The sequence below is a fragment of the Beta vulgaris genome, chromosome 1, assembly GCF_026745355.1.
Source record: "Beta vulgaris subsp. vulgaris cultivar EL10 chromosome 1, EL10.2, whole genome shotgun sequence".
NCBI classification, from domain to species: domain Eukaryota; kingdom Viridiplantae; phylum Streptophyta; class Magnoliopsida; order Caryophyllales; family Amaranthaceae; genus Beta; species Beta vulgaris.
Genome location: NC_079202.1, coordinates 5135055 through 5207143, shown reverse-complemented (window position 1 = coordinate 5207143; position 72089 = coordinate 5135055). Strand labels below are relative to the sequence as shown.

The 72089-nt window shown below is 35.5% G+C and overlaps 2 protein-coding genes across 10 annotated transcripts; one reads left to right on the top strand and one right to left on the bottom strand.

Moving 5' to 3' along the window:
* The first annotated feature begins 14703 nt into the window (after nt 1-14703).
* LOC104905771 (BRASSINOSTEROID INSENSITIVE 1-associated receptor kinase 1) lies at nt 14704-23734 on the top strand. Of its 2 annotated transcripts, XM_010694402.4 has the most exons (12): nt 14705-15016; nt 15523-15755; nt 16983-17115; nt 17203-17274; nt 19277-19420; nt 20606-20677; nt 20800-20871; nt 20965-21044; nt 21611-21742; nt 21830-22171; nt 22425-22819; nt 23071-23734. In XM_010694402.4, exons 2-12 carry the CDS (start codon nt 15668-15670, stop codon nt 23383-23385), a joined length of 1845 nt encoding a protein of 614 aa, XP_010692704.1. In that variant the 5' UTR covers nt 14705-15016; nt 15523-15667; the 3' UTR covers nt 23386-23734. The 2 variants fall into 2 exon arrangements, with proteins under 2 accessions (XP_048503177.1, XP_010692704.1); XM_048647220.2 differs by lacking the exon at nt 20606-20677 and having other exon boundaries at nt 14704-15016.
* Nucleotides 23735-43583: 19849 nt separating this feature from the next.
* LOC104905772 (telomerase reverse transcriptase) lies at nt 43584-64062 on the bottom strand. Of its 8 annotated transcripts, none has more exons than XM_010694403.4 (13): nt 63813-64062; nt 62481-62827; nt 60786-60863; nt 56875-56940; nt 56623-56785; nt 54790-55253; nt 54056-54179; nt 53519-53660; nt 51234-51375; nt 46422-47675; nt 45363-45913; nt 44859-45131; nt 43584-44060 (listed from the first exon to the last, which is right to left on the bottom strand). In XM_010694403.4, the coding sequence occupies exons 2-13, from the start codon at nt 62778-62780 to the stop codon at nt 43790-43792; spliced, it is 3828 nt and encodes a 1275-aa protein (XP_010692705.1). In that variant the 5' UTR covers nt 62781-62827; nt 63813-64062; the 3' UTR covers nt 43584-43789. The 8 variants fall into 8 exon arrangements, with proteins under 8 accessions (XP_010692705.1, XP_048503185.1, XP_048503187.1 ...); XM_048647228.1 differs by having other exon boundaries at nt 63921-64056; XM_048647230.2 differs by lacking the exon at nt 56875-56940.
* Between the last annotated feature and the right edge of the window lie 8027 nt (nt 64063-72089).

Here is a 72089-nt window from a genome sequence, read left to right as displayed (position 1 = left end):
CTCCTACTACTTAAATAACTACTAAATTTCTTTCCTCCAAAGGAATAAACTAGAACAATTTTCACCCTTAATGAATCTAAAATACTCAACTAGTCTTACTTTGAATCATAGTTCTTAACACTTATAAATCAACAAAATAAACATATTGATGCTTTACACAATGTATATAAATCACTTTGCATGAATTTGATCACATGCATACATGTCATATAAGACATTAAATAACCAAGTTCATCTCATAGAAAATATACATGCTAAAAAAAACATGACATAAGAGATAGTAATCTCACAACTTGCAAGTAGCTTTTCTTAATAACATGTCATGAAAGACAGAATAATAACTCAATTCTTATAATAAACAATGTAAACTCTTTCTTTTGCTTATGAAAAATACGAAGATTTTTCATATTATCTTGACAATAAGTCAAACTTCCTTAGAATATATTCAAAATAATCATATTACAAATAGAACAATGAGCACTAAACAATTCTTAAAAAAAAAATCAATACTTCATAAAAAATTGAAGCTTTATAATTCAAATAAATATATATAGATTTATAAGATAAATACGGATTGCATGTTGAAATAATAGTCAAAATAAAAATAACATTTGAACTATAATTTCAAATGAATCGAAAAATATTTGAAATTCATATATATAAAAAAATTGTTTGATATTCTTGAAAAATACATATATATGTATATGACTAAAAGAGTTGTATTTATTTGAGTACTAGGCTTAGTGTATGAATAATTAGTCGAGATGTTCCCAGGAAAGAGAGGTGCGGCACAAACGGCCAACTTAAGTACCAAGTCTTTCCTTAGCCAGAACTTTCCTCAGAAAAATAAATCCACATACCTATTCCGTTCTTCAAAATATAAATCAGAAAATATTTATACTTGAAAATATAACTATTTGCTTAAAAAAGAAAGAAGTATTTTTTTTTCACATAATATAAAATGTCAAAAAAAATTGCAAATAGAATGCGAAACTCTAGCTTATATGCCCTTCCTAGATCTACCCATACTCTCATTGACTGTTATTATTATTTTCAAAAAGAACCTGGAAAACTGATACCACTTTGTAACACCCCCAAATTTCTCACTTTTGGAAAACATATTTAATACAAAACTCCTTGAGAAACTTGGAGTATTACTGCCACGTGATAACGTTAAAGGCTTTAATACTAACTACTAACTGAACTTTAAACTAATGCGCGGAAATAACTGAACTAACTTCTCTTTATAAATATAAACTTTATTGTACAATTATATAACAATGGAAATGAAGAAATAAAATAACAACCCTTGACTAATTATGATTCCTCACTAGCTCCCCCATATGAAGTATGCATCAATCAACCTGTAAATCTGCTCACCAAAAGGGTCATCACAGGGACAATGCCATAAAACAAAACAAAACAAAACAAAAGCGTGTCAGTAAAAATACTGAGTACATGTATATGCGGAAATTTAAATACTTTACTAAACATTCAAAATACTCATATAAACCTTCCTTGGATACTTGAATAACTTGTATAAACTCTTGATACTTGTATAATATAAGTATATAACTTAATAAAAATCCTTTTTCCTTGCCTAGGTACCTTGCCTAAAGTGTGCACACCCCCAAGTTTAGTATTCCTTACTGAGTCTATTACGAGGGGAACTACCTTGTCCACATGACTTATACAAAAAGTACATGGGTAAATAATATAATAGCTACCGTTCTTGCTAATAAATAACAAGCCGTGGCCTCTTTATAAATTGTGATCATAAAAGATCATATACTAATAAAAATCCTTCTGAAATAATCCTCCTTTAAAAAGAATAATAATTCTTATAAACTTAGCCATATAAAGGCATAAATAAAATAACTTGTTCAAGGGTTAACCTTAAAAATAATAATAGTTCAAAAACACTCCTTTTAAATATATAAACATGAATCTAAAGATCAAACTCCTTCTAAAATATTTGAATATAAATTCAAAGATCAAACTTTATAAGTATATTAAACGAAAGACATAATTCAAAGTTCATAAATAAAATTTATAAACATACAAACATGTTCATATAAACAAATGCAGTTCATAATAAAACTATAAAAACATGTATTTGAATCCAAAATATTTTCCTAAAAACATGATACTATACTTGCAAAACAATTATTAAAGATCTACAAATACACGCACCTTGAATAATAATAACTACTAGGAGAAGAAAAGAGAAGGTAGGCTAAGAGGGAGAGAGAGTTTAAACTTGAGAAAAGAGATTTATTTCTCAAATTTGGTGTGAAAAATATGATGGGTGGAGACCCCTATTTATACTAGTTGGAAATAGGATAAGAATAGGAATAGGAACTAAAAGATAGATTTTAAGAAAAGATAATTAACTTTAGCTAGGATACATTATCTTTTATGATAATATAGTTGAATAGAGAATATTCCATAAGATAAATAGTCTAGATCTTAATTAACAAAAGATAAAAAGAAACAAAGTTACAAATCTTGAAACAAATTAAACTCACTGGCGTGAGTTCTTCACGTAAAGATTTTTTTTTTTCTTTTTTTTCTTCTTCTAAAATCTTTCTCCTTTTTTTTTAAATCTTTTCTTTTCTAAACCTTTTTAGATTTTCTTAAAATATTTGTAATTTTATTTTGAACCAACTACATGTAAAACTTAGGAAAGTTAGGTCCAAATTCATTTTGGCTAAATTTATTTTAAATACCCAAAACCTTTCTTATAAAAGCCTTTCTAATAAATAATAATCCTTTTTAGTAAATAAAACCTTTTTCAAAAACTAAAACTTTTATAAAAATATAAATAATAACTTACTAAAATATTACAGTCACCACCCTCTAAAATAGGCTCATTAAAAAAGTGGTCTGTAACTAAGAGTTTCTTCTCCACTAAAACATTCATCCTATCCATATATTTCTCATTCTCATCATTCCTTTCGAAATCGAGAGTCATATAATCACCATTCTCCACTGACATGACATTCTCAACACAATCATAATCATCATCGAAAAACATATTTTGGTCTCGTATTTGTTGAATGCATGGTAATTGATTAACCCTCAACTGTTATTGGTCGCATAATTGCTTAAGTCTAGCACTGAATTCTTTGTTAAACTCATTCAATTGTTTCACTAAATCAAGAAGATCTGTAATACACTGTGATGATTGTTGTTGAGTATAGTTATGCAAGTCCAATTGGGGAGGTGAGTTCCAATTATGCACATAAGACTCATAATGAGCATATGGTAATCCATTGTAATCTAAGTTAGGATTCGAATAATATTGATTATCATAAGATGCATAAAAATTAGAATTCGAATAATCAAAAGATGCATCATAACCAGGCCCTTGACCATCCCAACAATTATAACCATATTGTCCCTAGCAATCAAAGTAAAATTTGCTCCATAATGATGATTCCACTCCATTATAACACAGTTAGAGGAAATTTAAACAAAAAAAGGAAAAATATATAAAATTCTAGGGAACGCATGTTCCTTCGAACGGGGATTAGTATAGACAAGGAATAATCTAGACTCTAAGACAGTTAAAAATTAAACAAAATTGTTTCCCCGACAACCGCGTCAAACTCTGACAAGCTAAAGTCGTATCACCTAATCAAAAGTAATCCTAAAATCCTCTAACAAATAGTAGTCAGGAAAATAGGATCGAATCAACAGGGAAAACAATGTTCTTTTCCTAATTATCGATCAAATCTAGATTATAGGGAACGAGTGTTTGTTTGTAATTATACTAAACTAGACAATAATTATATCAAGAATATCAATACTAAAAAGTCTAGGGCGTAGGTTCACTAATGAACAATATTCCAGGATGGAACATAACAATCAATAATTAATAACGCAGTCAAACATGTTGATTTGCTCTCTCGAGTCGTGATTAACCATAGAATGATATTAATAGGCTCTCGCAGTTTATTAATACCAACTCTACCTATTGAAACTAACCTTAATATTAAGTTTATACCTCTCGACGCATAACCTAATATTAATAACCAAGGATTGAATAAGAATCAAATCTGGCCAAATCAGATTGAATAGAGATAATACATTCAAAATACTTTATAAACATCCTTTCATAAATGTTAATGGATCCCCTTAACCCTAGAAATAAACTACTCGATCATAATTGGGGAAAATATACTCATGATGAAATAAGTAAACATGGTGATTAATAATGAAGGATTGAATAACAATAACAAGAGAAGAGAATAAATACCCATTGTAAAATTAATCTTGCAAAATCAAAGCTTCTATTAAGAAATCAATGTAACATGGGAAAACGTAATACTAGGGTTCTTGAGTAATTAAAAATATGCTTAGAAAACTAAAGATTGTAATTATAATGAGAAAACATCCCTATCCAACCCTAAAAGTATAAGTATTTATATTAAAACCAAAATCGGTACTATAAGCGCTTCAAAAGCCTTAAAAACAGCCTCACTCGACCAACCCGGTCGGTTGTCTGGTCATAAACCATAGAATATGAAATAGCGCCCCGCCCGGTCGGGCCTGCAACAACTTTTTTTTCTTCTTCCATATCTTCTTCAAACGATAAAATTTGGCTGTGTCAGCCTGCACAAAATTTATAACTTTAAAACACCATAACTTCTTCTTTATTAATAGGAATTAGAAAAGTGACCACTCGTTGGAAAGCTGTTGAAATTTAGAATCTAACACAATTGAAATCACTGCATTTGGATGTGTAGAGCTTGAGATATAATCAAAAGAGTGGACTGGAGTCATTTTTCTACTTCTTTCACTATACACTTTGCTTCAAAACTCTTCCAACTCAATGCTCGTACTCTCAAAAGTACATCATCTCTTGTAGTGATATAAATGAGTAGGAAATACACTAAAACATGCTAACTCTTACAATAATTAACCTGAAAATACAAACACACTACGAGGAGCACATTACTAGTAAAAATGGCTCCGAAGAGTGCAATTAAGAATAATCAATGATGGATAGGGGTAAAATCTCTATATAAAATAGATATATCAATGAGATCAGCATGGTGGCCTGCATAATCATTCTAGTAGTGGTGGCCAGCAGCGAGTGTTGAGGGGAAAGAAATAATCGCAATGAGATAGAAGGAGGAAAAAAATTGGGAGAGAGTTGTTGTGAAATGGGAAATTGGGTGCCCTAGGTTCTAATTTAGGGTTGTATTAACCGCTACATGAAGTAGCATTCTTTAATGAACCGCTACTACTAGTATTGGTTTGCCTTCGTTAAATGGGGCTCGGTGCATGAGGCGGGTTTGGGTTGCTTCATAAACCCTAATTTGGGTAATGATTATATTCATTTAACCGCTGCTCCAACTAGCAATCTCCTTTTCTTATGACCGCTATTTGATATAGCGGCTCATTTCCTTTAACTGCTATGTGGTGTGGTGGTTTTGTTTAAGAACAATAAAAAACGAAATTTCTGGTGTACTTTCCTACGTGGACGGTACGTAGGGAATTAATTTGAATTTTGGCGCATGAAGAGAATCAAGATTTCCTTTAACATTAGGAAAAAATTCCAATTGTACATCTTAAATTATGATTATTATAGAAGCAACATCAATAAATCATCACGTCTCTATTGTTTCACAACTGGTTTGTCTTAGCCAAGATTAATGATGTAATCTTCATGTCTTTCTAGGACCACTTCTCAATTACAATTGGAAAATCAAATCAAATGCTATATTTAGCATATGTAATGTAACTTAAATACTTTAAACTCACATTTTGGCATATCATCAAATATATAAAAAATACATCCAAAAGTACTTGAATTTAAAAGGGAAAAGTCTCTCTCTAGTTCTCTTCTAGGATTAGAGGGCGAGTCTTGGTTTTCCAGTCTTGCTAATCCCCCTTGGGATCTGGATCAACCATTATGGTTGATCATCTGATTGAGCGCGTTTCAAACATGAAAATAACGGCGGGGGAAGAGGCGGTTGTGGAATTGGGAGAAATTCAAGAAACCGTGATAGATATGATGATTTCCTTAGCGTTGGTAGGGAGAGTTGTCACTGTGAGGCCCGTATAATTTTGAGGCTTTAAAGAATACTTTGAATCAAATATGAACAATTTCTAAAGTTGATTTAGAATGAACTATTCGTTATTCACTTTGCCACATCGAAGGATAAATCCAAGGTCATGGCTAGTAGACCTTGGACGTTTGACAATAATTCAGTTCTGTTGGAGGAAATCGATGGCAGCATCCAGCCATCGATCACCCTAAATCGTTGTCCTTTTTGGTTACGTTAGTACAATTTCCCGATGAGTAGCCGATCTGAAAGTTTTATAAAGGTGATTGGGGGCTGTATCGGGGAGGTTCTTGAAGTGGAGTCAGATGGGATTGATTGGGATAAATCCGCTAGGATGAAGTTTATGCTCGATGTTTCAAACCCGCTTCGTCGAATACAGAAGATTAAGACAAAGGGTGGGGACGTCATGATGATCGAACTCAAGTATGAATGGTTGCCTACTTTTTGCTACGAGTGCGGCGTGATAGGCCATATTGAACGAGACTGTCCCCTAAAGTCGGAAAAGGGGAATGAACTTGAAAAGCAATGAGGTTCGTGGTTACGTGCTTCGTTGCGTCGTGGTCGGTTGAAGATGATTAAGGAGACGAAGGATTTCTTTAAGTGTTCTAAGAAACTGAGTTTCGACACTTCATTGGCAAGGGAGGGTGTTCATATCAAATGCAATGGGGGTCATTCGATTTCTTTGGAAAGAGATGGTCCTCGTACAATGGAGGTGGAGCCTAAGGGTGCGAGTTATGTTGATGTAAGTGTCAGACCTATTAACCAGGTTATACAACATGCTCTCCCTTCTGCTCTTATTGTGAAACCTACTGTTAATTATCCTATTGATTGTCATACTAGTCAGGTTGGTGTTAGTGAGTTAAATAAGCTGCATGAGGAGTATGAGGAGGTAGGCTTGGTTAGTGTTGTTGCGTTGGGTCAGGCTACGGTTGATGGACCTGAAGTGTGTAAGGTGGGGGGAGTTTTTTAATCGAAAAACAATAAGGATGAGGAGGGTGGGGGTTTGTAACAATAACATTGATTCGGAGATGATGGATAGTGGGGACTAATGGAGGTAGGAAGTGGTGCAAATTGGCGCGAGAAAAATCTACGAACTCGGGCCAGGTTTTTAATGTTGGTGAACAAGGAAAAATTGGTAAGATGGAGAGGGATAATATTGATGGCAGTGGGATTTGTGACCAAAAAAATAAAAACGTGAGCTTGGTATTTCTTTTGTTGGATGGCGAATGGCGGAGGCTGACGAGGTTCAGCCTCGCCAAGCTCAATGAATATTTTGAGCCTAAACTGCAGGGGGTTGAGGCATCCTTCTGCAGTTCGTAATCTTCGGAACTTGATCCGAAGAGAAGCCTCGACTTTGGTGTTTTTATCAGAAATGAAGTTGATTAGTAGTGAGTTCCACAAGATTCGTGCTAGATTGAGAGATTTTCATGGTCTTGCAGTTGAATCTATGGGTCGGTCTGATGGTCTCGCGTTGTTGTGGCGTAACGAGTTAGATTGGTTCTAAGCTCGATGTCTGTTCATCATATTGATGTGGTTGTGCATGGAGGTGTAGGAGAGGAAGAGTGGAGATGCATTGGGTTCTATGAGTGGCCGGAGGTTCACAATAGACACTAGTAGAAAAAGGACGATTTGCGTCCTCCCAAGTGCGTCACACTACAACAAAAACGACGCAAAAACATAATTTGCGTCGCATGGAAGCCAGAGTGCGACACAAAACAACTGCTCGCAAGCACCAGATACGAGCCATACGCGTCGGATCCAGATGAAGTCTGATGCATATCGCTCATGTGCGTCGGACCCTGAGGCCCATCGTTGATAACTATCTGCATCGCACGTCGTTAAGATGCGTTGCATATTATTGATTTGCGTCGGATCTCAAGCCCATGCGACGCACATCAGTTGAGCCGTCCTTATTTCTGAGCCCTAACAAATATCCATCTTACCTTCTCCCTCTTAACCTAAAACTCCAACTCCTTATCTCCCTCTAACCTAAAATTCCTCTCTGAACGCCGCTTCTTCCTCCCCCCCCCCCCTCTCTCCTTCACTCGTCGAATTCACCAATCTGTTCGTTCCATCTTTCTCTTTGCGAGTGAATCTCACTCCTCAATTTCACTCTTTCAGAAAAACCGTACCCTTACTTTTTTAGGAAAAGAACCCTAAAAAAGGAAGGATTTGGTGATTTGGAGATCTGACGAAAAAAGCGTGGTGAAGCAATATCAATAGGCATTGTAGAGCCGCAAAATTATGAAAAGGAGATTGAAGATTTGAAGGAATAAGCGAGATAAAGGTTTTAGATATGTTTATTTTCAATTTCTTCTTGTTTTTGTTGATTTTTCTTAATTTTTTTGAGTTGACTTCTGATTTTTTTTTTTCTCACTTTTGAATTTTCGCTTATTTTTGTTTACCTAATTAAAAATTCTGAGTTATGAATGTTTAATATTGAATGTTCAGTTTTTTTGTTTTCATTTTTTAGATCTGATTTCTTTTTATTTAATTTTTTTCATTTTCAGATCTGGGATTCATTCTCTCTCCCTCCCTCCCTCTTTCTTCATCTTCCTCTTAGATCAAAGGCGAAGGGAGACTAACTAACAGTTGAACCAAATGAGTCGCAATCTCACTCTCGCCGGTGTAACTGAACCAAAGTTGATGATGACGGTCAAGATTTTCTCACTTAGTTCTTACCCAGATTGTATTGTTCTTTAGATTTTAAGGGTTTTTTTTGTATTAGGATTCTTTTGTGCTTCGATTCATTTCAATTACTAAATTTGTTGATTGTCGATCTGAATGCAATGGGTTTAAACTCTATAATAATAAAGTTCATTACTTCCTATAATAATTTGTTGATTCTTTTGTACTTCCTATTATTGATCTGAATGCAATGCTAATGGACAAATGAAAACATCATTTCTCTGAATTCACAACAGCGAAAGAAAAGCTCTTTTCTATCCACGCTAGAATTTGCGTCGCACATAGACCAGGGTGCGACGCAAATCATGCATCTGCATCGCACACTGTGCTATGTGCAACGCAAATTGCCCTTGAAGCTTTGAGGGGCTGGGGAGAGAATTTGCGTCGCACCGTATACAACGTGCGATGCAAATATCAAACAAATCTGCGTCGTTTTCGCATACGACGCAGATCAACTAGAGGTCATTTGCGTCAAGACATGTGCCATCGAACCCAAGTCTAACGCAAATAGGGGTCCCAGGTCCGGCGCAAATCGACATTTTTCGTGGTGTTTGCTTGAGTCTCTTGCTGCTATTTCTTCTGTGTCGTGGCTTTACATCGATGATTATAATGAGATTCTATTTCTCATGTGAAGAATGGAGGTAATGATAGAGCTGAGTGGCAAATGACGAATTTCAAACAAGTGGTTGACTTGTGTGGTTTTCAGGATTTACCTTTCACAGGGTACGAGTTTACGTATGATAATGGTCGTGACTCTTTTGAAAATATTTAATGCAGGCTTGATAGGACCCTGGTTACTACTTCTTGGTTGTCTATATTTCCGGATGCTCATCTTTGGAATCTTGATCGGGAATGGTCGGATCATGCCCCTCTTAAGCTTACTTTTTGGAGGAACAATGATTCATGTGCATTAGGGAAGAAGCCTTTTAGATTTGAGCAGATGTGGTAGTCTGAGGAGGTTATTGAGGGTGCCTGGGCGTATGGTGCGAACCTAGAGACTAAGATGGAGGTGTGTGTGACGAGCCTTAAGAAGGGGAGTGCAGATTAGTTCGACCCCATTTTTCGAGAATTAAGGAAAAACGCAAACAATTGAAGAAGTTCAATGGAGGAAATCTCACGGGGGCTCAACTAGAGATAAGAAGAGTGCTGCCTAGAGAGATTGATGAGTTGGTGAAGCATGAAGAGGTTTATTGGAAGCAGAGGTCTCGGGCTTTATGGCTTGCGAAGGGGGATCGTAATAGTAAGTTTTTCCATCGATGAGCTTCGACTCATAAGTAGAAAAATTCTATTCGATCTTTGCATGATGATTCAGGGATGGAGCACTCGGGGGATGAGGAGGTTGGGAAGCTAGTGGTGCATTATTTCCGAAATATGTTCAAGTCATCAGATCCCACCCTTATTGATGAAGCTCTCGAACATATTCAGTCTTGTGTTTCTGCAGATATGAACGATGTCTTACGAGCTGAATATAGAGAAGAAGAAGTTCGTATTGCTCTTAGTCAGATGCACCCGATTAAAGCCCTAGGTCCAAATGGGATGTGTCTTATGTTTTTCCAAACATATTGGCATATTGTTGGCAGGTCAGTGTCTGGTACTATAATTGATATTTTGCGGGGAGCCCAGATCGCAAGTAAGTTGAACAAAATTTTATTGCTCTCATCCCTAAAAAAGAGTAAGGCAAATCATATGTCAAACTTTCGTCCTATATCCTTTGTAATGTTATTTATAAGCTGGTCTCTAAAGTGCTTGCTAATAGACTCAAAATTGTTGTTGTTAATCAGAGTGCTCTTACTCTAGGGCGTCTGATTATAGACAACATTTTGGTTGCGTTTGAGTTATCATTATATGAAAAATTTGCAGAATGTCGAAGGTAATATGGCTTTGAAGTTAGATACGTCGAAGACGTATGACAAAATTGAATGGGATTTTTTGGAGGCGTGCTAAGGAAGTTTAGTTTTGATGTGGGATGGTGTAATAGTGTAATGAATTACATTCGTTCTATATCATTTGCGGTACTTGTAAATGGACGCCCATCTGGAGAGTTCTCTCCCAATCGAGGGATCAGACAAGGAGATCCACTATCCCCGTATTTGTTCATATTGTGTGATGAAATTTTTTCTCATTTGCTTTGAAGAGCGGAAGAAAATAATTCTCTGAAAGGTATCAAGGTGGCCCCCGCCGCTCCTGTCAATCACTTACTTTTTTGCGGATGACTGTTTGATTTTTTCAAGAGCTACTTTAAATGATGATGAGGCTATTCAAAATGCATTGAGAGTTTATGAATTGTCTTCGGATAGCAGGTAAACTTTGAGAAAACCACTCTCTCGTTCAATAAGGGAGTTCGGGATGTGAGAAGGGGGAAATTGTGCAGAAACTGGGTGTTAAGATGGTTGATGTTTATGATGGGTACCTTGGGTTGCCTACTACGGTGGGGTGGTCCAAAAAGGTTATTACAAAATGTGTGAAAGAAAAGTTGTGGAAGAACCTTCAAGGATGGAAGGGGATGATTCTATTTAAAGCTGGCAGGGAGGTTATGATAAAGGTTGTTGCTCAACCTCTTCCTACCTACGCAATGAGTGTGTTCAAGTTTCCATCTTCTTTTTGTGATGAAATTCAATCCTTGATAGCTCAATTCTGGTAGAGGCAAAAAAATGGCGAAATAAAGATTCACTAGCTCGCGTGCAAAAAGTTATATAAACCGAAGGGGGAGGGAGGCCTGTGTTTTCGAGATATGAAGTTGTTTAACTAGGCTATGCTAGGTAAACAAGTTTGGCGTCTTATGATCCATTCGAGGAGTTTATTGGAGCAGATTCTCAAAGCAAAATATTATCCGAGCGTCGATTACATGAGTGCAGATTTGGGCTCAAATCCCAATTACCCTTGGAGAGGTATATGGGAGGCTAGGTGGGTGTTAAGGATAGGAATGAGATGGCGTGTTGGGGATGGAGAGAGGATTCAAATGTGGGATGACGAATGGATTTCGGGCACTCATACTCGGAGGTTGTTATCCTAGCGACAAAATGCGAACCCAGAGACGATGGTTGTAGACTTAATTAACCCAATTAGTAAGTGTTGGAATAGGAAACTTGTGTCTCAACTCCTACTACATTTTGAAGTGGGGAGAGTGGTTAGTATACTTCCACAAGTTGCACAAGCGCATTCCTAGTGCTCGACCTTCATGTGGGGTGTGTGGTTTTGACGTTGAGTCGAGTTTGCACGCTATTCGTGATTGCAGGTTTGGTTGTGAGGTGTGAAGCCTAAGTAGACATGATGTTTGATGGTCTGAAGGGGGAGAAGCCATTGGGAATCGGTGGGCTAGATGCTTCGAAAATATGGAGGATGAGGAGGAGTTGGGTGAATTCTTGGCCACTGCTTGGGTTATTTGGGGGGCTCGTTGTAGGTTGCTAATGGAGAATTAAGATTGGGTGCCTGGGAAAACACTTGCCTACGCCCTCAAAATAAGCAAGGAGGCTTGGGATGTGCCACGAACTGTTGTGCGTGGTGGAGGTGAGGCTGCAACTCACCTAGTCGTGTGGGTTAGGCCGAGTTTGGACGCGGTGAAGATGAACGTCGATGCCGGAAAGGTGGGGGAGTTAGATAGTGGATTGGGTTTGGTGTGTAGGGATGCGAACAGTGACATTCTTGCCATAGGTGCTTTCCAGTTTAAAGTGGTGTGGGACACCAAGATTGCTAAAGCTAAAGCCATTTATCATGGCTTGAAGGTGGTAAAGGATTTGGAGTTCGCCAATATGGTAGTTGAAAGTGATAGCCTAGTTTTTATTCAAGCTCTTAGAAATAAGGCTATGTTCAGTTCACCTTATTTTTGCTTATTTCAGATCTAATCAGATCAGATCAGAAAAAATAAGTTCAGATTATCAGATCAGATCTTGCTTATTTTTAAAAATCATTATAGTATTAAATATCTTTCATTACATATTAGTAAAAATTATAATAATTGAATATTAATAAAGTACTCATTGAGACGAATCAAACAAGATCTCACATGACTATATATTTTCTTATATATTGAGAAAAATCTAAAAGATAAGATCTTGTAATCAGATCAGATCAGAAAAAATAAGTTCAGATCAGATCAGATAACTTCAGATCAGAAAATTTCAGGTGAACTAAACATAGCCTAAATCAGGGGTTCTAAAGAATTTGGTTTGATTATTGAGGATATTTTAGCTATAGGTAGTTGTTTTGTTTTTATTTGTCGGTCTTTTGTTGAAACGTTCGGAAATAATATTGCTCATATGTTAGCTTATTTCCATCATTAAGTGGGTAAGCGTCTATGGGTGAATGATATCCTGAGTGATGTTTTGGCTATTACTTTGAAAGATATAGACCCTGTTTGGCAAATAGAGTTTAGATGTTAGAGTTAAGAGTATGCTGTTAGAGTTTTAACTTTTTGTTTAGCAGATTTGATTGCTGATTTAACAACTTTTTTTTTATAAACTAGTTATTAGGCCCGGGCTATGCCCCGGGTAAGAAAATTTTTCATTTATTAATATTGTATTTTGATATGATAACACTAAATACAACCTAGTCTAGTGGTTAAAACTTTAGTACATGAACTTGAGGTCATGGGATCAAAACCTATACTATGCAATTTCTAATTTTTTTTATTGTACATGGATTACATGAACTAAAACTCCCTAGGGAGAGCGCCACGTGACACCGTTCCTCGTTCGCGCACACCTTTTAATATATTAGTATAGATAGATGTGTTTGGTAACAATTAATGATTGCTAAAAGCTTATTGCCATTTGTTTGAGTAATATGACATTTATATACATTTTAATACACTGTGGAGTAGTATTATTAGAGGCAAACAAGTCATTGAACATATTTGTACCTAATCCTCTAAAGAAAAAACTCCTATTAGGAGCTTTTTCATTCCAAAACTCTATCTAAAACTCTATTTTACCAAACACCTCTTTTAGAGTTTTTTGATTAGTCAAAACTCTCAAAGTGGTCCAAAACTCTAATTACCAAACACCCCATAATATAACCCCCTCTTATTGGGTTCCCTTCACACAAAAAAAATAAATATATATCTCTATTCTATATGGGAAGAGGGGTAGGACACCAAAATATTAGAAATCCCATTTTACCCTCTTAACATTTTTATTATAACTACTTTCTTTAATGAAAAAATAAAAAAGAAAACTACCAAATTAATTTAAAAAATAAAAAAATAAAAAATACTATAAAAGAAAACCATCAAGAATTCAAATATTCCTAATTTATTAGAAATAATTAATAATTAATTTAATTTTTTTCATCTCCTAAAAAAATAATTTGTACGTATGTTAGCACGCATCGCGTGCATATAAAAACTACTCCCTCCGTCCCATAATATAAGTCCCCTTTCCTTTTAAAGTGTCCCAAAATATAAGTCTTGTTTCTATTTTCAATCAATAATTATACCCAAAATACCCTTATGAAAATAATTTAACTTCCAAAAAGTCCTCATAATTTCAGCTTCCAATGCACCATTATTAATGATAAAATAGAATCTCAAAACCCATTAAACTCCTCTACACATCAAACTATGCAACATTAATGTTAAGTTTTTAATTTTTGTTAAAAAGAAAAAAAACAATGTAGGTGTTTCCCAATAAAAATGAATCTTTTTATTTAAATAAAACAAGATTCTAGTTTCCCTTAATTTCCGTGTAAAAACAGAATCAGGACTTATATTATGGGACGGAGGGAGTAGTATAAAAAAAAACAACCCATACAAACAATAGTTAAAAACTCAAAAAAGACCGTTTACAATACAAGCTACCAAAATGACTAAAATACCCTTAGAAACTTCAAAACAACACCAACCCTTTTTACCACTCCCCCAACTAAAACCAAGTCAAAGGCTAAAATAGAGATTTCAACCCTACACAAGCACAACAGTTAAAAAGAAAGCCGCCTAGTGGGGAGAAAAAAAAAACAGAAAAAGAAAAAGAAGAAGAAGCAGTGGAAGTAGGAGTACGCTGACCAGCCAGAAATCGCTGACTAGTCTTTCTCTCTCCTCTTTCTTCGCCATTTTCAGGCAAACTTCCTTCTCGTTGCTGCTGCTGCCTCCCCTCTCTCTCTCTCTCTATTTTGTCTCTCCTCCCTACAAATCCTTCTTCAACTTTCAACTTCACTTTCTCTCTCCTCCGTTTTTTCTCACTGCAATTTCTCCGATCTTTTTCTGCTACTCGTTTTTCACCGCCGCCGGAGTAGGATTCCGGCGTAATAATTCTCTCGTAAGTCGTCGATTTTAGTTTTTTGGGTTTTTTTTTTAATTTTCTCGTTATAATCTCAATTTTTCTAAAAAAATTTTTTTAGGTGTTTTTGTTTATTTTTTTTGGAGTGATTTTTGGTGATTATTTTCTTATCATTGATTATTATTGCATTAAATTCAATTCAATTAGATAAGAAATTGATAATTATTGCAGCATTTCCAGCTCTATTAGAAGCGGAGAACGAATGAGAGTTGACTGACTACATTTTAATTGACTTATTGATTTCTCTTCAAATTTAGGTGGTTTTCGTTTATTTCTGGAGTGATTTTTTCGTTGCTTATTATTGATGATTATTGCATTAAATTCAATTCAATTCAATTCAATTAGATAAAGAATCAGAAATTATTGCATTTAGTTTTGCAGCATTTTAAGCTTTTTTAGAAGAAGAGATGGAGTGAGAGTTGACTGACTGACTATCTAAGCTTTGATTGACTTGTTGATTTCGCTTTAATTTTGTTGTTTGGCAGCTTTTATTTGGTGATTGGAAGTGAATTGAAGACGTAAGAGGGTTAAACGACGAGGTTTTTGGTGGATGAAATTAGTTGGGCTATGTGTAGAGTACATGTTAAGTATTTTGTAGCTGTTTGCTCCATTGAGAAGATCCAGAGCTAAATGGAACAAGGGGTATGCACTGTTTGGGTTCCTCTGTGTTTGATTTTGCTGTTTAGTTACTTTCGCTACGCCTCTGCGAATGCTGAAGGTCAGTCCCTTATCCAAATTTGTCTGACTTGGTTTATTTGTCATTCATATATATTATGTTTGTTGAATTAAGTTACTTTGCTCATGTAATGATTCAATACCTTACTAGCGTAACTATTCAGAATTAAAATTAATGTTTGTCCCTCGAATGTGGATGGTAATTCCCTCTCTTTACACATTCAATACCTTATCACACTTACCACCACCTCCATTTACTTTTGTTTTCTTTATTATATCTTTCTATTAACCCCCTGCATTATTCCACAGTCCAAGCATGCCCTTGGAGTGATGATTTAAAAGTTTTGAGAATGAAGAGAATTTGAAATGCTTCTCTAGCAATTTTTTATGAACCTTGCCGGATCAAAATGGAGAATTGGAAGCTGTTTATTCCTGTTAATGTAGGGTTTGATTAGGTACATTGGTAAAATGAGAATGATGCCATTGGAACATAGGATAGCATTAGAAGTTGGACACTTGAGGTATTCGTGTAATCATGTCCCTTAAACATGCACCTACTATTTTAGAAAAATACTAGCTCTATATGCATGAATAGCAAATTCTTAGGCTGGATGTTTGACGAATGAAGTTGGAGTTAGAGAGTGTGTGGTTGGAAGGAAAATGATTTATTGGTATGTATATGGTGTTAATATATTTCCCAATGATAGAAAAAATGTTCTTTTTTGAAGGAAAGAACTTCATTTTCCTTCCCAACTCATCTTCCTTCCTCTTTCTTGTTCTCTATCCCCAACTAACTATCCTCTCCCCTTTTCATTTCTTACATTTCTCTCAAAATTTTCTTGTGAGTAATTAATCAAAGCTTTAGTAAATTCTATGGAAAATGTTTTTCGTCTAATAAAAAAAAGTTGTAGTGCATTCCAATTCTTTAATTTGCTGAACAAATCCGCTACCAACTATGGTATGTTGAAGTTGCGTTCTTTATGTTTCCTTTTTCCTAACACGCTAGTACCTTACTTTTTCTTTTTCAAGCCCCGAGTTTTGTTTAATTTGCTGTCATCCAAATTTTGGAGCATGCGTGATCTTACAATGCTATTAGTTTGGCAGATGATGAATAATGCAAGCTCCAGAGCTGCTTTAATAGTGTTTAACTTTTAAGAAACTAAGTTCTGCTTGCGACAATTACTTCTATCTTTCCATAGAAGCTGTTGGCGGAGATCCTAAATTGCTTAATGTCTTATCCCCTGACAATTGCCTTGTGCATGTAAAACAGGCGATGCTTTAAATGCACTCAAGACCAGCTTGGCTGATCCTAATGGTGTACTGCAAAGTTGGGATCCTACCCTTGTAAATCCCTGCACATGGTTTCATGTTACCTGCAACAGTGAGAACAGCGTTACCAGAGTGTGAGCTGCTAAATTCTGATCGAATTTAACTTGTAGATTTTTCTAAAACACTTAATGATCATCAGCTTGTTGAATGTCTTTGGTCAGTGATCTTGGAAACGCTAATTTAACTGGTGAACTTGTTACACAACTTGGTCAGCTTCCAAATCTTCAGTACTTGTAAGTATTAAAATAAATAATTCTTTCTTTTTTTCTCCGTTATTCTTGCTGTTGCTCTCCTGCTTTTGAGGATTTTTACTCATTACATATATAGACTACTTCAACTCAGTGGCAACTAGCAAATGACAACTGCTCTCTGCGGAGTTGATAGTTGCTGTTGATGATTGATGCTGAGCTTTTGGCAATTTTGATTGGACGCTTTTTGGAGAATAGCCAGAAGGTGATGCTAATCAATGATACATAAGATCATTAAGGACATCTGGGAGCATTGCGTCCTTGTATGATAGCCTACTTTTGAAGAACAGTGCTCTCAGCCTGTTATCCTGTCATATTGTGTCACCTTAGTCCTGCCTAGTTTTGGGGAAGTCATTGCCTCTCTTTGCAGTTTTCGCTTTCTGATTCTAACCAGGACTAGACTCGATAGAGCTTTTAGCTCATGGGAAATTGCAGTCAAAGCCTCAAAGCCACTCCAGAGTGTGAGAATTGAGTTGACCTGTTATTAGCCTCGTGAGTCATGCTATTGTAACCAATTCAACAATATCAACACTGCAAAGAATAAGAACCCTAATGCGGCCAACGCCGAAGGCTGTGATTGCTTGATATCTGATCTTTTGTCATTTAAGACAGAAGTATCAAGTATACCAAATATAGGTTATGTAGAGATCAAGTGGTCCTCTTTTATGTCTGTTTGGGTGACGATTAATAACTTTTATTCCATGTAGATAGAAATGAAAATGGATACAGGGAAAAACCATCTTGAAACTACTAAAGTAACTAAACTAAGTATCAATGATGGAAAACTTCCCCAACAAATTGCTCGCAATCCTAATAGTTTGTAGATGCATAAAATGGCATGAGGATGTTAGAATTTGTGTGAAGCTGGTTATGCAACGATGATTGATTTTGGTTGGAAAACGTATGAGACACTTGATGGATATTGGATAGTGTACACAGTACACACAGGTCAAAATGCAAACCTAATTGCCTCATTCTAGGGAAAGACCAGATGTCATGTGGTTTTGTAGTATAGAACTGTTGAAAGTTAAATATGCATGCCAGTTTTCTTTCTAAGCACTGCTATTCTGTGAGTTAGGTTATATTGACATTTTTAGGTTCATTATTCCACTTTTGACGGTAAATGCTTTGAGTTAGGGTCACATAAGGTGTTAACATCATTTGAGCTAAACTTACTATGAATGCAAGTTTTAAGCTATGATCTTTGGTACATTTGTAGTTTGACTGATGATAGAGAGGAGAATCATTTGTACGTTATGTGGATATTCATCTTCTTGGTGTGATCATCATCAGGGATGGTTTCATAAGCCATTTTTGTAAATTTTATTATAAATATATGTAGGGTTATATACAGATATACTTTGACCAGCACAATATCATTTCTGTTATATAGTTTCTGGGCTCCATAGCCCATGAGGACTCCGTACCTGGATGTTTTATAGTATTAGACATGTGACTCACATGGGCACAAGGGAGGGAAAAATTAAAGAGCCTTACTAACAGTGTCTAAAACTTGTAGAATTAATCAGCAGATCAAACAGTCAAGTACAGATCAGAGTGTAACCCTTGTCTGTTTCCGACAGAGCTGAACTTGTTACCATGTTGCAATTTATCAGCCTTGGACTTTAGGGACTAATATTAATTGTCAACTGAGGTGTTCGCTTTTTATCTGTTGCGATGTAGCCCTAGTTCAAAGGATGTGATGCCTAAGGTGCGTCCTCCAATGGAACTGTAATGTAAATGGTTGTGCTTTATTTTTACTTTTATATTTAGATTTTTTTTAACAGGAAGGAGGTTTATGAATCTTAATTATTTCATCATTGCTACAATAGTACAATGTGTATAATGTAGTGGATTAACATGCAGAATTTATAATGTCAATATTTTCCTTGTTTTAATTGCTTAACCTTTGTTGTTCCCTTGGGTCGTGCATTATTTTTCTAATTAGGCTATGTTGACTTATAATCTCTTATGCTCTCTTTGACAGGGAGCTTTACAGCAATAACATAAGTGGTCCAGTACCATACGAACTTGGAAATTTGACAAATCTAGTGAGCTTGGATCTCTACCTAAATAATCTTTCAGGTCCCATACCTGATACATTGGGAAAGCTTCAAAGATTGCGGTTCTTGTACGAATACATCTATTCTTATTTTATTTTGGTTATCATTGCATTTTTTTATGACAAGTAACAAAAATTATGGTGGAAAGACACTAGAGGTGTTACCCATATACTCCCCCTATCCCTTAACAAACTTCCCATTTGTTTTTTGCATGACCTCCAAGACATCTCTGAATATTCTTATCTTTTACTCCCTCCGTCTTTTTTAGTTGCTACGTTTACTTTAACACACAGACCAAGGAAACATGTGGGGACCATTGAAAAAATAGAGCAATAAAGCATAAAGTAGTTGTCTTTTTGTGTGATGGAGACAAAAATAAGTTTATAAAGGTAAATAATATGTGGGTACCAAATACTAAAAGTAGAAATATTTGACAAATATAGCAACTAAAAAGAGACATGTTTAAATGGTAAAATGTAGCAATTAAAAAAAGACGGAGGCAGTATATTAATAAAAGTTATAAAAAAAATCATTTACTAAGGTTTGACTTTGACAATAGCAACCTAAGAATTTGTTAAGGAAGAAGACAATGCTAAAGAATGTCAAGGACTGAGACATTAGTGACCGTGAGCTATTATGAAGCAAGATATCTTCAAATTCAAAAATCCACTGGTTTCTTTCTTTTGGAACCTTTTTCTGCACTTCAGCAAGCAAACCTGCCTATATCCTTCTTTTCAAGCTTCAGGAACACCTTTCATAACTCTTCCTAATTAAGAGATTGAAAGGTATTCTAATCGGATTTTAAAAACCTCAAGGGCACCTTGTGCATTTTTGTAAAACTCGGGGGTACCCGGTGAATCGTCAAGTACTGCCGGGGAGCTAATACAAAGGGAACTTAAATCTTTACGTGGGAAAACTATGCCTTCAAAAATCCGCTGGTTTCTTTCTTTTGGAATCTTTTTCCGCACTTCAGCAAGCAAACGTGCCTATATCCTTCTTTTCCAAGCTTCAGGAACACCTTTCATATTTCTTCCTAAATAAGAGATTGAAAGGTATTCTAATTGGATTTTTAAAACCTCAAGGGCACCTTGTGCATTTTTGTAAAACTCGGGGGTACCCAGTGAAAAGTCCATTCTTTAATTGAAGTATGGCATCAGCCTACTCTCTAAGAAAGATTTATCTATTCCTAAATGCCATCGTGCTGTTATTTTATCCTAACTGTTTTCTATTGCATGACTTTTCTGCAAGGATAGGCGGCTGAACAACAACACCTTGTCTGGACAAATACCTAGAACATTAACTAATATTACGACATTGCAAGTCCTGTGAGTGTCTGGTTGATCTTATCATTTCATCAGCAAGATGCTCTGCTTCTCATGATCATAACCTTTTTACGCACTCATTAAGGGGTGTATAACTTTCTTTTTTCGTACAATGTGAATTACAGTGATTTATCATTCAACGATCTGTCAGGAACTGTTCCTACCAATGGATCCTTTTCAATGTTTACCCCTATAAGGTGAACTAGCTTCACCTTTCGTATATTCATGATCTCCATTAACCTGGGTGATATAAAGTTTTCAATGTTTGTTGTCATGTTCCTTTTGTTCAGTTTTAATGGAAATAAGAATTTGGTAATGCCACCAACACCTCCATCTTCTCCAGTTCCATCAGCACCTACTTCAAATTCAGGTAGTCCTTGACTTTTACTGCTACTGTAATCTTGGTCCTGCCTAAGTCACTCTCATCTCTATGTTCTATTTCTTAGAGAAAAGTAGCTATTCTTCTTATTGGAAGTTAGGTGAAGGGAATCTTTTTTACTTCTGAAGTTACACCAATATTTATTCCATTATAGTGGTTTAAGAAAAAAGAAATTTGATTTATCCACCTGAAGGTTTCTGTTTCCTCTGTCTTTTTCTTTTTCATATTTGCCTGGTGATGACTTTTTCAGAAGTTAAATTCTAGAAAATAAATAGGTGATTCCTTTGTTCTTTTGAACCTAATCAAGTGATGGATAGATGAGGTTCCACTCGTCTCACTTGGACAGTTGTAGTTCTTTATGCTGTCCTTTTTTTCTTTTTCTTTTGATTCTATTCCTTATACCGCCACTAGGAGTTAAATTGTGTTGCTTATGTTTATTACTATTTAACTGATCATCAAACACAAAATTATGTTCATTACTTTCACCGAATGAACATAAGTGCCCATGTCTTTGTGGAAGATAGAGTGGTTGATGTATCTACTGACTACCTTTTTAGGTGCTAATAGTGCCACTGGAGCCATTGCTGGAGGAGTTGCTGCTGGTGCAGCGCTACTATTTGCAGCGCCTGCAATTGCCCTTGCATGGTGGCGACGGAGGAAACCGCAGGATCATTTCTTTGATGTGCCTGGTTAGTGGAAACACAAAATATGGCTTCTATTTGACATTAAAAACGCCGCGTTATAGTAATCCTTGTTCACTATTTCCTTGAATGTAGCTGAAGAAGATCCAGAAGTTCATCTGGGACAACTGAAAAGGTTCTCCCTGCGAGAATTACAAGTTGCATCTGATAATTTTAGCCACAAAAATATCCTCGGTCGAGGTGGATTTGGAAAAGTTTACAAGGGGCGGTTGGCTGATGGTTCTCTTGTGGCAGTCAAGAGACTCAAAGAGGAGCGCACTCAAGGTGGTGAACTCCAGTTTCAAACTGAAGTTGAAATGATTAGCATGGCTGTCCATCGAAATTTGCTTCGTTTGCGTGGTTTTTGCATGACACCCACGGAAAGATTACTTGTATATCCATATATGGCTAATGGAAGTGTTGCATCCTGTTTGAGAGGTATTTCTTATCTAACTCTTGGTGGTTGTCAATTTCTTATGAGTTATATAAACTCACTTCAGTCGAATCTCTACAAAATGTGAAGGGTTTCAAAATGCAAAAATAAGTATTGATCTGCCCAGGAATAGTGCCCACTTTGTAAAGATCTATCAAAATTGACACTAGTTGTCATACATGGAACTTATGAATATTACATTTGGTGGTTGTTACTTGAATAATTAGTTTGTTCACATGTTTCTCTCCTTTGTTGTAGAACGCCCTGAAACAGACCCACCACTGAGTTGGGAGATCAGGAAGCGAATTTCCTTGGGAGCTGCTAGAGGGCTTGCTTATTTACATGATCATTGTGATCCTAAAATTATTCATCGTGATGTAAAAGCTGCTAACATACTACTGGATGAGGAGTATGAAGCAGTTGTGGGAGACTTTGGGCTGGCAAAACTTATGGACTACAAAGATACTCATGTTACTACAGCTGTACGTGGTACGATTGGACACATAGCGCCCGAGTATCTCTCAACTGGAAAGTCATCAGAGAAAACTGATGTTTTTGGCTATGGAGTTATGCTTCTAGAGCTCATCACTGGACAAAGGGCTTTTGATCTTGCCCGGTTAGCCAATGATGACGATGTTATGTTGCTAGATTGGGTACGTACAGGAATCCTGCTGGATTACAAACATATTTTTATGAGAAAGGCTGGTAGACCCCACTTCAAGTGGAATTGCAAACCTAATTCACACTCATATCTCAAAATTTAGATATCTAACAATTAAATATCTAGCCTTTCTCTGTTCCTAATCATCAGGAAATCTTATATTCCCTTTGTTGATACACTTATCTAGCTACCCCTAGGGTTTCCTATCCCTACTAATGTTTGATCGATCTTGAAAATTTTCAGGTAAAAGGGCTTCTTAAAGAGAAGAAACTGGAGACCTTAGTTGATGGTGATTTGCAGGGCAATTATGTTGATGCTGAGGTTGAGCAGCTTATTCAAGTTGCTTTGCTTTGCACACAGAGCTCTCCAACGGAACGACCTAAGATGTCGGAGGTGGTCAGAATGCTGGAAGGTGATGGCTTGACTGAGAGGTGGGAGGAATGGCAAAAGGAAGAGATGTTTCGCCAAGAAATCAATCTCTCCCACCACCCTAATACCGAATGGATCGTTGACTCTACTTCTAATCTCCGGCCAGATGAACTATCTGGTCCAAGATGATATCTTTTTATTGGTTAATATTTGAAATATATGTAATTCCAAGTTTCTTAAAAGTTGTTTATGTATTGAAAATTAATAGTCGTCTCATATGTGAATATTTTCCCTATTCTTACTCTCCCTTGTATCATCATCTCCCCCCTTTTTCCAATTTTCATTTTGTAGTGTATTCACAATGACAGATACAGATACTTTGATGTCCATATTTGGTCAAAATGATTGTGGGTTCTAGGAACTACAAGTAGCACAATATCAAGAAAGCGCCATTGTGTATTGATTTTTACATGTAGGCTGTAGCAAATTAGTGATTTTTACTGTATCAATGAAAAAGATATTGCTCCCTTTTATGCTAGTTTGTAACTTGGTCAAACTTCTATAATTATATCAGTATCATATAGTTCAAGTCCGGTTTGAAATATTTTTAAAAATAAATCGGAGTACAAACTGTAAGATTCAAGGAGTTTATGGCTTAAATTGCAAATCATAAACTATTTTAAGATGAAGAAAATATTTTTTAAATATAGTTGAATATCTATAGCTGGTTTCTTGTCATGTTACTCTAGTTTTAAGCTACTAAAGGTCTACCTATTTTAGTGATCAAGGTGGAGTTGGCAAAGGCTACACATACACCCGGTGTATGTGGCCCAAACATACACCGATGATGAAGTAGTTTTTTATTGATGTTTGAATTTGGGTCTCAAATATGTGTTTCAGAATTTTCATTTGAATTTCAAATGAAAATTGAATTTCAAATTTCAAATTTGATTTGTATTTCAAGGGATAATTAATGCTCCTAATTTTCCAACTAACTCATTCTCTCTCCTCTTATCTTTTTGGCAATATTTTTTTTGGGTTTGTCTTTGTCTCTTCTAATATTTTCATTTTCTTCATGTTCTTAAGTTCAATTATTTTTATACAAAGTATATTTTTTATAATGTTCAAAAAACGTAATTTTGTTATTATTTTTCTCCACATCGTAAATTTTCGTTTTGTATTATATGTATATCTTCTTTAAAGATATTGTTTATACATGTTTTGCTTAAAAAATTGTTTGTTTTTATGTAAATTCATGTGAATTATATAATTTTTGAGAGATAATTTTTTATGTTAAATGATTTATTCTTTGTCTTTGTTTGAAAGATTTGTTTAGTTTTCTTTGTTAAGATCTGTAATAATCCTTTGTTTAAAACTAAAAAAAAGAATTCTAATTTTTCTTCAAATTAAATTATTCTTATATTACCTTCATCTTATTCATCTTCACCATTTTCTACTATGAATACTCCGTTTTATTCATATGTTTCGACAACTTCATCTTATTCATAATGTTATTGATTAGTAACATAATATGAACACTGGATTAATCACAATGCCATGACAGTCTCAGATTGGTAAAAAATTAAGCTCCTTGTTTAGAACCAAAAATCAAGCTTTCCAATCCAAAAAGGTTTGGAGTCCATTAAAGTTTGAATTAAAACATATTATATATATATATATATATAATATATATTATATATATATATATATATATATATATATATATATATATATATATATATATAGAGAGAGAGAGAGGAAGAGAGAGAGAGAGAGGAGAGAGAGAGAGAGGAGAGAGAGACAAGATCACATGAGAATGCTCTTTACATGAGAAATGAGAATGAATCTCAACCACACGATTGGTTTAGAGTTACAACACTTATTCATTAGAATTATATCCCTCTAAACAATTTTGAATTCAAAAAAAAATTGCATTTTTTGAATTTTTTTTTTCCAATATTTTGTTTTTGGAGTTACATCACTTTTTCATTAGAGTTACATCACTTATTCATAAGACTCATACCATGTAAAATTCATTCTCATTTCTCATATAAGTATGCATTCTCATATGAACTCACTTCTATATATATATATATATATATATATATATATATATATATATATATATATATATATATATATATATATATATAACAAATTTTGAACCATAAATTTGAAACGTTTGCAAGCTTGTGATTTTTTTAGTAACACGACACATTAAAATAATAAACATAACCTGTATTATAATTTGCAAATAACGGTGGTGTTTCCTATAAGTATTTAATTTATCCACTTGTTATCACGGTTGAATATCTCGTCCACTTGGTTACAATTGCAAACCTAAAAGCGTGTTTATGGCTATGAGGTCTCGAGTTCGAATCTCATGTTTGCTATTACTGCCACATCCCCCCCCCCTTTATTTTATTTTATTTTGTAGAACTTTTAGTATTTGTATATAACAAGATTAATAATTATGGTGCCTTATAATAAACAATAAACAAAGTATTTAAACTATTAAGGGGGTGTTTGGTTCACTAGTTTTAGGTATGAGGTATAGGTTTGGAATGGACAAAACCCATACCTAGTGTTTGTTTAACTCATTTCTAAATTTTAAACCCATACCTCAAACCCATAAGGTATGGGGTTTAGAAACCATGGGGGGAGGTGGGTATGGCTCATACCTTACCTCTAGGTATCAAATAAAAGAAGATTTTTCATTCCTAAATGAAACGAAACACAAGGTATTAAGTATCAAGTTCCAAACCCATACCACCTTGATTTCATTCCTGATTCCAAACCCATACCATAATATGAACCAAACGCCCCCTAAGAGTTAATATAAAAATATTATAATACTTTTGCTTAAATTATAATTGTGGTGCCTTATAATAAACAATAAACAAAGTATTTAAACTATTAAGAGTTAATATAAAAATATTATAATACTTTTGCTTAAGTTGCATTTCTATTTGTTAATTTTGACAAAATGTTGCATTTATTAGTAATAGATTAGTAAGAATTTAAGCTTCCGATTTTGAATCTAATCGGTTTCGTTACATTAATATCCATGCAATGATATACTCTCTTCGTCCCTAGTACTCTTTTACTATACTTTACAAAACCACGATAACAATATTTAAAGGCCCATGCAATTGAATCTAAAAGTTAAGGAAGATCTAATCGTTAGGATCGGATCATAGGATTGTAAGATACATAGATCAAATAGGTGTAAACATGATAACAATATTTAAAGACTAAAGTGCTAATATAAATTTGAAAAGACTAAAGTGTTACTACAAATGTCTAAGAAAAAAATTTAATGGGGATTATAATTTGGGATGCATGGGATTCGAACTCGAGACCTAATAGCCATAAACGCGTTTTCATTGTAGTTGTAGTAACCAAGATTGCAAATATTCACCATGTCAAGAAGTGGAGACATTAAGTAATTATACTATACACCACCATTTTTTGCAAACTCTTATAGGTTTGTATTATCATTAAAATGATTATTATTACTAAAAAAAATTGCAAACTTATAATCGTTTGAAACTGTTTTGTTATTAATGTCATCGATTTTTTCTAAAAAATAATATGTTATACTTTTAATTTTTATTATCATATAATGAATTTCAAACATCTCATGGACTGAAAAGCTTATTGTTTGATTCTAAACCAGAAAAGTAAAGTGTTACTACAAATTTGTGTACAACAAGATTAATAATTGTTGTGACTTATAGTAAACCATAAACAAAGTATTTAAACTTTTAATTTTTATTAAAAAAACATTATAAAACTTTTGCTTAAATTGCGTTTGTATTTGTTAATTTTGACAAAATGTTGTATTTAACAACAAGAGATTAGTAAGAATTTAAGCTTCCGTTTTAGAACCAAACATTAAGCTTTCCAATCCAGGATATGAATGAAGTCAACACTGTTAGAATCGCGATCCATATAGTAGAATTGTACGATCCTAATATGACCAAATTATTTGAATCGCTCATAGAATCGGCCTCATATAGGATCGCTCAGGATAGGATCGAAATGGTATAAGATCAATAGGAATCATATAAAATAGTAGGATCGCTCAGGATAAAATCGAAATGGTATAAGATCAATAGAAATCATATAAAATAGTAGGATCATTTCATACGATAATATGTATTGTCTTATAATTAAACCCTTATGTTAGCTTTAACAATCTAATTTTCACTTTTAGGATTATTCTCCTCAAATTATGAATCATTCGGAACATATTTAGATTATATTTTATCAAATTTTATTTATTTTTAGGATCGTACGATTTTACGATCCGATCCTAAATGCCCTCACCGATCCTGAGTAGGATCGCGATCCTGGTAACTTTGTTTGATGTCCATTATATGATAATTAAATTTGAAAGTAAAACAGATTATATAACACAAAAAAAAATATTCAATTATATTAATAGCAAAGCAGGTTCAAACAATTTTAATTAGTAATCAAAATCTTTATTACATTTTGCAAATAATGATTGTGCATATATACTATAATTATTTAATATATTCACTTTTTAGCATGGTAAATATCCCGCCCACTTGGTTACAATAGCAGTAATGAAAGTACTTTTCTGGCTAATAGGTCTCGAGTTCGAATCTCATGTTTGTCATTATTGCCACATTTCTTCCCTCGTTAATTTTTTTTTTAATTTGTATCGTGAAGAAATATAAAATTTGTTAATGCAATGGAAACATTTGAATCCATTATATGATAATTAAAATTGAAAGTAAAACATATTATATAAATAAAAATATTCAATTATATTAATAACAAAGCAAGTTCATACGATTTTAAATTTGTAATTTTCTAGTAACAACATAAATTTAATTTGTAATCAAAATCTATATTACAGTTTGCAGGTTGGTGGAAGTAATATGCATTAATAACAAAATACTTTCAAACAATTTTAAGTTTGTAATTTTTTTAGTAACAACATACATTTACCTAGTAATCAAAACCTATATTACAGTTTGCATGTTGGTGGGAGTAATATGCATTAAATGCAGGTTGGTGGGAGTAATATGCATTAAGTGCATGTTGGGCGCCAACAACAATTTGTCCCACCACACCATGCTTTGTGATACCATCAGCCAAATTAATTCCCCAATTTTTCGCTCCTTTGTTTTTTTGCTATCAATGATGTGACAACTTCTCATTGGAAGTGTATGTTTGGCCCATATATACCGGTGAATATGTATCACCTCTCAGGTAGTGTTAGTTTATCTTCTTACATTTTTTTTTAGTAATCATTAACAACTAGCTTTGAAGCCCGTGCATTGCACGAGTTTGTTGCTTATTTTACTTTTTGCAAATTTTGTTTACATTTTTGATTTTGTGTTGTTGTGAAATGAGATTTTTCAACACCATTGTATTTATATACTTCCTCCGTTCTTTTTCTATTGCAACAATTAGTTGAAAATCTATATAATATTCTAAAATTATTTTTTAAAATCAAACTCTACTTTTTCATCATCCAAACTCTAATAAGTATAGTACATATGTAACTTTATCAATATATAGATTTTAGTTTTTGTTGTAACAACAAAGTTCCCTTAACAAATTTTGTTGCAATACTAAATTGTTTTGATTCGTTGAATAAGTCTGAGGTTTTGAAAAATAATATATTTGATCCTGTGAATCGTACCTATGATCAAAGGCTATAATCACACATATATATAATTTACTATACTTATAGTAATTATTATATTTATCTAAAAAAAATACTAAATAATGTCTTACAATTCATCTAAATGAATGTATTTTCATGAGTTGTAAAACTATATATTGTAAATGAATCTCATTTTGAACCATATTACAAAGACTCTCCAATGGTAAAAGAATTATAATGTTTTGAATTAAGTTGAAAATTTTATATTTAATTACACAATATAATAGTTTAGGTGGATTTCTCTATAATATTCTAAGTTTGTTTTTAAAAACAAACTCTAATTTTTTTATCATCCAAAATTCTAATATACTCCCACCGTTTCCTAAAGATCTTCCCACTTACTGTTCCTTCAGATACCAAGTACAATCAAGTTGTGTGGGGCATTGTGTGAGTAAAGTAGGAGAAAGAAAGGGGTTAAGATAAATAAACAAATAAAAAGGGGTTAAAGTAGGAGAGAGAAATGGAGTAAAATTGAATTAATAATGTAATGCTGGACCATATGATAGTGACATGAGAGGGTAAATAGGGAAATTTGTTTTACCAAATAAGGAATAAAGCAAAAGAGGGAAGATCTTTTGGAAACACCCTTAAACGGAAAGAGGGAAGATCTTTAGGAAACGGAGGGAGTATATGTAACTTTATCGCTATAGATTTTAATTTTTGTGGTAACAATAAATTTTACTTAATAAATTTTGTTCCAATACTAAATTATTTTGGTTCAATGGAGCAATTAAGGCTGAGATTTTGAAAGATAATATGTCTAATTCTGCATATTGAACCTATTATAAATTGCTATAATCACATGTTGTACACTATACTTATAGCTTAATTATTAATATGTTTATCAAAAAGAATGAATAAAAATGTCTTACCATTCATCTAATCAAATATATTTTCATGAGTTGTAAAACTATATTGTAGATGTTTCTCATTTGGAAGCATATTTCAAGTACTCTTCAATTGTAAAAAATGATAATGTTTTGAATTAGGTAGCAAAAGTTATATTCAATTTACATAATATAATAATTTAGCTTGTTTATTCAAAACTAAACGTAAATTTGTCCCTATTCAAAACTCCTTTTATATATTTAAATATGTGTAGAACTAGTATCCCGAGCACATAAGTCCCAAAAGTATTTTTTGCCCCTATTCAAAACTTAGAATATTTAGTCTAATATATTATTACTGATTGGAATACAATTGAAAACAATATGAAGACCAACTGAAAAATAAATAAGTCTAACTGAAAAATGTAAATGCTAACTGAAAATCTTTAGTCTAATTGGAATAGAATGAAATGAAAGAATCATTATACTAAATGAAATAATATGAAGAGCAACTGAAAACTAATTAAGTCTAACTGAAAAATAAATAAGTCTAGCTGAAAAGAGAAGTAACGTTAACTGGAAAAAGATGTAACTGAGACAATGTAAATGCTAATATGAAGACCTACTGAAAAATAAACTTTTGTAAATGAAAATTTAGACATACTAACTGAGACAATGTAAATGCTAACTGAAAATGAGTTAATGCAATTGAAAATTATTTTGTTGCACCTGTTTCTTTGTCGTCTTTTCCAGCTGATTCTCCTTGTAATTTCTTTTTTTTTTCCTGATCTGCTATCTGTATCAAACATTTTTTGATATGAATTTATAAGTTGAGTTATTGTATGAAACTTCTTGATTAATGTGAGATCTGTGTTACCTTTTTCATTCGTTAGTTCATTTATTAATGAACTTTCGATTTGTGAATTCGAATCTTCGGTTGACATTCTTGCTTTAAGTAGATTGAGAAGTGGAATGTCGAAATGAGATTTACTTGCAGGTAGAAATCGGATGCGTACGATAATTTCCCGTTGAACAATGGCGGATGAAGCTGTTGTTTTTGTTTTTTTTTCTTTTTATTTTTTTCGGTCGTTGTAAATTTGGCTGCGCGCGCGTGGCTTTCTTAAATGTTGTCCGTCCGACGAGAATGTTGTGTCGGACGAGTCCGACACAATACGTTCTCTTTTGTTTATCTATGAAGATCTTATGTTGGAATATCCAAGGGGGTAAAAAACTCCAAGCTGCGACTGAGCTACTCTACCTAAAGAACAAATATAATCCGGATATTGTATTCATCATTGAAACTTTAACTAATAATAATAATAGCCACTGAATTCTAAAAGCGCTTCACTTTCAAAATAAATTAGTTATTGACCCAGTTAATCATGTAGGTGGAATGTGGGTGTGTCGGAATAACTCAAATATTACTGTTCAAAATCACTATTCTCATGACTGTTTGGTTCATCTCGACATTCTATACAAGCCTCATAATAAAATGTATTCAATTTTTGGCACATATTGCCCGGTTGAAAAATGTCGAAAAAGATGCATTCTGGACTTATTTGAACAACTATGTTACTTCTTTACAGTTTCCTTGGCTTTTGCTTGGGGTTTTCAATGAAATGCTTTATCATCAAGACAAATTGGGGGGATCCCCGCTGAAGTCCAATCAGCTTAATCGCCTACCCTCTTTCCTCTCTAATTCCAATGCCATGGACATCCCATGCCTTCAACAAGCCTACTCTTGGAGAGGTGTATATAATAATAATCTCATTTTCGAAGGACTTGATAGGGCTATTAGCCACAACTCTTTCTATGACGCCTTTAACAAGAGCACCATTTTTATGGTCCTTTTACAGTTTCAGATCATGCTCCGTTCATCTTCTCCTCCAACGAAGGAAACTACTATCGCCCACCCCCATTTCGGTTTCAAAATTTTTGGGCTATAGATAAACATTCGCACTCTATTGTTAAAAAAAAATTGGAACATTTCAATTACAGACTCTCGTTTCTTTCGTATTCAACAAAAACTTAGCCGTATTGAAACTGATCTTAAAGTTTGGGCTAACACCCACTATAGACATACGACCAATAAACTGGTTATGAATGAGGAAAAAAATAAAGGAATTACAATTACAACTATGGCGCCAACCTTTTAATGCCATTTTAATTAAGCATATAAATCGGTTGATTATCCAAAGGGAGAAACTTATTCTATTTAATCAAAAAGCTTGGGGACGCTCTGCTAGAAAAACATAGTTAACTCAAGGAGATCGCAACTCTCGCTTCTTTCATAATAGAATGAAAAAAACTATGGCTAACATGACTATTTTTAGACTAAAAAATGATGTAGGACAATGGGTTGACTCCCATGACGAACTAACTCATCTATTATCTGATTCTTTCAAAACTCGTTTTCGCTCCGCCCACTCAGCTATCAGGGACATTGATTTGTGCTTTATCGACCCTTTTATCTCTTCAGCTGATGTGAACTCTTTACTTACTCCCGTCACAGCTGAAGAAATAAAAGATGTTTTCTTTGATATTAACTCGCTTAAAGCGCCTGGATCCGATGGATTTGGGGGAAAATTCTATCAGGCTTACTGGCCCATCATTGAAAAAGAATTGGTCATTGTCGTTCAAAGTTTCTTTTATCATGGTAGATTACCCCCCTCTTTGAACCACACTTTGATAACCCTCATTCCCAAAAAGGAGGCTCCTGAATCTCCTGATCATTTCAGACCAATTAGTTTAATTAATACTATCTACAAAGCAATCTCAAAACTCCTAGTTAATCGCCTCCGACCAATTTTGCAACGGGAAATTAGTCTCCTTCAAAATGCATTTACTCAAGACCGCTCTATTCATGACAATCTTTTGATTGCACAAGAGGCGCTTAATACATTCCAAAAGTCTCAAAATAAACAAAACAGGGTGGTGTGCCTTAAAGTTAGACATGGAAAAATCCTATGACCGGATCGAATGGGATTTTCTTTGGCAAACTCTCAAGGCTCTTGGTTTCCCATCCACTTGGATTCTATGGATTAAGGAATGTGTTAGTAATATTTCTTACTCAATTAAAGTCAATGGCCAACCCTCTCCTTGGCTCAGACCATCTAGGGGTCTGCGTCAAGGTGACCCCCTGTCTCCTTACCTTTTTATTTTATGTATGGAAGTTCTCATCCGAAAACTAACACTCCAAAGTCAGTCTCGAAATTCAGGTATCGGTTTTAAGCTGCATCCCCGGACTGCCAATATACCCTGCTTAATGTTTGCTGATAATAGCCTCTTATTTTGCAAAGCGACTACCTCGGCTTGTAGAAATCTTAAAACTATCCTTGATGACTTTTGCGGTATTTCCGGTCAATTAGTGAATTTTCATAAATCTACTGTAATTTTCTCTAAAAAGGTCTCCTCCAACCGAAAGGCGACTCTAGCAAGTCATTTTAATATGTTGCCTAACTCTTCTCTCGGAAGGTACTTGGGGATTTTTTTAGTTCCCATCATCCTTCTAAAGCTGACCTTGCTCATATTGTTCAGAAGACTGATCAAAGGATTAACCTCTGGGAATTGGGATTTTTGTCCAAAGCTGGGAGACTCACCCTCATTCATAGCAATCTTGAAGCTTTACTGTCTTATACATGTGCCTCCATTATGCTTACTTCGAAGTTAGCGAAATCCATTGATACTCTTCACAGAAATTTTTTTTGGCGACAACATAAAGATAAAAATGCTACTCCTCTTATTGCATGGGATAAAATTTGCACTCCCAAATCGCAGGGTGGCCTTGGCCTCGGACAAACGCTTCCTATGAACAAAGCTTTTATAGCAAAGTTGGGTTGGAAAATTCTTACGGAACCTACCAACTTTAAGGTAAAACTAATAACCCTAAAATATCTAAAGGGTCAGTCCTTCTTTAATTGTAAACCAAAACCGAACGATTCACCAATATGGAAAAAAATTTTACTCCTAAGATCTCTTCTGCAAAAAGGTATTCGGTGGAAAATAGGTGATGGCTCCCACATTCTTTTTTGGCTTCATAACTGGTGTGCTGATGAGAATCTAATGGCAAAACTTAATTTATCGGAAAATCAGGTTGATCTTAATATTCGTCTGAAAGACTTCATCCTTCCTAATAGAACTTAGGATATCGACAAACTGAAGCTCTTGCTGCCGGATTGCATTACTACTTCCATCAAAGGCATTCCTCTGCCGATCAACCCCTTTCCGGATGAACCTATTTGGGGCCCTAGCTCTTCAGGCTTGTTTACGGTTAAAACCGCTAACTGGCTAGCCCATAATCTCTCACCAAGTGTAGAAAAATGGCCGCATCGTTGGATTTGGAAACTTGATGTTCCACCAAAAATGAAATTTTTTTTGTGGCAAATTTGTCACAACAGCCTTGGGGTTAGAGCTGTTCTTGCTCAGCGCAACATAATCCCTTTCAACTATTGTGCTTTTTGCAGCACTCACGAGGAATCTTTAGACCATCTTTTTGGGGGATGTCATCATCTCATCGCCCTGTGGCAACTTCCAGATCTAAAGGAGTGGATACCTCACTCCTTACATCGGGCCACTCTTCAAAATACACTGTCCAAAATCAGACATGATAGTTCCTCCACTATCAAATTTGTTTTCCTTATATGGAATATCTGGAAGGAAAGAAATTCTATTATCTTTCATAATGATTCTCTTAATATTTACAGAATTCTGCATAAAGCCAAATTTTTATTTTCAGAATGGAATCTGAGGAATGCAGTGGAATCCTGCAACTCCTCTGGTTACCCGTTTTCCATTCCACCATCCTCTCCGGTGTATCTTTCCTCCATCCTCGTCTCTTGGGAGCCACCTCCCACCTCCTTCTTTAAACTCAACTTTGATGGCTCGGTTCGCGGTACTTCTGTAGCAGCAGGCATTATCATTAGAGATGCTGTTGGCCACCTCCTCACAGCTGCAGCTTTCAACCTTGGAGCGTCTTCTGTGTTTATTGCCGAGGCAACTGCTCTTCAACAAGGGCTTCGCATAGCTATCCAGAACAATATTCGTCACCTCCAAATCGAAGGTGATAATCTTATGGTCATAAACTCGGTAAAAGGTATCTGGTCTCCTCCTTGGCAGATTGCTTATATCATCCAGTATATCCAAGCTCTTCTTCGTTCTTTCTCAACGTGGGCTATTCGTCATGTCTACCGGGAAGCAAGCAAAGCAGCAGATTGGATCGCCAACGTCGGTCATTTAGTTGATTCTCATTTTACTATAGATGATTGTACTCATTCCGCTTTTCATTCTATTCTTGTAAACGATAAGGTTGGAGCTCCCCTCGTGTGGAGGGTCTCCTAACCTTCTTTTCTCCTTACCTTTAAAAATATATATATTTGGTCAAAAAGTTTGTGGGTTTTAGGAACTACAAGGACATTGCTGCATCTACCCACTGGGTAGACTACCCATTAGAAATAAACAATTAAAAAATAAATAATTCTACTGAGTTGGACTTCACTTATTATTAATGTCTATCTCTAGTGGGTAGATTACCCAGTGGGTAGACAAAGTTTTTCCCGAACTCAAGTAGCACAATATCAAGAAAGCGCCATTGTGTATTGATTTTTTTTGTAGCAAATTAGTGATTTTTACTGTATCAATGTAAAAGATTTTTTTCCTTTTTATGCTAGTTTGTAATCGAGTTTCTGTTTTGAAGTAGTTTACCTACTGTAAGATGCATGCAGTTAAATTGCAAATCGTAAATTGTTTTAGGATGAAGAAAATATTTTTAAAATCAATTTGAATATCTGTAGCTTGTTTATTGTCATGTCACTCTAGTTTTTTTTTTTTTTTTGACAATGAGAAAACTTGCATTAATTAACGAGTAAGTACAACCTAAAACTAATACAACCAAACATAAAACAAGATAAACAAACCTGAATGAGTGTTATAAGCTCTCACACACCATAAAAAACAAAAACAAGTGAAACTAATAAAAAGTTGCATTTTAATAAGGGTGTCGCTGGTCAATGCTTGTGATGGTGGAGTCAAAATTTTGATGGCTAATGGAAGTGGTAGGAGAAGCGAACGTCGTTCACGATTCGTACAATGACAACCAACAGCGAGCTTCGCATCTCAGTACATGAGCAATCCCCAGAATCTGTTATCGCTTGGGATTTTGGGCTCATGATGTTTTGAAGAGCCAAGTTCCTTGGTGACTCATTACTCTATCTCTCTAGAATATTTTAGATTTCTCCATTAGACAGGAGAAACACAGTTGAGCAGGTGTGCTGAAACCACCAGATGCAACTGAGGTGCCACCTTCAGAATTGAATTTTTCAAGGCAAGGACCATTAAAATCAACGCCAAGCTAAAAAGAGAGCTAAACAATTTGAGTTCTCGAACACACCTCCAGTTTATGAAACCGAAAAACACATGTCCAACCATGAAATCCACTCATCGCCTTGACCACGCTTACACTTCTCATTCTCCTGAAGCACGTTTTCCTTCATCAAAAATTCCAAAAAAACTACATATTCTATTACGACAACATTAAACCACCCATTTCTTATCCAACTGGCAAACATTTTTTAATTTCCATAACCAACCATGAATATCAGCCTTACCTACATTAAAAAAAACAACGTATTTCAATTATGTGGCAACTTACCATGCAAACTAGGAAAAACACCAGCATACTTAATTCTAACATAACTTGGGAGAAGAGCCCAACAACTAGGGGGGAAAGGGAAGCCCAACAACCAGGGGGGAGGGGGGAAAGGAAATCCCAAGACCGGGGGATGGAAAGGGAAGCCCAACAACAACACTAAGGGAAACATGGGTACCTGTGTTACTGACTAGGAGGGAGGGGATAGGAAGCTCGAAAAAACCAGGGGGAGGGAAGCGCGTGGCCGAGAAAAACGCGACCAGAGGAACTAACTCATCGACTAACTCGAACAGAGAGGTTCGACGAAAATACTAGGGGAAGGGGGAGTCACTAAACCGACGAAACACTAAGGGAAGGGGTGACGCATAAGCAGCGGAAGGAGAGACGCACAACGACACTACAGTGGAACAACTAGCCTACAATACTGGCAAAGGACAAGAGTGTAGGCTCCCTAGCGATCGGTAGAGCGACGCGCGCTCAGGTCGTCCATCAGCGAGCCTGCTTGGACGGTGCCTTTAGGGTTTGTGTTTGTCGGGGGATGAGGTTTCTTCACGAGAAAGGTTTTTAGGCTAAGTTTTGTGGCTTTATGTCACCCTAGTTTTGAGTCATCAAAGGTTTACCTTTTTAGGATTAAGATAGTGTTAGTTTATTTTATTATAACTTATTTTAGTAATGACTAAAAATTATCACATTACGAAAAAAAATTATACAGTAAATTGCGCCATACCAAATTGTATAGAAAATTGTTATGGCAAATTAAAAAAATGATTTGGTTTGGAAAAATGCTGAACCATTTTTTTGTTCATTGGTTTGAGTTACGTGCCAATAAAAAGATTTGTTTTATATATAGAAATGAATAGATTTAGGCATTTAGCCACGAGGCCATAATTCACCCTTGAAAACAACGATGAAACATAAAGACCTAGAGTGTGAAACCTAGAGAACCCTGACCTCTAAAGCGAGGCTAGCTCAACTTTAATGGGATATGAACGGTCTAACATTCTTACCATTTACCAATACATTTTTCTCATTTTGTTCCCAATGGTAATCTCAAATAAAAAATAGGAAAAATTGACACCATAGGGCTGAACTATACCCGGATTTCTTTAATAGGGACAAACTTTCAATATTCCAGTGGGGAGCCCAAGTATTGTATGACCCGGATTTGCGTGGACCCAACAGGTCATTTAACCTACTACTTCAGGTAACTTGAGTCACGTGATCATTAAATGAACGCGTGACTTTAAAAACCTCCCCACCCCTGTTGTTTTTTCGTGAATCCTCTTTGTTCTTCCTTTCTTCTTTCTTCTGTTTCTTCATTTCTTCTTCTCTCTTCAATGGCTTCTGCATCTGGATCTGGGTCAGTGAATACAAGAAGTTCCCACCAAGCAATTGTGAAGTGTAACCATGACATTCCTACGAAATTGCGCACTGTGAAATCTGGTGGACATGTTGGAAGGAAATTCTATGGGTGTGCGATGTGGCCAGTAAGTGTATCTGAAATTAGGGCAAAATTTTTAAATTTTTTGTTTCTGTTTTTTTTTTAAAAAAAATACATGAATAATGTTGTGGTTCTTTCTCTTTAATAGGCAGCAGATTGTGGATTTTTCAAATGGGAAGTTAATGAAGGGTATTCAAAGGAATGTCATGAATGTGAGGAGTTACATGTGAAGTTGTTGGAGCAGTTCACAAGCATTGCTGAGTTGGAGTTGCAATTCAAGATTTTTGAAGACAAGGTTAGCAAAATAAAGATGAAGAAGGACAAAATGGCTGCTGAAGTTGAAGAGATGAGGAAGGAGATGGCTAGAATTAATGCTGAATTGGCTAAGAGTAATGGAGGGGAGAAATTGGCTATAAGAGCGTTGTTGTTGTCCTGGATTTTCTTTGCTGTGATCATTGTTTCATGAAGTGATCATTATAGTATGTTTAGGGTGGGGATGTTAGTATGATGCAAATTGTAAGGGTGGGGATGTTAGTTTAATGCAAATGTTAGATGGGTAGAAGAATGTATTTTGGAAGCTTTTGACAATGAATGAAAGTTTGCATTTTGTTTCAAAATCAAAGCCTGCTTACAATTGCTTAGAAGTACTTTAAATTCACAGCAAAATATCATTGTTGTCCTTCACAAGTACTTAAAATTGAACTACAATATCATTATCCTTCACAAGTACTTAAAACTAGGACTACAAATAGCATACCCATTGTTTAAGGCAACAAAACTACTACATAACAAGTCCAAAACAGATTAATGAGACTACATTTGTAACCCTAGGAATAATGAATTGGCAGAATTGGGATTCATGTGTTGTAGTTGATGCTTGGCTGCTGTTGAATGGACCTTTCGAGGTTGAAACTATTGATTGAGAAACCTCCATAGGACGACCACTTTGAGAAGGGCCTGCACATTTGGTAAAGGTGAGACACTTAATAAATTTCTTTCAAGTTAGATAACAATGTGAAGTATTTACACAATAAGAGAATCAAGAAACCTTACCCTTCCACCTCTAGCTCCCTTTGAACCTGTGCCACTGCTTGATGCACCCCTAGCAGCTACTGCACCCCTAGCAGCTCCTGCTCCCCTAGAAGCTCTTGACCCCCTGGCAGCTCCTCCTCCCCTAGCAGATGTTGACCCCCTGCTAAGTCCTCCTCCCCTAGCAGATGTTGACCCCCTAGCATATCCTGACACCCTAGCACCTCTGGAACCCCCACCACCTACTTCAGTTGATGAACTCCTGCCTCCCCTAATTACCCTTCCTCCTTTCCCTAACCTACTTGGTTGGGCAGTTGCATTAAGGTGTGATCCATGGTTGTCAGAATCAGTTGGTGTAGGCTGTAATGCATTCTTAGCTTTCTTTTGAGGTGGTTGGGAAGGTTCACTACCTTTGTTTGGACATGTTCTTTTGTTGTGAGTTTTTAATTTACAAATGCTACAACTCATTTCCACCCCATGTTTAGTTAACCTCCCAGGTTTCTTAGGGTTCTCATGGGGGTCCTTCCTTCTGTTTTTTCTAGGTCTCCCAGGACCAATCTTGATAGGTGGAGGGACTAAAGGAGCTATAACCTTGGACCAGTGCCTTTCACCAACTACTGGGGGTATGGATCCTGCATAAGACTGTAGGTATGTGGCCCTTGTGTAGTATTCTGACACAAAGTCCTCAGCATTCTTTCTACAAAAGAAAATGCAAGCCACTGCATGACAACAGGGGATTCCACATAAATCCCATTTCCTACATGTGCAGGACTGTGTAGCCAAGTCCACTGTCAAACTGTCCATCTTATGATTAACTTGGAAAGTTGTGTTTGTGGATGGAATTACCATGCAGTTGGCAGCCTCTGCCTTTTCCTTATTTAACCTAGCTTGTATCCTAGGACAGATCTGAGCCTTAGATGCTTCCATTTCTTGCCTTTTCACCACTAATCTCTGCATAAGGGCTACCCTTATGTCCTCCAACATGTAAATGATATTTTTGTCCTAGCAGCTATAATATAGCCATTGAAAGTCTCAGACAGATTACTTGTTATAACATCCACCTTAGTGTTAGTATTCAAATTGCTCTACAAAAAACAGAGGGGTTGTGGGCTTTGAAAGCTTTTGTTGCATCAGGGTTAATGGTATCCATTTCATCTAGGGCATCAGTGTAGTCTGCAATACTATAAGCCTTAGCTGCTCTCCAGAACAACAATTTCATTTCATCACCCTTAAAATCTTTGTGCCAATGGGCAAAGATATGCGTAGCACAATGCCTATGCTCACATTGGGGAAAAACAGATGCAACTGAGCTTATAATTGCCTAGTTAAACAAACATAGAGGAGAATTAAAATGATTGTGCATTAATATGTAATTATGAATAACTTAATCATCAAAACAAATGTAGTTTAATGCATATGTAATTGAAACTTACCAAGTGTTCATCTGAAACAATTGTAAGACCTTCACCTTGTCCTAGGTTCAAAGCTGTTTGAACCTCGCTGAGAAACCATGACCATGAGGAGTTGTTTTCACCTTCAACTATGGCCCAGGCAACTGGATACATTTGGTCATTGGCATCCCTGCCAACAACTGCCAATAATTGACCACCCAAAAAGGTCTTCAAGAAGCAAGCATCAATGGACAAGAACCTTCTGCAACCCTCCTGCCACCCTTTTCTCACACCATCAAAACAGATGAATAGTCTTTGAAACACCGGAGTTGCACTCCTCCTTGGTCTTTCATCATTCAACAACCTTATACAAATCTCTGCATCACTGTCTCTCAAGGCTTGAAGGTATCTACCTAGCTGGCATAATGTTCTTCCATGGAACCATGAAGCAGTTTATGGGCCTTGTACTTCACCTTATAGGCCAAGGCACTCTTAATAGCAACTCTATATGCTTGTCTCACTGTCTCAATTAGCTCCTTGGCTGGCCAGTGAGGCCTTGCCTTGAAAATCTCCAAAAACTGCTTTGCAAGCCAAGTAGATGTCATTTGTCTGTTGCCTTCCATGTTCCTTGTGCAACTGTGTTCATCATCAACAGATTTCACAACAAAGCATGCCCTCCTTGAATCCCAGGAAGCAAACAACCTAAATGGGCACCCTGTAGTGCACTTCACCTCCATTCTCCCTTGCCTCCTTTTATTACTTGTAGCAAAATACAAGTTTCTCCCACAGGTTATAGCAAACCTAGCCACAGAACTCCTAAATGCCTCTCTACTTGGGAACTTGAGTCCAACTTTCCACACAAAATTTGTGAAATTTGTATCCTCAGTAACTAGAAGTCCTCTCCCTCTTATTCTCCTAACATTCACATTATCATCACCATTGTCCTCTGGGGTATGGATATCATCCTCACTGTCCTCATACTCACTCACATTTCCTGCCTCACCAGTATCTTTCTCAATTTCCTCTCTGTTAGGAGCATGATATCTAAGGCCCAATCTTCCTTCTGTTGCATCCTTTTGAAGTTGCTTTGCCAACTGAAACAACTTTGAGTTTGTGCCTCTCACCCCTATCCCTAGCTATCCTTAGCTCATCATCACTACTGTCTCCTTCCCCTTCTTCTTCAATGTGTTCTAAAAACCCCAGCTCAGGTTCTTCTTCCCTCTCTAGATCACTCAATCTTTCAGGTTCTAGCTCAGTATCATACTCATCATCTCCATCAGAATCACCAGAAGGTTCATACCCAGGATCTGATTCTTCTTCAGAAGATTCTTTCCCAAGGAGCTCCTTTAAGGTCAGTGGACTCTCTGGTCTGTTATCATACCACTGATAGTATTCATGTGGAAACGTTTCTTGGTCATAAATGAAAGCTTCTTCAGGCTCAGTAACTGGTTTTTCCCAGATATAGGTGTATCTGAAGGTGGTATTGGTGGTTGATCTTGTGACTGTGTTTCTGGAGCTGTTTGGGATACAGTTTGTGACTGTCTTTGTGGAGCTTCTTGGGTTGACTGTGTTTCATCTAATGTGGAACTACAAGGAGTTGGCTCAATAATAGGTATATCAGGGGAGGCAGATCTGATTTAGATTTGTGGTACAGAAACTGTACTTCTGCTATGGAATCTTTAATCCTAGAACTTGACCTCACTGGTATTAACTTCTTGGCAGGACTTTTTTTGTTTCTTATTTTTTGTGCAGGTGAGTTTTCATTTGGGCCACTTTTTGTGTTTATGATATTTGGTGCAGGTGGGTTTTCATTTGGATAAGTGGGCTTTTCAGTTGGGCTTTTGCTTGTGTTTTTATCTTGGTCAGTGAGTGGTGTGTCAATTGGGTTGCAAGGTGGGTCATTGGGCTGGTTTAACCCTGAATTCAAAGGTGGGAATGTTCCTTCTAGCCCTTCCAACAGCCCAGCAGGCTCTTCAAGAACCACTGGCTTATCTATGCCATGAATGACATACAAATCCAAAAATCTTGTTTTCAAAACCACCTCTGCCATAGCTAGAACCTCTTTATCATTGTAAACCCTTAACAACCCATCATCCAATTTCTTACCAGGCAACAAATAAAAGATCTCATCAATCACCCTATAACTACCACATTTTTTAGCCATATCTTCAAGGAACCACCAACATAATTCGTCTGGGTCAACCGCAAATGTTCTACCACTACCACCAACATACCCCAACCACCCTTTCTCGTGTTTTTTAAACAGTCCCCCATGCCAAAACCTCAAGGTCACATTATCCATTCCTAAGCTAATACAAAAACAAACACAATAAACTAATAAATTGAACAGTAAAGATATCATCATCATAACTCATAAATTGAACAGTTAAGAAAAACAAAACCCAGAATTTTAAAACTTCACTATTTTTCCCAAGTTTCGATTTTTAACTTTCAGATTGTTAAATCAACCTAATTCGCCCATTATCAACATAATTCAGATATGGTACAAAGGAAAATTACAAATTTAAAGGAGTTTAAAAAAAATCATACCTGGAATCAGAAGCTGTAGAACCGAATTTTAGGAATGTTGGTTGTCAAATTTCGTAAATCTGCAACTTGAACAACAATTCTTCCAAGTTGGGCTGATAATGGTGATTAATGGAGGGAAGAAGATGAAGGGTTATTTTTTTCTCTCTCAACAATGGTGATTAATGGTGTCTGTGATTAATGGTGTCTGAAAAATTGAAAATTGTAAAATTTCATTAAAACTGGGACCCACCAACGCATATGACTGCGTAAGCCGGTTTCTGGTAAACTGGGTCCACGCAAATCCGGATCATACAATACTTGGGCTCCCCACTGGGATATTGAAAGTTTGTCCTTATTAAAGAAAACCGGGTATAGTTCAGCCCCATAGTGTCAATTTTTCCTAAAAAATATAGGTCCATTGAACAAGTAGGTGGGCTGAGGTGTCCCATTGAATGACATTATCAGTATACATACATGTACTTGTCATATAGCATTTGATAGGTATAGTGTGTTCTTGGAACACTTCTTAGCAGCTTCCCCTCCTAGTTTTTTCTTGGGATTTTTTTTCCCAGTTACAACTTCTCATATTCTATCATTTTCATTGTCCAAACATTATCCTTGAAATACTCCATAATATAGCTATGAAATCCACAATTCTAATCACCAAATCCAAGTACCAAACAGAGGTAGAAAATAGAGGGGGGAAATGAAAAGAATCTAAGATACAAAAGTTCGAGGGTTGCTATTTCTTATGATTATTATTAATGGAATAAATTTTCAACCCTTTATCATTTTCATTAACCTATGTATGAATGTATCATAATCTTAAGGTGGAAGTTTACCATTTAATTCAACTCCGACGAACACTCAGCTCGACCAAGAAAACAAGCCTTATACAATAAGGTTTGAGGAATACATTTTGCGAAAAAAGTTCACTTCTCAATACAACAGTAGAAAGACATGCCATTTTGAGACTAACCAGTATTCTTAGGAGTTAGGACATAATTGTAAAGAGGAAATTCTTCACTAGTACTTAATTTTCCACAGAAAAGAGGAATGAGATTCATCAACAGCATACTTCAGTTTCGAGAAACGCCCAATTCTGGAAACTGGCGCCAACGCCGTTTTTAAGAGACGAAGCAATTCTTTGTGTCGTGATTTTTTCTTGCTCAGCACCTGGATATATGCAGTATATCCAAGCCATGTAACTTCTTTTTCCGCCACTTGAAGTACGTGATGGCAGCTAGATGCGCATTTAACCTTATACATCCTTCGTTTCATCAGTTTGTACATATATCTGACAACCAAAGAGGTTAAAAGGATATTGTTTACATCTTCTCAAGACAGGACAATCTTCAGGATAACAAGTGCAATGAAATGGTACTTAAGTTACATAGAAAGCCAAATATCAATACAACTACATGGATATACAAGAACATTACTCCATTAAATATCCACTTTATTATTCAACCAAAAAAATAAAACCACTTCATCAACAAAAAGTCATCGAATGAGACATGCACTAAAATCTCAGGCAAGTACAAGATGCCAGAAGAAGAGAAGCCCAAGATGAACCAAGAACCTTGTATCCTAAACCTATGGCTATAATTGACAGATATAAGATTGATCATATTTATTGAATTTTTTCGTAACGAAGTTAACAGGTTGGATTTATAATTATATATTTATCGTAGTTGGGTTTATTCTTGTTGGCTAACATTAATTGAATTTATTTGTGTTCACTTTTCCTTAAAGAACTATTGCCAAGTATGTTCTCTCCTCCTTTAAAAAAATTTCTTATAAGTTCCAATAGGTTATAACTTAAGATTCAATAAGTTTAGATAAGTTAAAAAAAATCAGGTAACTAATACGTCCCCTAATTGAAATATGTTAAGAGTAATTTGTGGGGATTGGTTATTGCAAGGCATTATTGTTCGGGCATATTCAAAAACTATAAGTCAGAATTAAGTACGTTTCGACTAAGCCAATGAAAGAAAGAAGACAAAATTCATGACTATGGATATTTCAACAAAACTTAGAAGCATCTTTAAGGAGAAAAATGAATTAAAAGACAAGATTAACTTATTAGATGTACCTTAATGAGCTCTCTATGCTAGACAAGCAGATATGTGGACGAAGCTTGCACCAGATTGATAATGCACGAACATAACAATGAAACTTCATTGCACACAGCACAAAAGCTTGGTACACATTTAGCCTGATGGTAGCCGGCGAGTTTATACTTGTATCAAAGAATATAGGATGACATTTAGGTCGCATATAAGCACGCAACTTAGCCTTCAATTGCCGTCCTGGTTTACGCTGCCAACTCACAGTCAATGTCGAACTCAGATGATCGTTGAGGTACCTGGTTAGAGGAACCCCAATACAACATATAATGTAACAAGACTTCACATCAATTACGATGAACTCTTACCAGAGGAAAAAGTAACTATGAATTCACTATCATATAATGTAACAAGACTTCACATCAATAATGATGAATTCTTATCAGAGGACAAAAAAAAAAAGTGATGACGAATCTGAAGATAACTTGTAACTAGTTAATATATTAATTTTCCAAATATATAAAATTTACCTACTATAGTCTGCCTGAACCTCTAAATTGCAGCTATTGATAAGCAAGCCACTCCACTGCATAAATGAGACACCATCATTTCCTATTAACATCCTCTGCAAATGAAGATTATTCGTGTCGCCAGGATCAAAGTTCATGCAGAATTTCTCCGGATTCATGTAACAATTGTATTCTAAGAATCCTCTTTGCAACCTGGAGAAGAAACTAGCAGCCAGCTTTTTGGATGTTGAGATAAAAAGAAAGTCATCAACAAACCTAAGTAAGAGATTGTTGGGAGATGAGGAAGATACATCTGGAGCAACTTCAAGAGTAGCACAGCTATTGTCATCCCGAACTAGGGAGTCATGAGCATTATTTGCAATATAAGGAAGGATAATATTTGTCTCCAGATGTCCATAGTACAGCGTGCAAAGCAAAGTTGACAAAATACTGCCCTGAGGAATCCCAACACTTTGCAGAAAAAAACATTTACCTAATTTGAGCACATTGTTTTTTAGATGCTCCTTCAAATTTAATTTGAGTTTTTCACTCCTTACAGTTATACTTTGCTCCTGCAACAATATAGTATATTTATCAGATTCTTTCACAATGCCTTGTATGGCTGAACAAAACACATCTGTACTGGAGGAACTGAGGAAGCATCTTTGGTAGAAGTAATCATAGGTGATGGAATTGCAACACATATCATCTCTAGCAGTTCCTTTAATGGTACCACTTATAAGGGTTTGTTCTCTTCAACTTATTTTCCGATGCTATAGGTTTGTTCTCTTTAACTTGTTTTTCCGAACTTCCAATCTTATATTTACTGAAATTTTCTTAACTAATCTGAAAAAACTTAATTCTTCTGAATTTTCTGAACCTTTCTTAATTTTTCATACCTAAACAAACAAGAACTTCAACACAGAGTTTTAGAATATGAAGGACAAGCAAAACCCTGATTCTAGCTCAAATACTCATAAGAACTCATTAAAAACACCCTTCCTTGAATAATTACATGAATCTATAGAGAGGAAGCACGCATCATCCAATTTATGGGCTACTTGTTATAAACTTAATTACCTGATTGACGATAACTGTATGAGAAATCCTCTGACGAATAGGAGCGAACTCTGTAGGTTCACCAGTGTTGCCTTGAATCATCAGCTTTAGATTATCAGAGATCCACAATGATTTTTTCCTGCAGAAGATCTCACAGGACTTCTGCAAAGAATATTGGTCTTCCATTTCTATTTCATTCAATATGGATAGAAGCTTGTCCTGTTTGACAGTATCAAATGCTTTTTGTACATCAGAAACTACAATGTATACAGTAGGCATGGTTGGCCGTCCTTCCTTCAGATGCCTCAGAAATGAGCATAATTTTCTATGGATGTCATTATAAGAAAAAACTGTTGCTCCCCACCTTTCTGGTTCTTTGACCTTCAGATCTTTGAATATAACATGCAAATCTCGTAGAACTGTATTTACAGACTTCATAAAGGGGGTTCTGTTATTTACTTTTCCCTTCCTCTTTTTTCTGCGGACCTCACTCCACTGTGCACGTGAAAGTGATCTTTTAAAGCAAAATCTGGATGGTGCCTTCAGATTTGCTATTGGCCTGGCTCCATTTTCTTTTGGGCAAAGCCTAACCTTTGAGAAACCAAAAGACCTCTTGCTCAATATCTCTGCTACAGATGCATTATCCAAAGAACAATATGTCTGATCCTTCAGCAATGAGGCTACTTTGTGGCTCAGCTTGTGCCAAACTGATTTGCGATAATAAAACACGTTCTGCCTACCATGCTCACTTTCTGTTAAGTAAAATTTCGCCCGTATGAGGGGGACAACGATATGAGAAAAGAACCAAAAGATCCATCGTTCCAAAAGCATCTGTTTTAGAGCACAATGGCTAGTGTTCCGTGAATATGGCAACAGCCCCGTGATCTGCTTATTCGCAAGCTTAGAGGAAAAGGCATCAAAGCACTTGAACGAATCCATATTTGATAGCACTGGGAACTTTGACACGTCTAATTTTTGCAGACATTGCTTTAAAGAAAACTTCTCAAACCGTCGGAGCCTAATAAATCTAGAGATATTTCTTCGCAAGATTCTCTGGCAGGATGGGAATCCTAAAAGATCAGGTGGGACTATGCTACGACAAACAGCCCACACAAATGATACAACTTCCTCTTTCAAGCAATACGGCCGGCTCAGACCAAATTGACACTGTATGACTTCAGTTGTTCTCTTAGAGCCACTCGTCTTGGGGACCTGGCCAGTTTTCAGATTCAGCTCTTGTTTAGAGCTTGATAATGCTGTTTCCATATTGCTAGCCTGCACAGAAATCAAGTGAGTGACTAAAATGTGGCAGCTCAGTGTTCAACTTCAAAACACACAGAAACAAAATTGGACAGACGTATATACTCTGGACACTTCTGCATCTGCTTCGAAACTAAGAGCGTTCCTAAGCGCAACAACTAACCACCTGGCAGGAAAGCAGTCTACCTCTAGCTCATAGGAAACTATGCTCATGACCCCAGCACCTAAGTCAAATACCTGGTCTGAAGTCTCAACCTAGCCTAAATGTATTCATTAATTCCCGCATGCTTACTATATGTTCCCTCTCAGTTTCTCTTCTCCCTCTTGACTTTCTTTCTTGTCCTTCTTTTGGTTTTTTCTTGAGCGCCAGACGGGGAAGGGGTGGTTGGTGGTGGTAGTTAGTCTCTTCTCCCACTCTAATCTCATCCCTCTCAATCAGTTAGTACATGTAGGAGGCCTACTCTGGATCATCATCGATCTTTACGATCATTAAAGCCCTCACTCCATTATTATCTCTCTGCCAATGTGCACCAAGTAAGCCTTGTTGCACTGGAGACATTAACAACCATCTTCATCAGCAACACAACTGGTTTCTCACCACGCAATCCTAACCTCCCACTGATTCTGTAACTGGTCCCAATCCCTTGCCACCCTATGTAAATCCATATTCCACCTCCCCACAAACTAACCCCCTTTGTCCATCACTTGGGAAGGTCATCAGCCACATTCCTTTCAAGTTTAACCCATTTAGAATAATGTTAAGGTCACAAACGTAGGAAGAATAAGCATACATACTCCATGAGAATTTGATTTATTTGTGTGCTACGTACCTTTCATGTCCTCTTTTTAAGACATAATTCATTATATTATTTATTAGAAGATACATTTAGTTGCTTACCAAGACATCAAATTAAATGGCACATGCTAATTACAGCTGTTAGAAAGTACTAAAATTTATATTTTACTCCCGAGCCTGTAGCATTGTAAGGAATTATATTTTGGGGACTGTTCCAAAATTTTGACAAGGTTCTTATTATTGACAAGGAAACTGCTTATGTAATTATCTTTCGGTTGTTTATGTTGTTTGCTAAGTGAGATATATTGCATTAACAAGGCCAATACAATCTGAGCTTCACCCTAAGGGGACAAACCATCTAGGATGGACTCCTCACGCAGAGGGGAAGACAAACAGAACGACACACAGTCATCTCTATCCAAACAATATCAACCATTAAACCTATTTAACCACTCCTTATCCCCATCTGCTATTTTCTTTGGAACTATAGTGTGTATTCTAGTGTAAAGACAAGACGGTATAATTTACTTTCTGTACAATCCTACCAACATTCCAAACAACCTGATTCCAACACGCTTCATTTCTAGCCCACGAAATGAAGTACACAAGCCCCTCAAATACAGCAGCACAAACTTGCCATAGGCAATTTTGTAATTACCATAGGCAATTTGGACGGCTTGTTTATGTATTATTCTGCAATCATGATATCACTGAAGAAAAACAGAGGGGAAAATGGAAGGAGCATATGCTTCAGCATGATGTTAGGAATTAATACTGCATCCTAACTTTAGAAGTTTGTTTACATAGGGAAATTTGGAGAGAACGAGAGAGAGAAGAAGAGAGGTTTTTATCTTCCCTTGTTTGGATACATGGGGAAAGGGAAATAAGTAAATTGGAAGAATTCATTTTCCTTCCCCTCTTAATGAACCAAATATTTTCACTGTTGAAAAGTTTTGAAAAGAAAATGACACCTCTCTCCTCTCCTCTTCCTTTATCCCCTGTCCCTCTCCTTTCCTTCACTACCCTTCCCTCCGTACCTTTCCCTCCATCATTGGTATCTAAACATAGTGTAAAGGTGGAACTGCTGTTGATCATTTTTGGATCTTGATGATTTTCAAACCCTTGTAGACCCTATGAAATGCAGAGAAAATAAAGAGGCGAGGGGTTATTGTCTATGTAAGAAGAAGGGTTAAACTTAAAGCCATTGCCATACCCCATAAACCATAACATAACATAATCTCAAGCTGATTTCTAACCAATCCAGTTCAAACTATTCAAATTACATATTGATTAAGCACTTCAAACTGTCAACTTTTGCAAGAAGGTCCCATAGGTGTGGTTACCGGTCACAAATTTGTTTCAACAATATAAATGCAAATGACATGAAAGTTCAAAATGGGATTCGATTTTCTTGTATCCTAAATCTAGATATAAACCCTAGCTTGATATGGATATCAATGGCACTAATGGAGACACATTAGAATTGAGAAGGTATGATATTCTTGTTTGAGATTCAAGATATTAAATCAAATTCGATTTCGTTCTTTGCCATATAGAGTATTATTTGTGCAAAAAATATCAAAGCTAAGATTTTAGTTATTGGGCTCATTAATTTAATAATCATAAGTTACAGCAAATAAATCATGGAATGACGTGCTCAATGTCAAACAAATTAGCATGGTAGCAGAATACACGAATTCCACATTCCAATTCTAACTGCTGTAGAAGTTTGTAGTATCATTCGTGGCTATGGCTAAAGTTCCAGCATGTTTCCCTTCGGGAAGAGATGCAAAATTCATCCAGCAGTTGACTTGATTAATAAGGCTAAGACAAGAGGAATACTTCATTTGCATTACAGAAATAATTCCTAATGTTACACAATCTTGGTAGTTGGTGCTGCTTGATTTGTGCGTGTGCTCCAGTCAAGAAGCAGCCATTAACTCAGTTCTAGAACTGTTTGTATTCGTGTATATTAATTGCGTTAATTAGGATACAGAATTGGTAGGTACATGGTACCTAACCCTGTGGACATGACTGGCGATTTTCCAGCTTGGTTGCGGCAGATAATCGGCAGGAAATCAGCTTACTGTTAAAATTATCTTAGGACTTTATTTTTTACGAAGTATTTGCCAATAATGAAAGATACTTACATGATTATACTTATTCCTAAAAAATACAGTCTTATAGCAAAAAAGAATGTGTTCTATTTCAATTTATACAACAACAAAGTCAAAGCCTCAATCCCAATATGTTGGGATCGGCTACATAATAATCTCAACCTTTCAAAAGCTTGGCTTTTTAAGACTTCTCTAGGTGTATTAGAGATCACATTTCACTTTTTATGACAATACAGATTTAAAGAGATGTGATAAAAATGGTGAAAGTTGAAATTACTCTTGCTAAATTTTTCCTTATTTTCTACAGAATCCTATATAAAGATCAGCTTGGTTTTAACCCCCAGAAGATAAAACCAAATAAATTTAGTACCGTAGTCCATGTTTACTGCTTAGAAGAAAAAGAAAAGTACTCCCACCATCACATAAGAGACAGATGAAGAAATGCAATGCATGATATTCTCGACAAACTTAGTTTGACATAAAAAAGCCCGACATAGTTGACAAAAGTATATTAATATCTAATGTTATGCTTAATCAAATGAACACTGTACGCAAAATGGCAGAATAAATTGTACATTGATTAATCTTTACTCTTTAGTAACACGAGTTGGACATCTCTCAAAATTGAAATGAGGAACAATTATATGGGATAGAGTGAACCTGAAGAGTGGAACCAACATCTCCGTCTCCATCAAACTGAAAGGGGGGTTCAGAAGAGCAGTGCTTTTTCAATAAAACTAAATGCGGGCATCTTTTAGTTCTGTGGAGAAAGTCTCTAAGCAACTTAACGAGAGAGTGGTATCTGGAAAATTCATTATAAATTGTCAGTTATTACAAAAATAATGTGTGTGTGTGAGCGCATGTGTGTCTGTGTGTGTGTGTGTATTGCTTCAAAGAACAATAGATATGCACGCTAAGAACTTGCATAACTGCTGAATATTTGATAAACTCTGAAGTCTGATGTAAAGCTAGTCAGCTTCAATAATATAAAAAGACCTTCAGATATATGAGCAGCAAAAAAATGCACTAATAATACATAATGTTTTCCCTAAAGGGACAACAAGATAGTAATAGAGTATCGAAATTGCATGTAAATGTAGATAGGTCAAACAGTCCTCTCCATTAATATTAAAAAAAAAAGAAAAAAAGGACTTTTTTTTTTACTTTGTAAGGTGAAAATGCTACAGGTTTGACGCTAATATATTTGCCTGTCAAATGATTGATAAGTCATTTCCTTGCCACCTTCAATACACCAAGAATTGTATCATTTTAGCACTATGTCTGCCACATTGTTTGATCGTGATTATCAAAGAAAGTCTCAGATGGCACATCAATTCTTAAGTTCCAATATAGAGCTGTACTGGCTGGTGAATTTTTTTTCTTTTTTACTTTAATTTTCGGGTTTCTTGAAGCAGATCCTTATAACTATTAACTCTAAAAAAATATCTTAAAAAGAAGTTGTCATATAGCATTTTTCACAGCAGAAGACTAATATTTCAGCCAAAATTGAACTTTTAGTCGTGTAAAGCACTATCTTATTGAGGGTATAATATTAGGTCTTTCGAAGCAATCTTCTGTACATTTAAGGTTGCTCTCATGCCTTCTGAAGTTCCGAAATGTCGAACCCAACTCCTTCTGCCTCTTCCAAATACAAATTGTATCGCCAGATAGGTCATGACAGTACACAAAAACCTAAAATAAGAAATTTTGGGAGTACATGTATATCACTTAGATATAGTTTCTCTGGAAACAGATTGCTCTTTCTCCAACAACCCCCCCCCCCCTTCCCTGTCTAATTTCCTTCTTTCTGATATTCCTCTAATTCACCTTCCACATTTCACATCTGCTCCTGCTATCCTCCCTTACCTTCCGCAACTTCTATCAAATAGATGGCAGACTCTATAATTTATCTCCAGCTAATGTGGCCTACCCAGAATCAGAGATATAATCCCATCCCGTCCAAGGGAAAGAGACATAAAGAAGCTACACGCTGCCATAACACTTATATTTCTCGTTGCTGGAAGCTAACTGTTTGAATTGTTATTTGCCACTGTTCCTAAAGGAAGTGGATAGGTAGTCCTCCTTTTGTCTGCCAGAGTCTTGTCATTATGTCTCATTTGCTTTGATAATAACTACATTGGGACTTTCAGAAAATTGAGCTATAAACTTGAAACATACTAAGCTCATCAATCAATCAAGAAACTGGTCTTCTTAGCTTAGTTTCTAGCATTGAGTATCGAGGTAAACTCATCAATAAATAACCATGTAATGCCTTTTTAATCACTTGAGAAGTTTGGTTGACTAACCTCTACAAATAATGAGAGAGAACCAATCTTCCAAGGCCAATGGGACGGTAACTACTAACTACATCCGTCAGCAGCCTCAGGCCCTCAAGTAACTGTCATTACTTCAAATAATGCAATTGAAGAGAAAACATTACATCAAAGCTCGATTTATGAGCTAATAAAATAACGCAGGCTATGTTTGGAGGGGGGAAATGGTAATCAAAGACTGAAAATAATATCATTTACTTTAATAATGCCTCTCATGAATCTAAAATAAAATTGGAAAAGAGAAAAACATTATATTCTTCTTTCTTAACAATTAAACATTGGATATAATTTCCATCAGAGAAGATCTCTTAAGCAATCCCTGTATAGTGCCTCACACACACTGTAGGGCAAGGGAAATACAGAAATGAAAAAGAAGAAAAAAAAAACTTTATGCATGGAAAAAAAAGTCTAATTATTCCTATTCGTTAAGTCACCATGTAATATGGAATTCCATTTCCATCCTATAATTTCTTTATTAGAAGAGCAAAGAGCATATTATGTGGACAAAAGATTTAAACATTGGCATGCCTTCTACATATACAAAATGCAAGTATGGTGTAATTCAAACAATAAACAATTAGACAAGTATTCCAGTTGAGTTGTTATACTTACAAGCATGAAGACCCATGTGAACAAAGCCCGTGTTTATGGAAGCATGATGTGGGTAAATTTGTACCCATCTTTGACAAACCAAAGATATGTAGAAGAAGATCATTCACACCAGCAAAATCAGGTTTAATGGCGTGTAGGACATCTGAAAGATTAAGAAATGACTACAGCAGAAGAGAAGAAAAGGCAGACACAGAAAGAAAAATCAGTAACATCCATAGCTTATAATATTAGACAAAGAATTATGTATGAAAAGGTGAATCTGTTTTAATGACACATTGTGTGAAATGACACTATTCATTGATCAATTTTGACTCCAATTTGTCGCCATTATATAAAGAAAAACATAGTCATGTGTGATCTTGTTAGATTTGTCTCGATGCATACTATCAAATTATAACTTTTTTATATTTTTTACGTATGCACAACTAAAGATATTCTGATTAAAGAAGTGTGTCGGGTTGCGTAAAAAAGCAAACGTTTCATTTAAAACAGAACGGAGGAAGTATATTAAATGCACTACAGGACTTAAAAGGATACGCTTTTCCAAAAATAGAGATGCTGAAGACTTCAAATTGTAGAACATAAGCTTCCTAACAATTTCGGCATCTTTAGAGACTTTTGACAATGATTGAAACACAGAGCAACAGGGGCACAACTGCATCTGAAAACACAAAGAATACTCAATGCATGTGAGTCCAAGTCTTCAGAAAATCAATCTCTTCCAAGCTAAATAGAGTTGTTAATATGTCAGATTCTCGATGTAGTGACCTATTGACACTTTCTCAGCAATATGGAAATATCAATGCCCAACAACAAAGGAAGCTAAGTCCTCATACCAATGACTTGAAGTCCTATTAAGAACATTAAGATGTTTCCTCAATCTGACATCAGAAATTCGACATGGGATAATAATCAACATGACAGACTTTGATACACCATCGATCCTAACTTTATCAAAAAAACTTGGTAAAGCAACTTAAAGAGCAGCATTATTGAACCAACATATCCTCACTGCATATAAGATGAGGCTCAGAGTCAGAAAAAGTTTAAAATGTCTGGAACAACCCAGAAAGAGAAGTATGGCAACATTAGAGAATTACAGCACAGAGTGTACATGTCAAGCCAAAACAAGCACAGGAAGAATACATGCCAGCTCCCAAGCATTGATCATAAACTTCCAATGTAGCACTATAAGAACTCCTTTATAGATTTGAGTGCATGAAAAGATATTCAAAATCAAGAAAAAGCAAAACGCAAGTAGCTTCGGTTACCAGTTGTTTAGATCTAAGACCAGCACCCTCTTGATTATCTGAATTTGTATCTGAAGTAGGCACCACGAGGCTGTGGCACTTAATGTTGCCCACAACATGCTGACAAGTCTCATTTATAACATCTTCGTTGTCCAAAACTTTGCTGGAAGGATCCTGACTACAGGACCCTTGCAATATCAACCCCTTGCGTCTCTTCCTGCGCTGCCAACTTGGCAATCGCAAGCGCTTCCCACGCTTTACTTTGAGCTTCTCAATGTTTTGTTCTTCAGGAACATGCTGTTCATGTAAACACTTCTCAGATATCATAGTGCTGGCTTTGGGACAATGTGTGGCCAGATAATCCTCATTTATAAAGCCAGCTGAACCAAGTAAATTCTGCTGACTAGCTCTACAAGGCACCTTGCTGACAGGCTCTTCAAGATTTGAGATCTCTCCACTGCCTCTTCTTCTCTTTTGTTGATATCCTGAGAAATTCATCAAAGTTGCATGTCTTCTATTATTGCTAGCTCCATAGAGGTACCCAGTTCCAATTCTAAAAATGCTTCTATCCAACATACAAGCATGAGTACATCTCATAAGTCATAAGTTTGCCTGCAATCTTTGATGTTCCTCCTCTAAGGAAAGGTTGAATTCCAGGTAGAAGAGGAAGCACCGAAGCACCTATAGCCTGCATATCTTACAAAATGAACTTGTGCACATTTTGAAACCATTAGTCACCATCATTTCCTTTAGCAAGCTTATTGAGTATTGACTATTGACTGCAATCATCACAAGATGGATTTTGAACGTAAACTATATCTTCGTATCCTCAATAATTTTAGCATAAATCCTTGTTATAAGGACAAAAAAGAACAAGTGATGAAATGGTTTAGGTAGTTCAAAAACACAAGTCTTCTCGCAAGTCACATATAGTACTCCCTCCATCCGAGATAAATTGCAAACTTCGTTTTCTCAAAGATAACAATAGTTGCTAAGTGTGCATAGAAATTTTAAAGTGGGAAGGGAGATAGAGATAAACAGATAATATATTATTGCATAGCATAAAAGACAGTGAATAGAGAGAGAAAAAATGTAAGAAAATTTGGGTAGAGAGAACAGTAAGTGAAAGTGGGTAAAGACAAAGAACAATTGAACTTTTTTCTCAGGCACCCAAAATAATAAGTGTGCAATCTATTTGGTGAGGGAGGTAGACTAGTAAGAGGCGAAGCCAGACCATTTTCAGAGGGGGGTGGGGCAATAATCAATATATCCAATGCACCCATTGAAAAATAATCTAATTGTAATATACAATATAAATACTAAACTTTAAAAAACCAAGAAGGGGGGGGAGCCACCCTTGGCCCCTTCATAGCTTTGCCAGTTAGGTAGTAGAAAGAAGTTACACATTAAAGCATCCCAGTTGAACTGTACATACAGATAATTGATCCCTGAAATAAACCAGAAGCCCTCAGCTATAAGAGAAGATTTATTTTTATTTTATTTTCTTGGGGGAAGGGGGGGGGGGGGCGGAGAAATAGAAACAAAATGGGAACGATTATTTCCCTTTTATACAAACTTAGTGCATGGTACTTGTACAACAAATTGTTCTTTTCCAGTCGAATAAACCAAATAATGCACAAAAAAGATCCTCCACCAAATAATGCACAAAAAAGACCCTCTACTAAATAATGCAGAAAAAAGACCCTCTAGAAAAATTAAGATCCTTTACTTCTATATAATGTTCAATTATAATTGTTATCTAACTACCTGGACATATACATCCTCAACTTTCGAAAAGAATAACAGGAGAAGAACTAAAACAAGTAGAGTTACATCACACTAGTATATACCTACTTGCATGTAAGGAAGACCCTGAGTCATCTGGGAGTATGGGCACGGGAAACCTTGCAAATAGCCGATTAACAAGAGGACCTGCTACTTGCTGGTGTGCATTGCCCTTGACAGGCATGAAGATCAACGTGTGCATGAGTATATAAGCCATGACACTGTCCCCAGCCTGTACAGAACATACATTTGAAGTTGAAGAAAGTGGACAGAAAACCATAATTATTCTCTTTAAATTATCTAAAATGTAAGATAGCATACCCTTTCTAAGGCCAGTTCCCAGGCCCAACTAGTTAGAACCTTTACAATGGTGCTGTGCAATTTGAACTGCAACATTAAGTTCAAAGTTGTCACTGATAGGGGCCATCTGACTTTAAATGCTGAAAACTAACGTAACAAAGCACCGTATTTTTACCTACTCATTCAATTTAGAAAAAAAAAAAAAAAACAATCCACTAAATCTTCTAGCAGCAGATAATATATTTGTTGACCCTTAGTTTTGAAGATGGCTCATAAACAAAGGACGAACTAGTTATATTTAATATATGTTTTAGTTTACTGTTGTACAAAGTATCATTGTTGAAGAGAGCAAAAAGAATACTTTCAAGTGAAAAGACTTAATCAAGATTGAAGTGAAGATGCTCTACAAATGATGATTCACGCAAGAAAGAAGCTTAGTGTGCATTAGGGTGCATCGAATCTTCTTGTAAGGTTTGAGTAAAGGTAATGGCTATGAGAAAAAGTTAACTTTTCTAAGGAACTAGGAATTGTTCCTAAGTTGGGCATTGTTCCCTTGGCACTTGGTCTCAGGAACAAAGCTACGTCAGTGACTTAGTTCCTAAAGAATTCATTACTTCTATGTCTTTGTATTACTCTTCCAATCATATTATTAATCTGTATTACTTTGGGGTTAATGGTTTTTGAGTGAAATCCTATATTTGTGAGCTTGAGAGAAGCAAGAGAGGACTTATAGTTAAGTTCTAAGCATAGTTGAGGAAGTTAACTGTTAGTTTTTTAGATTGAAATAGGTTTGAAACAAAGCCATTGCCATATCATAGTGAAGTTGAGTTAAAATCCCTTGTGGTCAATGTTTTCTTTCCTCTCGGGCTTAGGAAAGTTTTTTCCTATTAAGCTTAGGAAAATTTTCCTCGTAAAATCTCGTGTTCCCTTTTGTTGTCCCCTACATAAGTTTTTATATTCCACAAAATATACGCTCATAAGTCACACTATTATTTAACCTCCTCCTCTTTAGTGATCCTATTCATATAACAGTATTGTTCCATAAACGGCATTAATGAAATTGGTTCCAAGTGACGTATGATATATATGTGAATAAACAATTAGTATAAGTGTAGAAGGATATGGATAAACATGTATACAAAAGTTTTTGACAAGAGTACCAAGCCAAAGTGCTTCAAAGAAAGCCTTAATGCACTACCAAAAATTGCCAAATTGACAAGAAAGGAAATGTGTATATTACTACTATATTGTGGATATCTCTCAAAAATGAAACATTCACCTTTCTTCCTACACTATTCTTCTCCAAAGGCTATGACAATGTGGACTCGTCACAACATCCTAAAATAAGGTAAAAGATAACAGATGAAGAAAAACTTAAGTAAGAAGTAATTTAATCTGAAATATCAACAGCTGGAAGACTATATGCTAACTTTAGAGAAGATTAAAATAAAATATAAGAAAAAGAGCCACCAATCTCAACAAACAATTAGTTTGGAGATTCCATCCTATTCATCCTTCATGCAAGCTCATAGACCCATGGTGTCTGATATGGAGAGAATCAACCATCAGCAGTTACTGAAGAAGGTAACATATCTAAATATCTAGAAACCCACTCAACCCCCCCCCCCAAAAAAAAAAAAAAAAAAAAAAGCCAATCAACCATTCCTTCAGTGTGTCCTTGTCTTTAATCCTTTCCTCTCTTTAGCCAAAATTCATCATAAATGTTTGTACATTACCAAAAAAATATACCTAAGGGCTAAGAATGAACCTGCTAAATAAAATGGAACAAGATTGTTGTCTTTCTACAAAGTCCCTTACAAATGTGATGACCCAACCACTATAGATCTTCCTACTTGTATATTTAGACCCCCAGTCCCCACCCACATAGTGTTACAACTTCTGCTATCTGCCACACGAGACTTTGAGCTAAAAATACCAAAACATAAGGCCTCAGACGAATAGCTTGAAATTTAAATTGGTTTAGAACATACCAAATACAATTCAAAAAGAATTAGGATTAGATGAGGAATACGAAATTTGACACTAAATGGAAAACCTAAGGTTTTGGATTCTACTATTTGTAGTGGAATTGGAATAGTATTTAGAGGTTCATACTAAATGCCTATCTATTACATAATATTAAATCAAAAGGCAAAGAGGGACACATGTCACTATCTCATCAAAAAGTTTCTAGCCTAAATCATTAGTGAAATATTTTGGAAAATAGATATTCTATTAAAACAACTATATTCTATTTGACAGAAAATCTTTGATAATCTTCTTGTAATTATATTATACAAACTAATCTTGTTAAGATTTTAAATTGATTATGAAGTTCTAAAATTATAATATTCAAATGTGATCCATTAAAAGGTATGTTCTTATATATATTACATGTCGAGCTTAGCTCTGGCCAAAAACTAGTTATAAATAACATTCATAATGATATTGTATGAATAAAAATACTGAAGATCTCAGCCTTAACTTAGTTACCAATATATTCTTCTATTCTCTCTATATGTATCAAGGTTTATTGTTCATACAAGTTACCTCTGAATCATAATTTAAACTTGTGGAGTCAGTTATAGAAAATCGTAACTAAATTAAACTAAGATATAGCATATTACAAAGCAAGCAAGTAAGGATTTAAAATTACGATATAGAATGGAGTTATAACGAAAACTACAGAATGAAAATGAAATTAATTTATTCTTTCCAATATCATTATGGAATAGAATGGAATCAAAGGCTTACTCCAAATATGTCACCATCGAATAGGATAACTTAAGTCCATTTCATACTAACCAAATTGCACATCAGCACACAACACTCAAGTTCGACTTTTAATTTTTATTGTAGGTCAACTAAGATTGATTAGTATTAATCATGTTGAATCAGAAAAAAAATAAAAATCACTCACAATGTTGTAAAGTACTCCTTTTATCCTTGAAGGTTTGTGAATTTAAGAATAAAAGAAAAAACTCAATAGCATAAGAGAATAAGTAATAGTAGAAGATTTTTAGCTACTACAGTTTTTTTTGTAAATAAATCTTAAAGATATTAATAATTACTACTTTAGTGGTTCTCGCGACTCTTTTTAGAGGAGCCTTTCAAATAAAGGGTGCCTAACTTAGAAATGTCAAATTATACCACCGATTTGCAGGGTGTTGAGCCAAACTATACAAACAAAAGCTCTAGCCATTCTCTCTTGGACTTGATAATTGGCAAAATAACACGCATGGAGCAATACATTGCATAAATTGAGCTAAAAGGGAAAATGATTTGGAGATGTGACCTAGTGGATGTCTAACAGATATAAAAAGTGTATCCATTGTATTTGTAGCAAGTAGCAATACTTGCAAGAATCTGCAGGTTGAAAAAGAGGGAAAAGAAAGGTGTCTTTTCATGTGTGCATACTGTGTTTTGGTAGTGAGGAAATAGTGAACCATTAGTTTTGCACTGGGAGCCGACTTTACAGTGGTATAGACTAAATAGTCTGTTTAGATTCAATGTGTAACCTGGAGTACTTCTTTGCCACCCAGAAGTTGAAATTCTAGATGAACAAACCTTGTGGCATGTTGCAGCTTTCCTATTATGTGAGTTCTTTGGTTGGAGGGGACTACTATTCTCATTTTGGATATGAGATCATGGAATAAGGTGACATATCTAGCTCCTCTTCAAGCTCACCCACATTGGGATTTTCCTTGGCATTTCCCTTTCTCATGTAATGCAGGAGTGGAATTCTTCCCTTTTTTTCTTTTTATAGTGTTTGGGGAACTTCTACTGCCCCTCATGGTAAATTCTACTTTTTCCTATATCAATGAAGTTTCGGTCCAGATTGAAAAAAAAAATACATGTCAATATCAGCCAAAACCTTCGAGAAGTATTGAAGAGAAAAATAACACAATCAAGATGCATAGAGATAGAGCTACCTTCTTATAACCATGGCATATGACATTAGATGGTGCAATCTTCTTGCTGAAAAAGGCTTGAATGGTCCTTTCAACAATCTAAATGCACAAAATAGCAAGGGCTCACAGAAAGTAGGCATGAATCATAATTTAATCTAGCAAGATATATTTTAGCTTTCCACCCAAATAGCCATTATATATGGTTCGTAAATGCATCTCCAAGTCAAAGAAGAAAAGAAATTAAATTTTTAGCAACCAATGACGAAAACCGTCAGTTATGAGGTTATGTATTAAACAGCCTACAGAAAACTTAAATAAATCATGATGACCTAGCCCTTATTTCCATTTTCTTACTTGTGTAATCAGAGTCTATCAGAGATGCATTTTCCTTCAATTGACATCTAGTAGTTTCTTAGGCTTCATAATCGAAGGAAATATTAAGCTTTCAAGTATGGAGCATAAACATGGCCCTAAGTATAATAAAACCTGAAAGAAGTTGCAAGAATTAGGTCACTGCACGAAAGTCAACCTCATCAATGATTTCTTTATAAACCCTTTGAAGGTTCTTTCACAAGGAGATGAAGTACAGCTAGAGAGCTTTCTAACAAGTGGTCATTTGAGAAGAGCCGGCAAGCATAGAAGAGGCTACGCCTATTTTCAAGCTAATGTCAGGCTCCGGTGAGTCTGCCCAACTTTAAGCAGCATTTTCTGGACCGTAGACCGTAGTGGCCATGCCATAGCATCGGCTCTCATGTGATTTCGTCTTCTTCTCAAATGTAGTATTAGCCTTTCATGATAATCTTAAGCTCACAAGTCATAAGAAGTTGATGAATTAGCATGATGATCAATTACAGATTTGTACCGTTGTCCAAAAAGCAAGGACAATATATGGAGCATTCTATCACTTAGTTTCCATATAAAAAAATTTCTAGACTTAAATGGTGGGTTTTTACTTTAGAACAAGAACGAATTCTAATTTGTGCTACCTTCTTTTATCCCCTTGAAAGAAAATTCATGCTTTATATTCAGAATAAACTATGCATATGACTTCAAGATAATTTTTTCATGTTAATCACATAAACTTTTCCTCATTTGTCTAAGGTAATGTATCCTAAAAAGCAAAAATATTAATAATCTTCACCCGGCGGCACTCTACCACCTACTTTACTCCACAACAACATAAGCATGAAAAGATATCTACTAGCAAATACTCCTGATTATGCAAAATGCAATTCCTACTTGTTGGCCCCGATTTGAGTACCGTTTTACGTTACCATCCCATTAATTCACTCATATAGAACGTTGTCATTAGAGCAAGCTAGAAGCTCAAACAAATTGACATCCAACAATCATTAGTGCATCTAAAAGACAATCATTCACATGTTAAATGAAAGAGACTCCTTAGAAATTTATGGACTTATAACTAACTAGCATCTCCTTGTGATTATCCCGCGTGTAAAAGAGATACACTTTAGCTGCCATGTCTACTAATGAACCATTTAGATGATTCTTCTCTCCCTCTTTATCTTTTTGGGAGAGGGGCTTTTGAGTTGATTTGTAAGATGAAACCTACACAATTCCATTACATCAATAACACTAGAAGCGACACACAAGTCAATCAACTTAGCATATTGGCAAAGTAAGTAAAATCTGAAGAAAGTTAATCAGCACGGAAACTTTAAAGCAAAAGAAAGAAAATTGAAGAAGTATAAGGACCTGGAGTTGAGACCAATGCCGGGTGAAGCCGAGTAGAGCAGAAATAGGAGGAGCATCATGCGGAATAACGACAAAGCAAGTAGTCATAAAATCACGGTAGTTGGAGGGATCATGAGGCCTGATAAGACAAGACATAGCAGCTTCCTCACCATCACCGAAAATACAACGCAGGCATTTACCCTTTGCATTGCAGTTACAATCTCTAGGAATCAATGAGATTATGGTTTTTGCAAGGGTACGAGCTTTGTCTCCGAATTGTCTCCACAACACATTCGGAACTCTTCCATGCTTCTTCCCCATTTACAGTACTCTTACTGCCACCACTAACCACTTAACATCAATTCATCCTAACATTTGCCAAAACGATTCAAAGTTCAAACACATGCTATATATATAAAGAATATCAGATTCCTCCAAGACTAGAGATATAAGATAAAAATACACAATTTGTTAATTTTTACAATATTAGAAAGTGTAACATAATTTGGTATATAATTTGCTTTTCCAAGTCACATTTCGCACAAAATGGGCCAAAAATAGCCAAAACTAACCATAATTCACTTTTTAAAGTTCGCAATTAGCGTGGAGATTAGGAAATTATGTTACACTGGTATTAGATTGTGGGTGTTAGATATTACATATAAAATCTCCGCAAAATGTGAATTAATGGGAGGAAATTAGCTAAAAGTTCACAACTTTTTCAGCTCCTTACCATGACCATTTCCAATTCCTAACTTCCTTTTCCTTAAAATTTTATCAAAAGAATAAATTCTGCAGGGAGCTTGTGGGATTAAGGCTTTTGGTAGGGCGTAAAATATTTTCCTTAAAACTATTTTCCTCAATTTTCAATTTTACATTGTTTGGTTTGCAAAGGAGGGTAAAACAATTTTCCCTAGGGGTAAAATAAAAATTGCTCGAAAACCATTTTCAATTCAAAATGAATGGAAAACTATTTTCCTTCCTTTTTTTTCTTATCTATCTTGTATACTCCTCTCACTCCTTCTTTACCTTTCCTTTCATTTTCCTTTCTTTTCATCATTTTTCTTATATGGAACCAAACAATGGAAAACTAATTTTAGAATTGTATTTTTCTTTGTAAATTGTTTCCCATGAAAATCATCTTACACGGGAAATAATTTACCCCCAACCAAACAGAGCCTAAGAGAAACTGAAAGATGCAAAATTTATGATGATATAACATATATTCACGTATAATTCAAGAATATATATATATATATAAAGAAGAAAGAAATTTCATAAATTCAATATAAAAGCACAAATTCAAAAAGATATAATAGAAAAACAAAAGAAAAGGGTAAGCAGAAGGAGAACCTGGAACATGGAATTAATAATGTTAGTGGTGAGAAAGCCTTGGCCTGGTTAAAGTCTCTAAAGAGGAGAGAGAAATTGAAAATAAAAGTAGCAAGTATGAAATCATACCCTTGGCTAGGTGAAATTTAGCTTATACTATTGGTTTTCAATGCATTCATATTTCATGGGGGCGAGATGGAGGGAAAAAGAACACCCACATAAGACATTGCCTTGGAATTTGGAAGTGCCACCATTTCTAAGTAGGATTGGGAATGGGAGTTAGAAGATGGGAATTCATTAATATATCTCAATTTCTTGTTTGGTATGTTAGTGCGATTATGTTGGGAAGATAGCAAAAAAAAAAAGCAAGTAATATTGGAATTTTTTCCTTGGATAATGCAAAATTGGGTTTTATTTCCCAAAATATGCCCAAAAAAACTAAAATTCCCTGCGTACCGTCCACGTAGGACGGCACGCGAGAATTTTTTTTTTTAGTAAAACCGCTACTTGCAGTAGCGGTTTACAAGTGCCGAGAAATTTTTTTTTTTCAACTTAGGTAAAACCGCTACTCTAAGTAGCGGTTTATTATGAAAATTGATATATGCTTACCATATTTTGCGCAGGTAAAATAGCGGTTTATATTTATAAACCGCTACTCAGAGTAGCGGTTTATATTTATAAACCGCTACTCAGAGTAGCGGTTTATTTTAAAATTAAACCGCTACTCAGAGTAGCGGTTTCCGTGGGTTCAAACAAAAAAAAAAATAATTTTCTCGCGTGCCGTCCTACGTGGACGGTACGCATGGAATTTTAGTTTTTTTGGGCATATTTTGGGAATTAAAACCCACTTTTGCATTATTTAAGGAAAAAATTCAGCAATATTGGTGAACTATATTTTAATGAAGGATAAATTCGTCTTTTAACATAACCAGAAATAATCCCCTCCCTAATACCTACCCCTCATATCTTATTTTGGTGGGATAAGGGGGGTTTAATCCCATTCTTCTTCACATGAAAATTTAGATATCTCCTCAAACAAACATGAGATATCTACCCATGGGGATATAATATCCCACCCCCTAATCCCCCTAAACAAACACCCCCTTAGACTCTAAAGAGGAGGATGAGTATGTGTCTACGCGATTTTCGAAAGTAAGTACATAACGTATACGAGCAGAGTATGACCGTCTTGAAGATTTTACCCTTTTTATAATATGAAAACTAGTTATTAGGCTCTGGTTATATCCCGGATAAGAAAAAAATTCATCTATTATATAATAGTTTATGATAATAACAATAAATACAACTTAGCCTAATGGTTAAAACTTTAGTATTTGTACTTGAGGCCTCTTAATTTATAAAAAATACAAATGGGAGGTTGAGATATTAACAAGATTAGAATTTTTTGCACGCTATGCGTGTTTGAATTTTTTCGAAACAGAAACTCGATTTTCTTCGGCATAAGAAGCAAAAGTTTTAACATTAGACATATGAAGTATAATTGTTTTTAGTTGCAAAATTTGATTGGTTTAGTTTTTGTCACTTAAGTCTCTCACCATTCTTTTTGTTTTTTTTTTTTTTGCTTTTCAAAGTTAAATTCTATTAACAAAATAGAAATTTTATTGAATTTATTTATGACTTCTAATATTATAATTTTTAAGTTGATTTTTGAACTAAGTACAGTACTTCATAAATTGTAAAGAAAGTGGACACTTTGATTTCAAGTCAATTTTTTCATAGGTTGTAGTTTGTAAGTGAATGTTTAAGTTTATGTAAAGTTTTCTCATTTTAGTGATTTGCATAACGTAAATTATGCAATTTTATGATTTTAGTTGGCTTGTGAGTGATTGTTATAATTATATTTTTGGTATTTTTGTTTGAAGTCCTCTTTGATTTGTAAGTGAATTTGTAATTTAAAATGGGAAGGGGGTAACATAGTCACTTCATTTGGGGACACCATAGCTCTCTCCTTTCTAGAGGTGGCAAACGGGTCAAACGGGTCGGGTTAAAACGGGTCGGACCATAATCGGGTCAACCTTTTGTTCGGGTACGGGCCAGGTTTGTTCGGGTACGGTTTAATATCGGGTCCATGAGATTTCGGGTCATGTCGGGTCGGGTTAGATCGGGTTTTCAATCTCCCAAATAAATAAAACACATATAAAACTAATGAGAGTAGATTAAATAATTCATGGACGGTGGCTAAATTATATATAATATTTCAATACAATATTTTCCTTAAATTTGTTTAAAAAGTAACTAATATGACAACTTTTCGGGTCGGGTTCGGGTTGTGGTCATCATTATCGGGTCATTTCGGATCGGGTAGATTCGGGTTCGGGTCATATTCGGATCTGTTTTATTTCGGGTTGGGTTATTTCGGGTTTCAGGTCATATCGGGTCGTTAGTTTCGGGTGAAAAACGGGTTGCGGGTCGGGGATTTCGGGTCGGGTCAACGGGTACGGGGCAATTTTGCCGGCTCTACTCCTTTCCCTTATATAATAGAGATATGTTGTACTTTAATTTTTGAATGATATTTTACATAAACCTTTTTACCTTGATAATTAATCGTTATTTATATAATAGAAAAAGATATGTCCAAATATATGCAAAAGTTTCACTATATATAGGAAACACCATAAAAAAGTAAATAATTTTATTTTTTCCTTGTTTAACTTCTAAATTCTGATTTCACTATAAATACACCTCTATTTTTTATCATGACCCACCCATTAATTGTGAATGGTTCTTGAGAATAGTGATTTGTAAGAAAATTTTTGTAAATTTTTTGTATGTATTGACGTTCTAGGTTATTAGTTTTAGTTTGTATATTAATTTTTAGTTTTAATACAGTTTTCTTATTATTTGAGTGATTTGCGTGATTTTTATAACGTGATTTTCTCAATTGTATGAGTGATTTGTAAAGTTTTTTCTTTTAAGTGATTTGTGATTGAGTGTTGTAGATTAATTTTCGGTTGTTTTCTTTGAGTGCCGATTTTGATTTTGACATTCCTTTTGTAATTTAGAAAGGGAATGGGGGCAAAAAAGGCATTTCAAAAAAGGACACCATTGTTCCCCCCTTTCCTTATATAATAGAGATAGGAGAAAATTCAAAATTGATCACTGAAAAATTTATTAAGGGTGGAAAACAAGGGTGATTTCCTCAAATATGAAATACATTTTTTTAGAATAATACAGTTTAGGGCCCTTATATTTGTGAGGCTCTGTTTTGTTGGTCACACTAGACCTAAGCATGGGTCGGGCTGGCACGCGGGCTGCTCGGGCCCGACCCCACTGTGGGCCCGACCCGTTGTCCATCAAGTGAGCTGTGTGCCGTGAAGGTTACCTATATTTGATTTCCTGCCCGGCACGAGCCCGTCAAATTGGCCCATTGTGTCCCGTGGATAGGCCCGTGATCTGTCCCGCGGTCAAGCCCGCGAGCAGGCCTGCGTTTTGTGCGTGTTTTGTCCATCATTGTTTTTTTTTTCTTTTTCTTTTCAGTTTATGATGAGTTAATGACGGATGAGTCCTCTCAATTTCTATTTGTTGCAACCTTGAAATGAATATAATTGTGGAGAGAGACTTAAAGCTGCAAAGTGTTATGAATTTGTGTGGTCTAGCTGAACTTGCAGCAAATTTTCTTTCTTTTATGTGGCTATACTTGAGCTACGACTACAACCTACAAGCATACTTCAAATTTCATCAACTCATTTCCTCAAATTTCATCTGTCATTTCTTACTCACTGCAAAATTTGCAACATTCATATGCTATAAGTTATGTCTCTAACGTTCAGCAGTTCAGAGACATTTTATTTCAAACGACTAATTTTTTTTTTCATTACCTATATATGCACCAAAAAACTTCATTATTTTTTCCAAACAACTCATCTCATCATTCTTCTGTATTGTTTCAATCTCCTCAAGTTTCAAGTACTAAAGTTCTCCATCTCTAAATGGCTAAATCTCTCAATTCCACACTAACATTTTGCTTTTAAAATAATTACTACTACAAAATTACTTGTTCTTTGGGTGAAGATTTTTTGGAGATCATTCAAGTAACCTTTGAAGTTGCGATTCTCACATTTCCTAATTCTATTTCTACTATATTGGTTGTAAGATCTAACTCAACTTTGTTTCAATCATTTTTATTTTATTAATATTAATAGTTTTTTATTTACAATTATATTATTAGTACGTTATTAGCTATTATTGTTAATTGATTCCTTTTGTCTTAATTATTAGTTGTTACTTGTTATTTCTATTAATTTTAATTGATTATATCTTATTTTTGTGAATTTGTTGAAACAATGGCATCAAAACCAATACCTCCTCCAAAAAAAAGCCAAACATGCACATAGCTACTTCTAGTGACCAACAAAACTCAAATGTGTCTATGTCGCAACCTCAAAACATGGGATTCCATCATTATAGCCAAATGAACCAACCGTTTTCTGCAATCGGTATAAATCCCCCTCCGGGATTTCAACCAAACGCATACCAACCCTATTACGGATTTGGCACACCACATGATCCTAGTTCTTACCATTCCACCGAAACTTTACCTCAATTTTCATCAACAATGGCTAACATGGAATCCGGATCTAGTGAACAATTAGTGGATAAGCCCTCCCCCGAAATCCCAAATTCATTAGATGAGTGGTGTACGGAAGAGGAAATGACAACTAAGAAACATCGAAAGAGTAAGGTTTGGAGCTACTTTTTATCAAATAAGGATGAAAGCAAAGTTAAGTGCAAAACATGTAACTTTATTTTATCTGTTGTATCTAAACAAGGGACGGGGTACATAGTTAGACATATGAAAAAATGTTCTCAACCCTCTAGCGATCTAGCACAACCCAAAATCTCTCATTATCATCCACACGGTTTCACTTACAATTATGAGAGGGATAAATACGAACTTGGGCAAATGATAGTGCATGCTGAACAACCTTTTCTTTTTGCTGAGAATGAACCTTTTAATCATTACATTAACAAAGCACTACAACCTCTACACTAGCCGATTTCTAGAAAAACCGCTCATTCATCCGCAATGAGAAACTTTTTAGAGCATAAACAAAGGTTAATTCAACTATTAAGTAATCTTCCTTGAAGAGTTTCTTTAACTGCAGATGCATGTGATGGTGATTATGGACTACATTACTTGTGTGTGACTTGTCATTGGGTGGATGAGGAATGGTAGTTGCAAAAGCGTGTTATTCATTTTAGAATGTTAAAATACCCCCACACTGGTCTTAACATTGCTCATCATCTAATGCAAGCTATTGATGAGTACGGTCTTAGGACTAGAATTATGTCCATGACTTTTGATAATGCAACATCTATGACATATAGTACAAACATGATCAAATAACAATTACCTGATTGCATTTTAGATGGAGAAGCACTTCACATTAGATGCATTTGTCATGTTTTAAATTTATGCGTGAGAGATGGAACTATTGCTATTGGTCCCTTTTATGAGAAAATTAGAAGTGCAATTCTTTCTATTCACAGTTCTTCTATGAGACTTCGGGAGTGGAAAACATTTTTTCGTCAGCAAAAGATAAAGGTGGTAAAACTCAAAGCCGATTGTCCAACTAGGTGGAACTCCACTTATGACATGTTGAGTAAGGCAATCGAGTATACAATTCCAATAACGATTTTCTTCAATCAAAAACTTCCACAAATGGCTTTATTAGAAAATGAGTGGAGCAATTGTGAAAAATATATGAACTTCTTACAATTGTTATATAGCATGACCCATTGCTTGTCTTTAGTTTATAATCCATGTTCTCAATCTTTTCTTAGTAATGCATTTTCACTTGCTCAACTTTTTTATGAGCATCGTGACGAAGAAACTTATGATGACTATCTTCCCGCAATGGAGGTGAAATAATGGCGCAAATATTACACGGAGCTTCCTATCATTTATATTTTTGCTTCTATCTTAGATCCAAGGCAAAAAATATGATGATATTTTCTTGTTATTTGATATTTATTTTCAATGCATGCTACTTGAAAGTGATGTTAAATCTTTTAAATCTAATGTGACCACTCGCTTTTTCGAACTATTTAGAGTTTATGAAAATAAATATGGAACAAGTACTCGATTTACTCCTTCTCAATCATCCAAGAGTGTAAGTAAACAGTCAAAAGGTTTATTTGCACAAGCTGCTAATATGATGTCTAAATTTTTTGGTACCGAATCATCCCGGAGAACTCAAAGTGATGTTTTCGAATTACAAATGTATCTAAGTTATGATTTTATGAAAGGTATATATGGATGATGAAGAAAAGTATGGACTTGACCTACTGGGGTGGTGAAAAGGACAAAGCACAAAGCATCCAATTTTGGCGGCAATGATGCGTGATATTTTAATTTGCTATCCAAGTCTCATTAGTTGCATCCGAACGGGCTTCTAGCGCATCAGGAAGAGTGCTAGATGATAAAAGATGAAGTTAAAAACCCGAAACTCTTGAAATGTGTGTTTGTTTCAAAGATTGGATAGATGCCGAAGATTGATCTCAGGATAAGTCGTATGTACAAAACGATAATGATGAAGACACATCGGCTTTTGGATTTAATAGTTCTTAATTAATTCAATTAGCTGATGATCTTGAACAAGAAATAGATGATGATGAAGAGTGATGATAACTTTGCAATGTAACTTTCTTATTGTTTGTAATGTCTTTAGTTTTTAAGGATCTAGTTATTTTGTTCCTTTTAATATTATCAAGAGTTTAATAATATAATTTTGAGGTATTTTTCAAGTTACAATGTCACGTAAATAAATTTCCTTTACTTTTTACTTTTTGTGTTTTCACTATAATAAAACTTATAAATACAAAAACATAAAAAAAAACTTATAAATACAACAAGGTAAAACTTAAAAGCATGGGGTCTTTCAAAAACCTAAAGGCTAAAGTCTTAAAAGTTAAAACTCAATTAGCTCCCTGCCTCCCTCCCTTCATCCCGCCTCTCTCTCTTATTGATTTAAGAAGGCTCTCAAGGCAGTATCCACCGGAAGTCCGCGAGACCGCGAACAACCACCGCGGTGCTGCACGAAAGAAACGGGCGATGCTAAGAGAGGCTGAGAGAGCGACGTTTCCCGGAAAGTGTTCATTTTGGGTCGCTAGTCCCCTGCTGGCGACAAATCCACGACAACCACCCGTCCACCCCTGTTGGTCAGCGCGAAGAGAGGAGCACGTACTAAGTACCGCCAACGACATAAACTTCCTCTTCTTCTCTAAGCCAACCCTCTCTCTCAGAATTTCCCCCTTTTCCCATTCTTCTTTCTCTCTCCTCTCAGGTCTCTCACTCTCAAAATTACTGGGTTAAAGTTGAAATTGATTATTAACTCAAAGGCTCAAATTTTAGATTAATCAGGTTTAAATTGATAATTGATTATTAACAAAACCCACCTTATAGTTTGGTGAAGTTCCCCCCTTTTCTCACATTACTCTCATTTTCTCTCTACTCTTTCTCGTGTAAGCCCCTGGAACGAACCAGGCCTGTGGTGCATAGGCACGCGTCCGGCCCGCCAGGCATGTGGACTGTGCCGTGCCATGGACAGATTCCCCAAATTTTCAACCCGGCTCGACACGACATGAGAATGATGGGCTTGGGCACGTCCCGACCCGTCGTTGTCCCTAGCCCGTGGACAGGCCCAACCCGGCCCATGACCAGGTCTAGGCCACACCCTCATTTACCCCCTGTATATTGGTCTCATTACACGTAGTAACAACTTTTGTATAGGCGTAAGATCCGCTGAAAATAGCTTTTGACCTGAAAATAAGGGTAACCTTTTCCAATTTTAGGGTAACTAAGGATAATTTTTCCAGTTTTAGGGTAATTAAGGATAATTTTTTTATTGCAAGGGCAACTTAATACTCCCTCCGTTTCTTTTTAACTTACTCATTTCACTTTGTGTGAGAACCAAGGAATAAGTACAAAAGTATGAGAGAGAAACTGAAAAGTGAGAGAGAGAAAGTAAAAAGTGGGTTAAATATTAAAAAGAGGATGACATGTGTGGAAACATAAGAGAAAAAAGTTGTGCGTATTACCAAAAATAGAAAAAGCAACATTGTGTAGATTAAAAAGAAACAGACCAAAAAGAAAAGTGTTTAGATTAAAAAAAACTGAGGGAGTATTACCTTCGTTTCATATTAGATGCTACACTTTCCAAAAACACAAACTCCTAGGCAATTTCTGGAGATGAGAGAGATAGAGAGAAAGAAAAATGGGGACTCATGTGATAAGAGAGAAATAGAGAGGATTTATTTCCCGAAAAAGAAAGTGTA

Bases quoted from the DNA above. Each gene is read 5' to 3' on its own strand.
- LOC104905771 (XM_010694402.4), top strand. From the start codon at position 15,668: ATGGAACAAGGGGTATGCACTGTTTGGGTTCCTCTGTGTTTGATTTTG. The intron at 17,116-17,202 runs GTGAGCTGCTAA...GTCTTTGGTCAG, and splicing joins GAGAACAGCGTTACCAGAGT to TGATCTTGGAAACGCTAATT. The intron at 21,743-21,829 runs GTTAGTGGAAAC...CCTTGAATGTAG, and splicing joins TCATTTCTTTGATGTGCCTG to CTGAAGAAGATCCAGAAGTT.
- LOC104905772 (XM_010694403.4), bottom strand. From the start codon at position 62,780: ATGGGGAAGAAGCATGGAAGAGTTCCGAATGTGTTGTGGAGACAATTC. The intron at 56,941-60,785 runs GTAGCTCTATCT...TTAATGTTGCAG, and splicing joins TATGCCATGGTTATAAGAAG to TTCAAATTGCACAGCACCAT. The intron at 51,376-53,518 runs GTAAGTATAACA...TGAATTTTCCAG, and splicing joins TCACATGGGTCTTCATGCTT to ATACCACTCTCTCGTTAAGT.